The 63,074-nt window shown below is 45.3% G+C and overlaps 5 protein-coding genes and 3 pseudogenes across 10 annotated transcripts; 2 read left to right on the top strand and 6 right to left on the bottom strand.

The window, feature by feature from the left end:
• Nucleotides 1–10,887: 10,887 nt before the first annotated feature.
• LOC136477367 (ABC transporter B family member 2-like) lies at nt 10,888–23,769 on the bottom strand. The gene is made up of 10 exons (XM_066475508.1): nt 23,226–23,769; nt 23,012–23,066; nt 22,734–22,909; nt 14,708–14,908; nt 14,350–14,609; nt 13,333–14,259; nt 12,593–13,253; nt 12,259–12,506; nt 11,766–12,178; nt 10,888–11,677 (listed from the first exon to the last, which is right to left on the bottom strand). Exons 1-10 carry the CDS (start codon nt 23,475–23,477, stop codon nt 11,115–11,117), a joined length of 3,756 nt encoding a protein of 1,251 aa, XP_066331605.1. The 5' UTR covers nt 23,478–23,769; the 3' UTR covers nt 10,888–11,114.
• A 10,145-nt stretch (nt 23,770–33,914) lies between these two features.
• On the bottom strand, nt 33,915–36,001 carry LOC136473699 (F-box/LRR-repeat protein At3g26922-like). Its single transcript, XM_066471345.1, has 3 exons — nt 34,714–36,001; nt 34,473–34,625; nt 33,915–34,381 (listed from the first exon to the last, which is right to left on the bottom strand). The coding sequence occupies exons 1-3, from the start codon at nt 35,713–35,715 to the stop codon at nt 34,091–34,093; spliced, it is 1,446 nt and encodes a 481-aa protein (XP_066327442.1). The 5' UTR covers nt 35,716–36,001; the 3' UTR covers nt 33,915–34,090.
• Nucleotides 36,002–37,462: 1,461 nt separating this feature from the next.
• On the bottom strand, nt 37,463–42,787 carry LOC136477366 (histone acetyltransferase MCC1-like). 2 transcript variants are annotated; one of them, XM_066475506.1, is made up of 5 exons: nt 42,276–42,787; nt 42,010–42,154; nt 41,831–41,930; nt 41,516–41,744; nt 37,463–37,940 (listed from the first exon to the last, which is right to left on the bottom strand). In XM_066475506.1, exons 1-5 carry the CDS (start codon nt 42,380–42,382, stop codon nt 37,757–37,759), a joined length of 765 nt encoding a protein of 254 aa, XP_066331603.1. In that variant the 5' UTR covers nt 42,383–42,787; the 3' UTR covers nt 37,463–37,756. The 2 variants fall into 2 exon arrangements, with proteins under 2 accessions (XP_066331603.1, XP_066331604.1); XM_066475507.1 differs by having other exon boundaries at nt 37,463–37,907.
• Nucleotides 42,788–46,036: 3,249 nt separating this feature from the next.
• On the top strand, nt 46,037–53,800 carry LOC136477364 (uncharacterized). 2 transcript variants are annotated; one of them, XM_066475505.1, is made up of 8 exons: nt 46,168–46,302; nt 50,051–50,130; nt 50,244–50,318; nt 50,398–50,926; nt 51,344–51,726; nt 52,358–52,584; nt 52,668–52,842; nt 53,278–53,800. In XM_066475505.1, exons 2-8 carry the CDS (start codon nt 50,092–50,094, stop codon nt 53,404–53,406), a joined length of 1,557 nt encoding a protein of 518 aa, XP_066331602.1. In that variant the 5' UTR covers nt 46,168–46,302; nt 50,051–50,091; the 3' UTR covers nt 53,407–53,800. The 2 variants fall into 2 exon arrangements, with proteins under 2 accessions (XP_066331601.1, XP_066331602.1); XM_066475504.1 differs by lacking the exon at nt 50,051–50,130 and having other exon boundaries at nt 46,037–46,302; nt 53,278–53,799.
• On the bottom strand, nt 46,318–47,380 carry LOC136477365 (uncharacterized; annotated as a pseudogene).
• On the bottom strand, nt 47,285–48,077 carry LOC136475436 (SUPPRESSOR OF GAMMA RESPONSE 1-like; annotated as a pseudogene).
• Nucleotides 53,801–54,365: 565 nt separating the features above from the next.
• LOC136473697 (uncharacterized) lies at nt 54,366–57,819 on the bottom strand. Of its 4 annotated transcripts, none has more exons than XM_066471341.1 (12): nt 57,592–57,819; nt 56,751–56,879; nt 56,609–56,666; nt 56,294–56,374; nt 56,119–56,190; nt 55,799–56,043; nt 55,638–55,709; nt 55,445–55,555; nt 55,294–55,375; nt 55,150–55,196; nt 54,889–54,970; nt 54,366–54,698 (listed from the first exon to the last, which is right to left on the bottom strand). In XM_066471341.1, exons 1-12 carry the CDS (start codon nt 57,807–57,809, stop codon nt 54,606–54,608), a joined length of 1,290 nt encoding a protein of 429 aa, XP_066327438.1. In that variant the 5' UTR covers nt 57,810–57,819; the 3' UTR covers nt 54,366–54,605. The 4 variants fall into 4 exon arrangements, with proteins under 4 accessions (XP_066327438.1, XP_066327439.1, XP_066327441.1 ...); XM_066471342.1 differs by having other exon boundaries at nt 54,937–54,970; XM_066471344.1 differs by lacking the exon at nt 55,294–55,375.
• A 1,513-nt stretch (nt 57,820–59,332) lies between these two features.
• On the top strand, nt 59,333–60,343 carry LOC136470010 (mitogen-activated protein kinase kinase 10-like; annotated as a pseudogene).
• The last annotated feature ends 2,731 nt before the right edge of the window (nt 60,344–63,074 follow it).

Genomic DNA, 63,074 nt, shown 5'->3' with positions numbered 1-63,074 from the left:
AAGAGGGAGCAACATTGAAGAAAAGAGATGGATCAAAATTCTTGGACAAGAGAAGCACACAAGTAGGGGGGGCAAGCTCATGAACTTTGATTGATTGCATTTGATATGTGCATATTCATGTGCTTGCTTGCATTGAATAAGCTTTCAAATTCAATATGCATGCTTGTGTGGTGTATGCTAGTTGTAAAACTTGAATGATGATTTGATAACTAGCATGCATAGGATGATAGCTAGACACTTGGTATGCCTTTCAAGTAATGCTAGTACCTTGCTTTTAATGTTGATCTCACAAGGTATCTAGTGCTTTTATTTCCAAGTGATATCTAGCTAACCATGGTGCTAAGGATGAACTTAAAGGTGCAACTCCGATTGGTACACGCTTCAAATGTTTATTTTATACACCTTAGCATCATTTTGTAGTAATTACTCTCCCACAATTTTAATCTATGCATATGTGCGACCTTCAAATCAAACACTCTAGCACATATGTAGGGGGAGCTAATACTACCATCTCGGGTTTGTGGTACTTATCCAAAATCATTTTCACATGGTAAAATTGCTTGGGCAAGCAACATGAATCCAAAAGAGCTTAATTTCCGTATCTTTGTAGAGTTGTCATCAATTACCAAAAAGGGGGAGATTGAAAGGTCCTTGTGTGGTTTTGGTAATTGAGTGACAACCTAGGTGGACTAATTGTGTTTATGTGAGATACACAGGTGATTAGTCCGCAAGTACATATGTGTGAGCAACATATGCCATGAAGGTGAAAATGGCTTGGAGATGTTGCAAAGCTCACACATGTGATGATGAAGGAGCTCATTGCACATAAGACATGACATTGAGTCATGTGATCAAGGTGGAGAAGATCAAGACAAGACTTGGCTTGATGGACCGGTTGCAAGCGTGAAGGGCAAGTTGGAGGCTTTGGAGCGATGGACCGCATGGCGGTGAAGCTTGAGCAAGACTTGGCGCCGATGGATGAAGGCAATGGTGAAAAGCAAGTGAAGTCAAGATCAATGAACCAATATAATCACATGATGATATGAAGTAGATCATATCATTGTTGATCATGTTGGTGCATGTGTTGCATCGACATTGGAGGAGATGGAATGGAATGCGCAAGGCAAAGGTATAACCAAGGGCATTTCATTTCACCGGTCATAGGTGTGTAGAGAAGTTGATGATCAGGTTTAGGATAGATGGCCGTACTATCAAGAGGGGCAAACTTGTTTGCATATCGGTCATCTAGTGCCACTCGAGTGATCTAACTTTGCATTGTCGTTAGGATCGAGTGGCGTGGCAATTTGAGTGGCTAATCCTTTGGGAAATGATTGTGAAAATGCTAACACACATACACATGGTGGTGTACACTTGGTGGTGTTGGCACATTTATAAAGGAGACAAAGTTGGAGTTGATGTGCATCAACTCGGCAATGGAACGAAGGTGAGAAGGGTTTGAAACTCCACCGGTGGAGTGTCCACCCGTAGAGTGCAGACAGTCCGATGGTGCCACCGGCGCCCTGTTCTGAAAAGATAGGGTCTCACAGAGTGGACTAGACACTAGTCACGTAGTGACCAGACGCTGGGTTCCAGCGTCCGGTCAGTAGTGGTAGTCAGCGGGTAGGCGTCGGTCTTCGACCGAACGCTGGCGCTGGAAGTGACTAGACGCTGATAGGGTGCATCTGGTCAGGGTGACGTGTGATGACACAGGTAGAGCAGAGAAGCTGGAAGTGACTGGACGCTGATGCCCTGATCGCGACCGACCGGACATGTCCGGTCATGTCTGATACCTTACTAGAAATGACCAGACACCGAGGTTGCTGTGTCCGGTCAGTTCAAGCTGCTGCGTTTGGTCGACAGATGACCATTGAGATTGGGCGAACAACATTTGAAGAAGGGGACACGTGGCGTGCATCGCATGACCGAACGCTGAGGTCTAGCGTCCGGTCGATCGAACCAGAGCGTCCGATCATCTCGAGTTTTGCCCAGTGAAGGGGTAATGGCTCTATTTGTTCGTGGGGTTATAAATAGAAGCTAAGGTCAGCCTTGGGCCAGAAGCTAAGCACACTAGAGCCTTGGTGGCTTGTGTAGTAGTGCTTGGGATCCTTCCATCTCACATATACTTGATAGTGATCATTCGATTGTGTGAGAGAGCGATGCTAGTGCGATTGCATCATGAGGTTGCATTGAGTGGCACTAGAGGATCGAGTTGTAAGCCAGTGGTGCTTGTTACTCTTGGATGTTGCCACCTCCTAGATGGCTTGGTGGTGGTCTCCGTCGAAGCCCGCAAGAAGCTTGTGCGGTGCTCCGGAGAAGAGCTTTGTGAAGGGCATTGTGCTCGCCCCACGGGAGCCATGAAGAGCAACTCTAGTAGAGCGTGTCATTGAGCTACCCTTACTTTTGGGGTAGGTTCTTGCGGTGTCTGACGTGTGGGCTTGGCAGGTGATGCCAATTAGCCACCGAACCTCTAAGTGAGCGGTCGACACAACAGGGACATAGCGTGTTGGCAAGCACGTGAACCTCGGGAGAAAAATCATCATGTCAACCTTGTTCTTCCTATTGGTTTGCATCCTCGTTACACAAGCTTGTAATTACTTTCATATACATTGTGCTTGTGTAGTTGCTCTTGTAATTAGTTAGTTTGTGTAGCTTACTAGTTACCTTCTTGCTTGTGTAGCATAGAAGTAGCTCCCTTGCATGGCTAATTAGGTTTGTGTAACCTTGTTAGTCACTTTGCTTAGTTTGTGTAGCTAAGTATTTGCGCTCTCTAATTTGGCATTGGTTGCGTTGTTATTGAGCATTGCTAGTGAGCTTAGTTGGCTTTGTGCTTTTGCTTACTAGCATGTGTAGGAGCTCCCTTATTGCTTAAAGTACTAGTGGCATAGGTTTGTGTGACCTTGCTCCTAGAATTGGTTATGTGAGCTCTAGCTAGCCCGGCATCTTTGTTGCTTAATTAGTATCTTTGAAAGGTGCTAGAGAACATAGATAGAGGGGTGTAGTCTTGGCTACATCGATAGTTCTAATTTCGCACTTGTTTCGGTTAGCCGGTGTGATTAATTTTAGAAAGGACTATTCACCCCCCCTCCAGTCTGCCATCTCGACCCTACAATAGTGCTCAGCCAGAGTCCGTTCGCCTACGTCCGGTCTCAGGCCGAGAGTACCACCTTCTTTTGTAATTGACCGGACACTGCTCCCTAGAGTCCGGTGCACTCAGTGAAAACCCTGTCTTTTCTATACAGGGACACTCCGCTAGTGAAGTTTTGAACCCTTGCTCTCAAGTGCTAAACACAATGTGTATCACCTTTATGCATGTGTGTAAGCATATTTTCACAAATATTTTCAAGGGTGTTAGCACTCCACTAGATCCTAAATGCATATGCAATGAGTTAGAGCATCTAGTGGCACTTTGATAACCGTATTTCGATACGTGTTTCACCCCTCTTAATAGTACAGCTATCGATCCTAAATGTGATCACACTCGCTAAGTATCTTGATCACCAAAATGAAATGGCTCCTATCACTTATACCTTTACCTTGAGCCTTTTGTTTTTCTCTTTCTTCTTTTCAAGTCCAAGCACTTGATCATCACCATGGCATCACCATGATCATATCATGATCTTCATTTGCTTCACCACTTGAAATGTGCTACCTATCTCATGATCACTTTGATAAACTAGGTTAGCACTTAGGGTTTCATCTATTCACCAAAACCAAACTAGAGCTTTCAGCGGGTCGTCCAGCGCGGCCACCGCAGTGACAACACTCCAGCCATTGGGCCACGATGCCTCCTTAGCCCCAATGGCCTTCCCTATGGTCGGCGTGTCATGGGCCTCTGCCGGCATGGTGGCGCTGGTGCGGCCCATTCACTGGTGACCTCGTACGTGAACAAGGAGCGCATGGTGTGGCGGTACATGGAGGAAGTGGATGCTGGGCACCCTGGGACCCTCGGTTCAGGGTTTTATGTTCAAATCATGTCCATGTGGATGACCATGTCAGCTTGTAACTCTCCTTGTGTCTATTTTGGACCTAGATGGGATCACTTAAATACATTAGGGAGCCAAACATGCTATTTCATAGTTTAGGGACCCAAACAAAAACTGCTCAATACTTTAAGGACCGGCCGTACAATTTACTCAAGCAACAATATATGTACAGAGGCAATGGAGTAAGAGCAGAGAGAGTTGTTACTACATAGGGATTCACACAAGCCAGCAGCCGCGATCGTGATTTGCACAAGCCGTGGCAAATGTCAAATGATAGAAAGAAAATTGCTAGAGAATCTCATGTGCACTTCAAAAATTTAATTGTGGCAAGGGGGGCTATGGCCCAATGTGGCTCCACCACTACGTAGGTGTATCTTCCAGTTAATTAGGTGACAATATCAACAACGACGAGATAGACCTCACCTTTGTCCCTGGTGCTAGCGGTTGCACCACCCTCTCCGCGTTCGCGTGTGCTGTAGTAGCCCTCGGACTTCAGGTGCATCCCCTCCTCCTCGGCTAGGGCGACAGGCAGCGCCGCATGTGGGTGCTAGAGCCATCAGAACCCAGGGTGGCAGCACAGTAGCCAGCTCCTGGACTAGCTCCGGGAATGACGGCTATAGATCATCGCTGTCATTGAGGGCAGCAACGAGCTGTGCAAGGCGGCTGCGGCAGCTCCCAGCTGTCCGCTGGAAGCTTAGGAATGTACTAGGTAGGGCTGAGAGACGACGCGAGAGGATTGCCTCTGCCGCGCACCACCATTTATATAGCTTGCTCACCGGTCACCAAGGGAGGCAGCCAATGACTATAGATGGCCAATAGGCCGGTCTGGCCCAGCATGGCATGGGCCTATGAAAGCACGGCCCGATAGGGGTCAGCCCGGCACGGCACGCCGGGCCTCCTAGGCCATGCCGAGCTAGGCTTCTGTCATACCCCAAAAAATCTATTTTGGGTTGTGAATAGTTTTCACTGAATAAAATTAATGCTTTTATCATTTTCTAAAGTTTTCAAGATTTAATTAGGGTTTTTGCAATTTATAATGTGAAAAATGTTGATTTTTAAATAACTTTTATAATATAATGTGAAGGGTGTTGCATTCATGTCGGCTGCATTTGGTGTTTATGAGTGCAAATGGTTTTGAAATATGATAGAGCGACATTTCTTTCTCTTCGGGAATTTTTCTGACATTTTCTAAAATTAAATTCCTTTTTCCTTGGGCTTAATATTTTTCCTTGATCTTTTCAACAATTTTTTCATGAGCTCAAACAACTTTAGTTGAGTTCCTCATCCTTCAATCTATCTCCAGGATTTTTTCAAGGATTTTTCTAAGCTCTGGGCTATTTTTTGTGGCTTAAAAAGCAATTCTGCATTTTCTAGAATTATTTTAATTCGCGAAATTAAAATAATCCCAAAACCCTAATTTTTCCACCGACCTAAACCCTGCATATAAATACATGCCACCGTTCTCCTTCTCGCGTTGATCGCAAAAGTACGATCGGTTTCGCGAGCCGCCAATCCGTTTGCCCTACATCTATCGCCGAAGTTGCGACGACAAACTTTTTCGGCGAACGTTCGGTGAGCTTTTTCGACCAACTCCGACATCCCCTGCAAATTCCGAGACTATCACAAGGTTCGTATCGATCTCCTCTACATCGTCTCGTGTTTTGTTTCACGAATCCGTCACCATTTGACCCGATCCCCATCCTTTCTTTTCCTTCTCCAGCGAGTGTTCACCATTGCCGGCAGCCGCAGTTGCTCCCTGGCCAGCCATGGTCCCTCCCCGGCCAGCTCTGCTCCTTCCCTCAGCCGGTCGCCCCCTCCCACAGCCGGCCGAGCTCGGCCCTAGCCCCCCACGGCCTCCCCTTCCCTCCCTTTTCTTCTCTGTTGGCCGCACACGATCTGATCTAGAGGTTGAAGAAGGACCTGATTGTAATTATTTATTTTCAGGTTTCGCAGATAGGTCCTTGGTACATTCAATTTCTATCCTTTTCATCAATTATTCCTTCATATCAAATCTGAATTCAATTCTTTCAGTTTCATCTTTTCAATATATATTTATATCATTGTTTAATCACGCCAGTACTATTTATTTCATCTATTTCAGCGTATTTCATGTGAAATACTTGAAATGCCCCTCCTCGCGATAAATCTTCCGGAGTCTGTATCTTTTTCGTCCGATCTCTGTTTTCAGCGGTTTTTGCACTCACGCGATCGTAGAAAGTAGAAACAAGACCTACGCATAAGTAACTTTTTCATAAGTTGTTTATCATGTTTGGTGTACTGCTTTTATTTATTTGTATATGTTTGCTTGTATGTCTATGCGCGCGAAGATTTGCTGCGATGGAAGAGAAGTCATCGGTGGACCCCGAAGACCAAGAGTTGAGTTGTTATGCGTTTCTAAGCCTAAGGCAAGTGTCCTTGACCATCTTGCTCCTACTTTTGTTTTGATTTGAGTTATTGTAGTTAGACCATTAGTTGCATGCTGAGTCATAATTTGAATCCTATGTTAGGGTTTACTAGAACTTGATGTTATCATCCTTGTAACTTGGGTTGGTTGGGTAGTTGTCTTGCTTACCTTGCGATCTTGGGTTGGAAAGGTTATCATTTAATATTGATTAATGATTTATGCAACTTGGGTTGGTAATGTTTATAGCAACATGGTGAATAGGAATCTAGCAGGATGGTTGGTTCTGGTGGTGGTGTGTGCCAGATTTTGGGTAAATATTTTCTGGTGGATTGTTGGAATTGGTGGAATGGATTGTGCTCGTTCCTGCTTGGATTCTAAGGACCAGTTCATGGACAAGTAACCCGGCTTAACAGCGCAACCTCGAGGGCTATATGGCTCTAGCCCTGGCTAAGTAATTAGTTTCCTCCAAGTTATGCTACATCGGGTCGGTTTGTGTGGTGCAAGAGGGGGCTTCTGCAGTGGTGTTGGTACCCACTGTTAGCGGTTAGAAACTTTAGTGAAGGTGTAAAATAGACTTGGAGGGACTTTGTAAAGGCCTTGTAGTGTGACCCCGCTGAGCACCTAGGTAGTGTGAAGCGTGATGGGGAAACATGACTCGTGGTGAAAGTGTGCAGCCTCTACAGAGTGTAAAACTAATATATCAGCCGTGCTCACGGTCAAGAGCGGCCTGGACTTCTTCTTGATTAGATGGCTCTAGTTTAGTTGGCAGGCTTGGATGGAATCCAAGTGTTGGTTTGCTTGGATGGAATCTAGGTGTGGTGCTCGGATGGGATTCGAGTGTTGGTTACAGTGGTTCTCTGAGGTGAAGGAAGATCTCAGCTAGTTAAATAGGTGCTTAAGGTTTAAGGTAATAGGTGTGTTGCTTAAGGGCTAGTGTTAAACCCTGTTAGCCTTTCCTTGTGTTGGCCAGCATGTCATACTTTCCTACACTTGCGGAGTACATTTCGATGTGCTCATCCTTCTCTTTGTCCCCTTTGCTACCCCACCCAGCGGTTCAGACTAGAAGATGGAGTTTCTAGAAGATGGCATTTCCTGAAGACGGTGTCGATGCTAGGCTGGTGTACCCCCGGTCAGCTGCCTAAAGGGATGGAGACCCTACTCTACTGGAACTCTGATGTAATTTTGTGTTTAGACCCTCTGGTCATTTTTTATATATGTAATCGCTTTTGTAATAAATATTGCAATGTATCATTTTGTTGTCGCATGTATGAATAAACAGATCCTGACATACATGTGATGTGCATTCGGTTTTGTTTTATGAAACCGGGTGTGACAGCTTTGTGCCTGGCCGACGACCCAGGTACGGTCTGCTAGGCTATTTTTCGTGTCGGGCTGGCCCGGTAAGCATGACCTGTCAGGGAGGCCGGGCCAGCCCAAGGCCCGCTTCAGTAGGCGATGACGGCGTCGAGGTCGAGGGGGCCGTCGGTCGCGTCGGTGGCATCAGAGAGAGGAAAGGGAAGAACAGGAGGGGCAGTAGGGGGCGAGGGGTAGCATGGGAGCGCGGTGGCGACGGTGGTGCATGGAGCCATGGAGGAGGCCTGGAGGCAGATCCGCAGCGTCAATGGCCATGGCAAGCTCAAGCTTGTTCATCTCAATCCAGTAAGAAAAATAAAAAAACAATAAAATCACAGGGCTCTAGATCTCACGGATCAATCATAGGTCCACAACACCACAAAAGAAATCGAAAAATAGAGGAATCGGACAAAAGTCATGCATTCACACAAATCAGAGAAAAGGGAGAGGGAGCTCGGAGGAGAGGCACGTTGCCTGTGCCCGGATCCATGTGGGAGGAGGCCGTTGCGCCTCCCCTGCGCGCAAATCCGAGGGGGAGGAGGCCTCTGCGCCGCCCCTACGCATGGATCCGAGGGAGAGGAGGCCTCTGCGCCGTCCCTATGCACGGATCCGAGGGGGAGGAGGCCTCTACGCCGGATCCCCGCGAAGACGCCGCTGCTCGGGGTCGCACCGCCGTCGCTGCTTGGGCTCACCGGATCTGAGGGAGAGGGTGGGGGAGGGCGCCACTGTCGCTGGCTCGCCGGATCTGAGGAAGAGGGTGCCACCGTCGCTGGTTGCTCGTCGGATCTGAGGGAGAGGGGAGGAAGAGGGTGGGGAAGGGCAGCGTCGCCGCCACCACTGTCTAGAGAGATGGAGGAGGGAGTGGGAGAGGGAGGTCACGAGGAGGGAGGAGAGACGTGGTGCGTGGCCGAGCGGAGCGGAGAGGGAGGTCGCGAGGGCGCGGAGCGGAGAAGGGCGAGGTGACTGGAGAGCAGAGGTGGAGCGGACGAGGCGAGCCGCTTATATACGCGGGGCGGGGCACGACGGGGGGGGGGCGCGGGAGGCCGGGAGGCGGCGGGCCGGCTCGACTGTAGCAGGACGTGTCGTGCCGGCCCACGTGCCAGGGGTAAGGCCCAGGCACGGCCTGCTCCTCCGGGCTGGGCCAGCCCGGGCCCGCTAGCCTTCGTGCCGGGCCATGCTTGGGCCGGGCCAAAAAAACGGGCCTTGGGCTGGGCCGACGGGCTCGGGCTGGATGGCCAAATATACCAACGACCTTCAATTTCTAAATAACTGTCGTTTTTTGTTTCTGTGTCGTAAGTTTGATTAGATTTATAGAAAATATGTGTAATATTTGTATCTCCAAATTAATTTATTATAAAAATAGATTCAATAATCTATCTGATGATATTAATTTTTACAATAAATATTAATATTTTAATATATATTTAGTTAAAATTGTTTATCGAGAAGCGAAAACAACAGTTATTTAGGGACCGAGGAGTACGTACTCATGCACAGTAGCCGAGCTCTTCAAAACTGCAGTTATTGGTATGGAAAACGCGAGCGGAGAACCGCCAAACCAGACGGTATTGGCCGTTTGAGGCAGAGGGACGTGGAAGCGATAGGACGTGAGTCCATGGGCGGGATGGGTCAATGTCTTCTAGAAGGTATATAGCCGTATAATAGTCCGGCGTTATTCGTCATCTTTCTCGAGTACATGCGGTGGACATTACATTAAATATCAAGTTGATAAAGATGTATAATCCAAACAAATTAAATTGTGAGTCTGCTGAAATCTAGACTTCATGGATATAATAGTTGGCAACTGCTCCGGTACTCCTCGTATTAAAAATTATACGTATCTCAAAGCAGATAATTAACTAAATATCTTTCTTAATTATATTCCCGCATGGGCCCAGCCCTTCCATGCCCAAAAAATGCCTAGTCCGAACCCAGTCCATTTGTATCCTCCGGATCCGCTTTTGTTCAGAGCCTTTACCAGCCACCGTGTGGGTCTGTCTTCCTCCGGCCTCCAGATCCCGGGCACTCTTCAGTTTCCTCCATCCCCCTCCTCGATTGGTCATCCACAACAGCACCTCCATCATCCTCTGGTTCCTTTTGTTTAGCGCTGATCCATTTCTGCTTCAGTGGCTGCCGTTGGATTAATTAGTCGAGAGGATTGGAGGTCCGCTACGCTGTGGGAACAATGTTGTACGTTGCCTAGGCCTGTGCGGCACTCCTCCAAGGCGCCGAGCCGATGCTGAGATGACGCCGCTCCTCTCATGGTCTTGCCGAGTACCCCGCTGTCATCCTCAATGACGCCGATGCCGAGACGCCGACGCTCCTCTTCGGCGCAAGCGGCGAAGATGACGATGCTTGCGGTGGTTCGTCGCGTTTTACTGCACCGTGCTATGATCGACTAGATACACGCGATCCTATGGCGGTAAGAGGAGGCCAGATCGAGGCTGCAGCGGCCTTCTGACAGAACTCGTGGCTTCTTGCCGGAAATCAGGAAACGAAGGAACAAACACCGAATCTAAACAATTTTAAATATAACATCAACGTATACATAACATTTTTAAAATAAAACATGAATAGAAAATTGCTTTTAATACCGGCCGAGGATTAAATTTGTCCGGTTCTGATAGTTTGGAGGATGTCTGTTACCTGTTAAATTGATCTCCACCAGTTGGCCCAACGGCCAATTGGGCCCTTGATCCGCGCACTGATCGGGGGCGTCCAGCCGTTCTCCTGCCTGATGGGCCCCCTGTTGCGCAGCGCTATAAAGATGAAGGTGGAGGCCGGGGCACAAGGTACGAGGTTCACCGTAGCCGTCAGCGCCACACCGAGGTTCCTAGCCCTATTCTGATCTAAAAGGGCGCGTTGTAAGCGACGGGAAGTCCACACTGCCTTCACTGTCGCCACTGGTCGCGCCTACGCTGCTTCTACCGTTAACGACCTAGCGGGCACCTGCACGGCTTCCCCTACACCGATACGTCATGGCCACCTTATTGGCGGCGCCACGGCCGCGACTGCACTTGACGAGGCACATTACTGAGTCTGCTTATCTAAGTTAAGAATTTCTCTACTGATCTGCACCTAGAGGTCCTACAAGTCTATCATTTTTCGATTTTATAGTTGAAGGTTAAAATCAAACTTCAATGCGAATAAAAAAATACATTTTTTAATCACGGAGTCAGTGATACACATGTATCACACTCCTAAAATTCAGTTGTAATAATCTAGTACATAGGAATAACAATCCAATAACGCTTTATCCTGTAATTCTGAGCACTCCCTTTCATTGAAGAGATTACCAGCGCTGATCTTTTACAAAAAGCCCAAGAAAGACAACGCCACAGCAAGATACAAACGCACGATTTTATCCAAATGTCTCATGAGCTCTGCTGCGTCTGCATCTGTTGCTGCTGTTGCAAGTTGACGAGCTTGTGGTAGGCGCCGTTCTTGTTCTCGATCAGGTGCTGGTGCGCCCCCTGCTCGATGATCTTGCCGTCCTGCAGCACCGAGATGACGTCGGCGTTCTTGATCGTCGACAGCCGGTGCGCCACCATCACGGTGGTCCGGTTCTTCATCACCCGGTCCAGCGCCTGCTGCACGACGCGCTCCGACTCCACGTCCAGCGCGCTCGTCGCCTCGTCCAGTAGCAGGATAGCCGGGTCCTTCACGATGGCGCGCGCGATCGCGATGCGCTGCTTCTGCCCGCCCGACAGCTGCACGCCGCGCTCCCCGACCTTGGTCTTGTACCCCTCCGGCAGCGAGCTGATGAACGAGTGCGCGTTCGCCAGCTTGGCCGCCTCGATGACCTCGGCCTCCGTGGCCCCGTCCTTGCCGTACAGGATGTTGTCGTAGATCGTCGTCGCGAACAGCGCTGGCTCTTGCTGGACCAGGCCGATGTGTTTCCTCAGAGACTTCAGCTTAAGCTTCTTGACGTCCTTCCCTGCAGATTGCATCCACGCACTTAGGCTAGGCAGAATATTTTGTCGGGGAAAAACTGGAGCTATAAATTATCTTTGAACAAGACGTACCATCGATCAAGACTCTTCCGGCGATAGGGTCGTAGAACCGGAGGATGAGCGACAGCACGGTGCTCTTGCCAGAGCCGCTCATCCCGACAAGCGCCATGCTCTTGCCGGCCTTCATCAGCAAGTCAAGGCCCTTGAACACGGTCACGTCGGACCTAGATGGGTATCGGAACTCGACGCCGCGCAGCTCGATCAGCCCCTCGACCCTCTTGATGTCCTCACCTGTGTCGATCCGGACGTCAGTCTTGCGGTCCAGGATCTCAAACACCGAGGACGCCATCTGGTTCCCTTTGATGATATCAGGTGCCATTGCTAGTGTCTCCCCCATTGCCAGTGCCGTCACTATGAGCACCATGAAGGACTTCATCACGGACTTGAAGCTGGCCAATTCCTTGCTCATCAGTACTGAACCATACCTGAATTTTGGAACATTTTACGTCTGGATGGAGTACAGAAACTAAATTCATTGTGTTCCATCCAATATATAACACTTTACCATAACGCCAGTGCATAGGAGGAGAAGAGGAAGAACTGGGAGACTCCGTAGAAGAGTCCGGCGCCCTGGCCTCGCCGGAAGGACCTCTTAGAAGGCTCCTTCAGCTCGTCCGCATAGAGTTTTATCACCTTCTCCTCCGAGCAGAAGGCAGCCACCGTTCGGATGTTGCTCACTGCCTCCGCGGCAAGCATGTTGGCCTTCAAATAGGACTTGCTGAGGTTGCCGCCATAGCCTTTCATGAACATTTTCTGTTCCATAGATCATACAGGATTCTTAGTTGATTAGACACTGATACGACGATTAGGCACGCAAAGAACTTGTGTTTAGTATGCACCTCACTGATGTGGCCGCTGACCATGAGGGGATAGGTGGCAAGGACGACCAGTGTGATCCTCCAGTTGAGTATGAAGGCGATGATGAGCGAAGTCACGATCATACCAATGTTCTGGAGCAAGATGGTGGAGCGGTCGACGACGATGGTGCGCACAAGAGTTGCATCAGCCTCGAGCCGCGACGATAGCATGGCGCTCGTGTTGCTGGTGTCGTCGAACCACCCGATCTCGTTCCGCAGGATGGCCGAGAACATCTTCTCCCGGACCCGCAGGGTGAGCCGCTCGCCCATGATGCCAAAGCTCAGGTGCTCAATCACGTGGAACACGACTGTCAGCACGGCGCCGCAGCAGAAGAGCACGGCAATCTTGCGCACCTCCAGCTTCGTGGTCTCCCACCCCATGTAGTAGGACACCAGCGCCTGCGTGACGCCAAGCGCGAAGAGCGGCATCTGGGAGCCAGCCACGAACGCGCTGATGGTGCCTGACACGCCGAAGAACCAATCCGGGCGCACCATGGAGTAGAGCTTTTTCATGGACAAGGGTTTCCCCTTGCGCACTTCGTCATGCGCCTCGCCAGCGCCGTACCGGTTGATTGAGTCCTTGTCGGAGCGGAAGCTGGCGCCCATGCTCGTCCTCCCGGACAACTCCCTTGAATACTTGAAACTGAAAGTGAACGAATTAAGTTTATCAGATCATAGTGGCACATTTGCCCTTCTTTTACGATGGCCAGTAGAGAAGATACCTTAGTGGCCTGGTAATGCTTGCACTGTCAGATAAAGAAGGCTTGTGCTGAAGCTGGGCAGCCTCTTGAAGTTGGATCAGAGAGGAGTAGGCACTGCACGGGTTCGCCATGAGCTGCTCGTGCGTGCCTGTCTCGACGATCCTGCCTCCGTCGACGACTGCGATTATGTCGGCGTTCCGGATAGTCGACAGGCGGTGCGCGATCACCACGGTGGTGCGGCCGACCATGACGCGGTCCAGCGCCTCCTGCACGCTCTTCTCGGATTCGGCATCCAGTGCGCTCGTCGCCTCATCGAGGAGCAGTATCGACGGGTTCTTCAGTATCGCTCTCGAGATCGCTATGCGCTGCTTCTGGCCGCCGGAGAGCTGTATCCCGCGCTCGCCGACCTGCGTCTCGTACCGATCAGGGAGGTGGTTTATGAATGTGATAGCCTCTGACAGCTTCGCCGCGTGGTTAATCTCCTCCATGGTGGCGTCTCCTTTGCCGTAGAGTATGTTCTCCCGGATGCTCGTCGCGAACAGGGCCGGCTCCTGATTGACCAGCCCGATCTGCCGGCGCAGCCACTTGACGTCGAGCTCCTTTATGTCGTGCCCATCAAGCAGAATGGAGCCGGACAGCGGCTCATAGAAGCGCTCGATGAGCGAGACTACGGTGCTCTTGCCGGACCCGCTCCCGCCGACGAGAGCGACGATCTTGCCGGCCGGAAAGTCCAGGCTGAACCTATCGAGGATGACAACGTCCGGCCGTGACGGGTAGCTGAAGTGGACGTTGCGGAACTGGATGTGCCCGTCGACCTCCTGCAGCGTGAGACCGGTCTTGGAGCTCGCCTTGTTCACAGTGCTCCTCTCGATCATCTGGAAGATGGGGTACGCCGCCGTCCTCGCCCGCAGGAACGTCGAAATGTTCGGCGCTGCCTGGCCGAGCGACCTGCCAGTCACGCGCACACGAAATTTCCAATTGATTGCTTGGCGACGTAGATCGGCATGAAGGACATGGAATTAAAATCTGTGCACTCACAGGCCAGCAATGACGACGTTGAGCATGGTGGTGAAGGACTCGCCGCCGTTGGAGATCCGCTTGTGGACGACGACGCTGGTGAACCAGATGAGCAGCGCCCAGGAGAGGAAAAGCACCGAGTGCATGGAGCCGAGGCCGAGGCCCTTGGCGAGGCCGCCCCTCTTGCCGTACTTGTACGTCCTCAGAAGCGCCTCCCGGTACGACCTCACGGCCTTCTCCTCGCCGACGAACGCCTGCACCGTCCGCACGTTGCCGATCACCTGCGGGCGGGCGCACGAACCTACGGCAGCGTCAGTACGTACGCGCGTCCGTGATCGATTAGAAGGACACATCGAGAGAATTTGAGGCGGCGGTCGACCTCCTCGGCGATCTCGCCGGCCTTGACGTAGGACTTGCGGACGCGGGCCATGAGGCCGATGGTGACGTAGGCGTAGGTGCCGCCGGCGATGGCGATGAGCGGGACGATGGCGAGGGTGACGAGGCTGATCTGCCACACCTGCGAGAACCCGATGGCGAAGCCGGCCAGGAACCGGCTGATGTAGTGCATGAAGTTGCCCACCTGCAGCGAACCACGGAAACACCATCCATCAGGTTGTCAGAACACGCACATAAACACGGGCAAACAGGCACGCCATCCGCGACCAGCAAAGCAGGGCTAGTGGGACGGTGGAAGTTATGTGGGCCTGATTTGAGGTAGCTATGGGCCGAGGCGAAAAATGATGCAGAAATAGAGTGCAACTCTCCAATCTTTGAGGCCCAACTAGCTATGATGAATTTTCCGCAGTAGACGATGCTTCTAACTTTTTCATTGTGTTCAATCACATGTTACAACTTACAACATAGCTGTATTTCGATGATTTTAGTAAAAAAATATTTCGATGCCCAAAATGAAAATATACTTAATTTACGGCATATACTCTCTCTGTCCCAAAATATATATCGTTTTCGCTTCCCGAAAAACAACTTTGACAAAATATATATTAAAAAATATTAATATTTATGATACATAATTGGTATCATTAGAAAGATCTTTAAATCTATTTTTTTAATAAATTTATTTAGAGATACAAATGTTACACATATTTTTTATAAATCGAGTTAAACTTGTGGTATGGAAATCAAAAGTGATAGATAATTTGGGACAGGTGCATGAAAACAAAGTCACATGAACCGCTAGCTCAGTCAAACACATACGATCGAGCAAGTCGTACGATGAAGATCTGACGGTGTCAGCTCGGGTTCTGCCCAAAAAAGACTGACTGACTTGGTAGGACTAGGAGTCTGGGACCATATTATAGACATGCCTTCAGCTCATGCTCAGCTGCTGAGAGCCGAGAGACATGCATTTGAGACGATCTAGAAGCTGAAATGGCAGCTGGCTACGCTGTCATTGCTGAACCGTTCCTGTTTTTTTTTTAAGAAAAAGAAACGTGGCAATGTTTTAGTTATTTTTATTGAGTAAAGAAATATTTCTATCCTTTATCTAAAAAATGTACATATATATATTCTCCCCCCCCCCCCCCCCCACCCACCCCCACACACCACCTATCCTTGTGAAGAAATATTTTTATTAAGTAAAGAAATATTTCTATCCATTATGATACCTATAGCTTATTTGTCAAAGTCGCTCATCAATACTAATATTATATTATTTATATATATGTCAATTTTGCCAAATAATTCATAACTTTTCTTATCAACTGTTTTTTGATGCTATAGTTTGTTCGCTAAACTCACTTTTCAACACCGATACATTTTTTTTTCAAAAGACGGCAAAAGATTATATTACCCGTATTCTCTGTTAAGGAGAAAACAAAATACATAATGTCCTTATCAACTATGTTAGATGCCTACAGTTTGTTTGTCAAACTCACACATCAACATTAATATATTTCATTTAGCCCAAAAAATCTACATTTTTCCTTATCAACTAGGAGTATCTTTGATTGGATAGAGCATAATCCTCTCTAGTTTATATGTACAGTATTTGGGAGCAAAAGTTTGATATAAAATGATACTCCCTCGGTCCCAAGTATTTAAACTCCTAGAGTCACTCTAAGTTAAATTATGTTGAGTTTGACCAACTTTATAGTGATCAACAACAACATTTATAGTACCAAATAAGTAGGTTGTCAAAATATATTTCATGATGTAGCTAGTTATACTAATTTCATGTCATAAACATTGAAGTTTTTTTCTACAAATTTAGGCAAACTTAACATAATTTGATTTAACTCAGAACAACTCTAGAAGTTGATTTATTTTGGTTGGAGAGAGTAATTCAATTTAATTTCTACTCCAATCTATATGCATTGGGTTTGAACAGTTTTATCTAAACAAGCCATAGGTGACTTCCATGTGAACTACAAAAGCACTCAGCGAGATACTTAGTTCGTGGACCAAGAATCTTGTGGAAAGTGATATGTAACACATGTCATGTTCGTTTGGCTTATAAGCTGTACTTTTTCAGTCAATGAATAATATTTTTCTCTCATAACAAATCAGTCAACAGTACTTTCAGCCATGGCTTATCAGCCAAGCGAACAGGGCAACGTGTACAACATGGCAAGGTACGTTCGATCCATCTAGACAGACGGTGCATCATGGTAAGCCATTCATTGTGCTTCATGTCAATCTTGAGATGAGGCCATTAATGCTCATTTAATTTGTTATTGGAAAAAAAACATTTTCCACGAGTGATGGAAGCGTGTTGTTTTTGACACAAATGAGCTATGAAAAAAAAACACTTCCACTAGTCATGTAATTAACTTTTCAAACGTTTTTAGATGATGTCGTTCCAAAAAAAAGACACTTCCACTAGTCATGTAATTAACTTTTCAAACGTTTTTAGATGATGGCTCCGTTCGCGTGCCCTTAAACCCGGCTTGATCCACTTCTTTTTTCATCTGGAACAGTGTTTTTCTCTCACAAATTCCTCCAGCATTCCTCCAAACCATCCAAATTCCTCTAGAATTCCTCCTAGCGAACCGGCTCGATGTCGTTAGAACCCTCTTTTCACGTTAACAAGTACTTAGGCACGTTGTAACCCTCTTTTCAAACTTTTCACGTTGTAACGTTCTTTTCCTCTTAATAATAATAAAATTATATGCTTAGATACGGTCGTGAAAAAAAGTTGTGCTTGTAAAAACACTATACTAGCGACTTTCCAGGATCCACCTATCCCCGGTTGACACGTCTTTAGCTGGTGAACACGTACGAACCGATAAGCATAGTCAGAGGTACCAAGGTTATAATACTAGACATATGGGCCGAACATGAACATCCAACGGTTCCCGCAGAAATGAATCTCAAACAGAGAAGCGGCATGGAGCTTTTCTTTTACTTCCTAATAAATCGGCGACGTACTTTGCGATCTGTGAATCCTGCGGCGTACTGCTGCTGTGCCACGACGCGCCCGCGCACGCCCTTCAATGCCCCTCACCAACCCCGGCCCCTAGTAACTGCGCGCCGGACACCAGCTAGCTTGCCGCCGGCCTGGTGCCCCGGCGTTAATTCCTCTCGTCCTTTTCCCCTTCCGCCTCGCCTGAGCGGCTGAGTGCGGCGGTCGGCAGCGCGGCGCGCCACAGCGAGAATGGCAACGCGCGCAGCCGGTAGTACCAAATAGGGTGCTTACTCGCGCCCTGACGGAGGTGCCTAGTCACTCTAATGCCAGTCACGTAGTGCTATATAAAGGAGATGAGTATTGGGGTTCGAGACACGAGATTGATCGGAGCCATCAGTTTTCCACCGAGTCTGACCCTAGTTCGATCTAGAGAGAGCGTGGTAAGCGACGTAAAGTTCCACCAGCCTTCACCGCTGTCACTGGACCGTACCACCACTACGATGCTACCTCTACTTCGACACCAGTGGTCACGTCGTTGTGGCGCCATGGCCGTGACTGCGCTTGGCGACCCAAGTCATCTATCTAAGCTAAGTATTACCCACTAATCTACGTCTAGAAGTACTTTTAGATCCATCAATTGTATCAGAGCCAGGTTTTCTAGTGTGTAGATCTAGATCGGGGTAGAAAAGTAAAAACAAAGTAGAGGGAGGGGACTCGATCTGCCAATCGGATCGAAACCCTAACCCTAAATCACCGCCGTCGGCCGTCTCCTCGACGTCGCGCGGGAAGTCACCCCGAGCCGCCGCAGGCGCGAGGAGAAACAGTCTAACCTAACCCTTACCCTAGAAGGGGAAATGATGAAGAAAGGGAGGACATACCCAAGTTCTTAGGGTAGATCAGAACAAGAAAGAGAAGGAAGGGACACGATCTGCCAATCTGATCAAAACCCTAACTCAACACGAAACCCTAACCCTAACCCTAGATGGATGGACAGAGAAGGGGAGGACCTACCCGATTTCTCGCAAACGTCGCCACCACCGCGCGTGGGAAGATGCGCCCGCCGCCGCCTCGCCGGCACATGGGAAGATGGCGAGCCGTGCTCGTCGCCGTGCGTGCGAGCCTTGGCTGAGGACACCGTCACAGGACCGCTCGACGGCGGCGCGCTCACCCACTGGGGATCTCGCGCTCCGACGAGAGGACCCGCGGCGGCATCGCACTAGGGTTTAGGACGAACCCCACCGCAGCGCATGTGGGAGTCTAGGGCACCGTCGCCAAGACCGCTCGGCGGCGGCGCACTCAGCCTAGGACGAGCACGCGCTGCTCTCTCTTGTCTGGCTGCGCTGCGGGTGGCAACTAGGGCTGTTTAAGTAAGATTATGGTATTGTCATTTTCTGACCAACGTTGATGATGACAATATTATAATAAATTTAAGTTTGAAGTTTAAATCTCTGATAAATTTTACACCAACGTGGTCAATTTTTCAGAGAGTAGATAAGGACTAAGAAATGCTCCTAAACTAAAAGAATGTATTTCATTATCAAGTTTTCGCTACAATGATGTTGATTATCTTCTAATTAAATTTGAACTAACGGGAGAATTTAATTTTGAAGAGTAGTTATATGTATTTCAAGTTGATTTATGAGTTTTATGCATTAATTCTATTTTCTACCTAACGGTGATGTAGAATTAATGCAGAAGCACCTTATTTATTTAACCGATGAAATCACTCGGTTGCATACCAACGGGCTGCAATATTGGGCTATGTGAATGAAAAGGCTTGAGTCAAACCAGTTCAGGACTTTTTTGTTAGTTTATTAATTTTTTTATTAAATTAGAACCAACGGGAAGATTTAATTAGAAAATAAAGTATAAGTGAATATTTTAGTCGTCGTGACTAAGTTTTGTATACATTTATCTCGCATGGGGAGAAGTTTTGGTATAGTATTTATGCTAGTCAATCCTGCATGGCGGGAGAAGTTTTGTGATGATTCACATGTTTTGTATCCCGCATAGCGAGAGAAGTTTGGGTAGCTCTTATACTGTCCTAGTATTGACTGTGGCACAATATAAATACATCGTCATGGTCAATACTAACCAAAAGATAAGAAAAGATGTAAGCGTGACTTGTAAAAGTACTGCTAATGAAAGACCTCATTGAGTTCTTAAAGTGAAATAAGAAAAGTTCTCCTAAATGGATCAAGAAATAATTTTATTTACATGATATAATTATATGAATGAAGTAAGTTATAAGTGTCTCTTCGTTCATAGGTTTTCTGAATAGTTCTCAAAATTATGACAGTAAAGTTAATGCCATATTTCGATTGGGAGAATATTAAGATCAACCTAAGAAAATACTCTTAGATAAAGATTAATTAAGATAAATGCGACCGTTGTTGGAGTACAAAGGTCACAACAATGATACCCATAAGCAGAGAAATAGCTAAATTTCTAGACCTTTTAAAGTTCTGACAGAAAGATAGCGTAGTCAGCCTCAAAGATATTAAAGGTGGTGCTTAAAGCGTCATAAGAGGTTTTAACAGATTAAACCCAAAATAAGATATTTAAAGATACACTATCTTTAGAAAAGGTGGAAAGATCTGAAGAATCAAGGTATGTAGTGGTATATAGAGATCTATGACTTGAAGAGAAGCGGGACTACGTGCCCACTTTAGTGATTCAAAATAACGAATTTCTCGATGCATGTTGATGTTGTGTGACTTATACAACACATATTGTTGGCTCTTCGAAGAAGATGAATAATGTTAATAAGGATCTTGTAATATAGGAGCCGATAGAATCAATTGTCTCTTGATAATGAAGAGCAACAATAGCTTCATATAAAAGTGCCAGTAGCTGAGGCCCCAGAAAGTCTCAAAGAATTAGTAAACTAGTTTTTCTGATAACTATAAAGTCCATGTTAGTAAAAAAATTCAAATGGAGAGGGATCCCACCTTATTTGAAGAAGCCATGAGAAGCGTTTACTCGTTTAAATAACAAAAAGCTATGCAAGTTGAAATGAATTCGATGAATACCAACGGTGTTTAGGACTTAGAAGTAATTCCTAATAGAGCAAAAATAGTAGGCTGTAAAAGGGTCTACAACACAAAACGTGACTCCAAAAGAAATGTAGAAAGATATAAAGCACAACTTGTAGGAAAAGGCTTTACGCAAAGAGAATGAATAGATTACAATGAGAGTTTTTTCTCCAGTCTCATGCAAGGATTCTTTTAGAATCATAATGGTGTTCATGGCACATTATGATTTAAAGTTACATTAGATGGATGTAAAGGTGGTATTCCTCAACGGAGATTTGTATGAAAACGTTTACATGGCACAACTCAAAAGATTTTATCGTGGAAGAAAAGAACATATGGGAGCCTATAGAAATCCAATAAGAAAGTTTGGGTTTTAAAAAAATGAGAAGAACAATAGCGTTTATGCGAAGTAAAAGAATGAAAAATTTATTTTCCACATCCTGTGAGTAGATGACATTCTACTCACTAGTAGTGATGTTAATCTGTCATTGAAGAAGAAGTTTTGTCCTCAAGTTTTAATGTGAATGATCTTGGTGAAGCGTCATTGGTTCTAGGAATCAAAATTCATCGAGATAGAAGAAAATGGGATATTAGGACTAAAGCAAAGGCATACTTAGAAAAGATTCTAAAGATATAAAGTATGCATGCGAGTAAACCTACGCCTGCTTCTATAGTCAAAGGTAATAGATTTGTGAACTTTAAGTGTTTCAGGAACCAATATGAGCTCGATCAAATAAACATAGTTCCATATGCTTTAGCTGTTGAAAGCTTGATGAGTGTACAAATACAAGTAAGAACTTATTCTGATGTAGTTTACGTATCCGGGATGTTTTGGGAGAAGTCTAGTTCAGATATAGATCATTGGAATGGAGCTGAGAATGTCTTGTAATTTTACAAAATATCATAGGCCCCATGTTGAGTAAGAAGGAACAAGTACTCTCAACTAGTTAAGGGTACAAATGTTAAGTCTTAGCGAGATATGTATTGAAATCCATAGTAGTTGCTAACACTCGCAGTTAGAGTATTATTGTGAAAAAGCTTCAAAGAAATAGTTATGGTGTCATCAATAATGCATACCATAGTATAGCTTCACATGAGGGTTTAAAGAACAGGTAAAAGGAGGTTAAGTGAATATGTACCTGAATTTAATAATGGTAGTCAACATCAACAACCATTTAAAGTAGTTAACTTCTAAGACAACAGGTCAAATGTGCTGTCAAACACATTAACATTAAGTTTATGTTCTAAAAGAAGAAAATTCAGAATCATTTTGAAAGCATTGAGCATATAAGTACTAAGCAAGTACTTACGGATCCGCTTACCAAAGGTTAAGCACCCAGTGCGTTCAGAGAACATACAGTCGACATGGGTTTACGAAAAAGCCTATAATTTCTGGATACTAAGGGTCTAGTTGAGAATCTGTTTCAAAACAGAGAGGTGCATTGTAACTATTTAATCTAATGGCAACTGACCATGATGATGAGGCACGCTCTATGCACTGATCTGCGATGGAATGGGAAAAAGATAAAGTAAATTAAGTATAAGACATAAGGTAAGATTAATGGGGAGAATGTTAGGTTGATCTTTACCAATTTGGTCCAACGACTAATTGGGACATTGACTCACGCCCTGATGGGGAGCGTCCAGCCGCTCTACTGGCTAGTGGGCCCCGTTGCGCAGCGCTATGTAAAGGAGGTGGGGCAGGGGTTCGAGACATGAGGTTGATCGGAGCCGCCAGTTCCTCACCGAGTTTGACCCTAGTCCGATTTAGAGGGAGCGTTATGAGCGACGGGAAGCTTCACCGGCCTTCACCGCCGTCATTGGACCGCACCACCACTACAATGCTACCTCTATTTCGACACCAGTGACCACGTTACTATAGCGCCATGGCTGTGACTACGCTTGGCGATCCCAGACTTATATCTAAGCTAAGTATTATCCACTAATCTCCATCTAAATACTTTCAGATCCATGAGCAAGGTAAGGTAAAGGTCACGTGGGCGTACCTTCTCGGAGATGGCGTCCTGGACGACGAGGATGTCGCTGGTGATGGCGTTGATGACCTCGCCGGTGGACGCCTCCGTGTCGAAGACGGCGATGTCCTGGTCCAGCATCGCGCGCAGGTAGGCCAGCCGCATCTTCGCCGCCTGCCGCTCGCCCGTGTGCATCCAGCACGCCACCTCTGCAACACGACGCGCAAGTCATCTTAATATCTGCACGCACGCTGCTCGCTGCCGGCATTGCACACTAGTAGAAGTAGCAGTGTCTTGTTGCACGCACGCACCGGTCCACGACGAGAAGAGTATGACGATGCCGAGGTACACGAAGTCCAGTGAGTACTGTGTGCACGCGACGCGAAACAAATCAGCCCATGTCGTTGCGCCGTCGCTAGTTAGATAGCTAGCTAGCGCGCGCCGAGATCTCTCCAAAACGGCCGGAGAGCTGGATGCGCGCGCGTGCCGGCGCCGTCTGGACGAGCCAGACTGTGACGTACGTACCTTGGCGACGCGGCTGGAGACGGTGGTGGGGAAGAGGTAGGCGAGGCCGATGATGTTGATGAGCTTGCCGAAGAAGATGAAGAAGACCGGGACGGAGGCGCCGTGCGCGCACGCGCCCAGCGAGCCCACCGCCATCAGCACGCAGTCCCACCGGTCCGCGAACGAGAACAGCTTCAGGAACGGCACCTTGGCCGCCTCCTCCTTCTTCCCGCTGGCCTCCGGGCCGGCGCCATTCTCCGACGACGAGCTCATGGCACCCTCGCTCGCCCCTGGCCGGTGGCCGCACCACGCCCCTGCTCGACAGGCCGGAGATCGCACCGGTGAGGCCCCCTCTGCCCTCCTCGAGCCTGGGAGTGACGACGGTGCCCGCTGTGCCCGCTGGTGGCGCTTGAAAAGGGGTTTGGTTTGGTGTGCACTAGCTAGCCTTCTAGTAGCTGCCGTGCGTACTCGCTCCCTGTAGGCTGTAGGGGCGGTGAGCTTGCTGCCAGCAGCATCTCGGCCGCGTGGTAGCGCAGAGCAACTGACTCGTTAATGGCGATCGGAGGAGGCGATAGGTTTGACTCGGTGTAGGGTCAGGGCGTCAGCTGCTGGCCTGCTGCTGCTTTGAAGCGGTAGTTACTGGGGGCCAGGGCAACAAGTAGGTGCAGGAATGACATGAATTTGTCTGAATTTTGATTAATGCTGCTGGAACGGACAGATAAATGTTTGCCTACTCTACTGTTCTGTTCTTTGACAGCTTAAACCCTTTTATTTTTCATAAATAAATGAAAAAGCTGCACGATGTCAAATTAATGTTTTCTGTGCTTACAGACACAAAAGAAAATTGGTTGATAATACGTGATCCGGTATTTGTTGCACTTGTTTCAATTTGGTCAAGAATGGTAGACGCTTGAGCGTTGATGTAATCCATACCTTTTTGCCATTTTTCGTGTCTCCCTTGATGAAGAGGCTTGAAGCACATCCACGTACAGTCGTGCAATAAAGGATGCACAGCGCACTACTCTAGTTGTGTAAGTGCTCGTATGCCACCGTAGCTGATTGATGCAGTTGTACAGTTGTCCAAATTACAAACTTCAACTTCCAGTTACGTGTATAATAATTAGCGAAGAAGTACAGATTAACTGAGTATGCTTATGAAGGTAGGCCCAGAGGCAGGATGTGAACCTATCTATAATCTACTACATCTGTCAAGAAAATATCTAACAGTTAACACATATTTAGGTAAAAATATTTAACATTTATGATGCTAAATAAATATACTATAATCTTGACAAATTTAGCGATATTTATTTGGTACTATAAATATTGATATGTTTACATATAATCCGTCAAACTTAATATTGTGCTTGTCGGGTTCATAAACCCGGGGTCCCTAATGGACCTGCTTCCCAGCAAAAGTTCGGCCCAGCAGACGACGTTGCGAACGACACGCAACACCTGAGCCGGCCCAGATACCTAACGACAGGCCGGAAAAACGATCTACTTCTCCGACCGAGAGTACACCGAACCTCTGCTTACAGCTCTTCTTCGACCGGCGCGGTCGGAGCCGATGGGAAAACGACCGAACGGGGATGCCCGCTTGGTAAGGACCCAAAGAATCAGGCAGAGCAAGTAAGGCAGGGCGCTCAAGTCAAACCGCAATACCGAGAACCGTACCCAGCACACCTGCAGGACAGTACTGCCAGGTCATGTCAGAAGGGTACTTTATAACATTCCAGACATGTCAGAAGACGAACAGTGTTGTGGGCGCCTATATTTGTCCTACAGTATGGTAGGCGCCGACATTTGCCATACTGGAGGAACACGATGGAGTCTACCATATGCATCTGGACGTCAATAGTATTGTGGGCGCCGACAAACCGTCTTGTACCCGACGGCGTGGACAACAAGACTAGGGCACACACATACACTCTCTCTCTCACTTGTAAGACCATCCTCTTCGCCTATAAAAGAGGATACGCTCTCTCCTAAAAAAGGACGGTCGAACAACAGATAACAAACGGATCGCTCCGACTCACTCTCTGCTAGCTTTAGATATTCTAAAGCTACACAGAGTATACGTTCCAATACTTAGCGCACGTAGGAGCTCTCGTCACTCTCGGCCCTTCGGTCCAGAGTCCGATCGGACCTCGAACACCCCCATCTTACCCCCACTCGTTTGTAACCCCACAGCAAACTTCGAGCACCTGGGCTCATGAATAAATTCATCGACCGACTCAAACTAGACGTAGAGCACGTTGCCTGAACCAGTATAAACCCTGTGTCATTGAGTGTTAGACCACATCCGATCACAACGTCCGGCAAAACGACAAATATTTACTAGTTAATCACTTCTGTACTAGTAGTTTGTATTGCCCCCTCCCGAAAAGAATGTAATTTAGCATAACATCGAGTCTAACATTTTACATTTAATTAATTTTATAAAAAGATCAATATTTAAGTGTTATTAAATTCATCATGAAATATTAGTTTTATAGCATATCTATTTTATGTTATGAATACTAACACTTTTTCTATAACCTTATGAAACTGAACTGAACATAAAGCTAGATTATACTCCATTTGTCCTAATAAAATATAAGGTATTGAAGCATCCAAAAATTTATACTAAACTATAAGATATTCTAAATGAATTGACTCCTCCAAAGCACCAATCACATACATAACTAGCAGCGGATCCAGGAAATATTTTAGAGTGACTGAACAACATTGCTGCTCGATCTTAAGTCTCAGTCCCCCTATACTATAGAACTTTGCCTAAAAATTTATAGGGGCTCTACAGTAATTTACACTGATTCGGTTTGGGTAGGGGGCCTTGAGCCCCCCCCCCCCCCCGCTGGATCCACCCCTGTACATAACTGTCTTTAGTATCTATTAACACGTTCAAAATATGACAAGCACAAGATCATGTATCATTTGTGTCACCAATAATTTGCCATCAAATTAATTAGGACATCTCGTATTTCTGGACGGAAGGAGTATCCGCGAAGCAGGGCAGTGCAAAACTGATTTGACATTGTAAGAGTCGACTTGCTAAAGTTTCGTGGAGTACTTCGTTGACGTAATGGTGAAGGGGAGAAAAGGAGGAATTTAATGTGGAATGAAAATACAGTTGGGAGGCGGGATTGGTGACATAGGTCAGTAGGCCACCGCTCACAAGGGGCAGTGCAGAATGCGGATAGCCAGATAGGCGCCGAGGACCCGCAAGCCGCAAGCGACGCGCCCAACTTCCCCGGAGAGGCCACGATTTGTCTCGATCGTCTATTTTTTTTTGGTCCCCTGCTTTATTTTCTGCACGAAAAATGTGGCTTGAAGCGTATTACGCGCAAGTTGCCGGTTCCGGGTATGCCTGTCTTCGTTGGCATTGCTTGCCATGGAAAGCCGTGGATCCGCTTGTTTTCTCTTCACCAAACACGCTTTGCGCCTGCACCGAAGGGGAAATTGCGGTTCCGGAAGGGGTGCACGCAAGTGTGCAGGCAGCTTATTCGTTCGCTCGTATACGATCGTGGATATGCCCTGTTTGGTTTACTTTATATTTGGCTTCTTCGGTTTCTTTTTTTAGCCAGAACGGTGTTTTTCTCTCACAACAATTTAGCCGAAACAGTGTTTTCAGTCAAGTTTCAGACCAACGAACGAGGCCATAGCTAAAATATATTTTTCTCTCACACCAAATCAGTCAGCAGTAAATAATCCACGATCGTTTACGACGAAAGAAACATGCTGATGATTTGTTTGGGGGCTGATTTGGCAAATCGGCGACAACCAGCGCACGCACGTCACAGGCACAGCAGTCGCCGGATAGGGTTATCTCGACAGTTGCTCCGGCATGCATGATTTGTTCGCTTTGCTGGCATGGGGGCAGTTGGGCACAATTGCTTTCAACTAGACGCGATAGCCAAATTAGGACGGCCGACGGCGACGGTTTCAGTCCAAATCACCGACTTCTCGATCAATCGCTCGGGTCGTTCGACTGCAATCCATCGGCAACGGCAACAGGAGCTCGACGTCGACGGTGCAGGTTCAGTCGCAGTCGCGACTGGCAAAACAAAGCCTTTGTGCGGGGGAAATAAAAAGGCCAAACGGTGGAGGATCTGAACTGAAAGCGGCAACACAGCTACAGGGGCTCATAAGTTGGGCACCGCGACATCAACGTCCTCCCATCTCCACATGAGTTTAGCTAGCTGGCACAAGCACAAGGGGGCCATCGCCAACAAGAAATGGCTGTAGGATACCCGACGCAATATGAAGTGATGATTTGTTCAAAAAAATGCAGAGACGAGCATTCCAGTGAGATGGGAAGGTACACAGTCTTATCTGATCTTGCTAGCAGTTGAGGCATTGAATGTCAGCGCAAACTGACAAACAGACATGAAACACACGTACGCAAAATTGGAAATACGTGCTCGTTCGTGAAAAGAGCACGCAAATCTTGGAAGAATGAGGAAAACAGCAAGAACAAGGGTGCCAGGTAAATATAGACAGTATATTCAGATTGTCAGACATGGTATGTATGTATGTATTCAGATTCGCCAATTTCCTCGGTGTTTGGTTTCTTCTGAATTTCTGATAGACGTTTGTTCTGCTAAAAGAATTTGCAGGGTGATTGTCGTAACTCATGGCAAGGCAATTACTTTTTCGCTTTTCGGTTGCCAGAGCATCCACCTACACGCACTGTTCTTCATCAGGACGAAGAGAACGGAAGAAGAAAACAGAAGGCTTAACTCGAGCACAAGACAACTTGTCGTAATAGGACAATGATACTGCCTCGCGTGAACATCACGATTTTCCGTTTCTTATCAAAATAAAGATAGCTTATCAGAGCGACCTTGCGACCACATTCACGTTGGTATGAACTACTACGTTTTCCTGTTATATGGAAATGGGAAGTTGATTTCAGAACTCACACTACATGACAACAATCCTGTTTGTCACGACTTATGACTTGGGAAGTCACTGTTTTTTTTTTTGACTCGGGGTCACAAAAGCACAGATAAAGAAAACACTACGACAAAGACTCTGTTTGGATACACTCGTGTTTATATTAATCTCGATTGAAGTGGAAGTTAGTTAATTTTCAACCTTAATCCATCTTAATACATATAGATTGAGATAGATATGAGTGTATTCAAACAAGTGCAATCAGAGGTTGTGGTTATTTACTTATTTATTACTCAGCATGGAAACAACGGGCCACTACCACCCCGGGCCACTCTTACCACCTGAACATGATAACCGAAGATCGAACCCTGAATCAAAATTCTATTATTACTACACTTACCAATTGAACCCTACATCGATATTATTACTACTATGAAGGATAATCAAAGATCAAAACGCTGATTCAAAATTCTATTGCACATTCCGCTCACGAAAGAATTGCCAAAACATTTTGAATAGTGACCTACTCACTCCATCCCCAAATAAATCAATTCCTAGAATCCGTGCAAGTTAAACTATCTTAGATTTAACTAACTTTATAGAAAAGAGTAACAACATCTATGACATAAAATGAGCACATTATGAAAATATCTTCTATGTTATATCTAATGACGATTTTTTCTAGAAATTTGGTCAAAGTCTAAAAAATTTAATTTAAGACAACTTTAGGAAACTATTTATTTAGGGACAGAGGGAGTATTATAATATAAATACTAGCAAATAAAATATCATTATAACCCAACTAGTTGTTATTTTGTGGTGGACTTGTCCACCCGAGTTTAAGTACTCGATTTGATGTTTACACAAAAAAATGTATTTAGTAAATAGACTAGTTTGAAAATTAATGAGTTCTTAGTAGTAGAATATTAGTATCGTTAGACTTGAACCTAACGAAAATAAGAAATGTTTAAATAAGTTTATCCCCATTTCGTGGATGGGCTTTAATCCGTATTTTTCTTATCGACACTGCTATCGCCCGGACGTCCTGACAGACGCCCGCGGCTGCAGTCCGTTTTCCCATGTCTATGCATGGGCCCACGTCGGCTAGACGTTGCTCGCCCGCGCTTGCTCTTCGCGGCCACGCGGGGCCCACGCCGCGCGCTCACAGCGGCCACTTGCGTCCCCTCCAGCTTCCCATGTGTATCTCATGTGCAACACCCGATCTACTTTTAAAACATTCGGATGCAACACTTGCAACATAAAAAAAAAAGAAAGATGAAACACTTGAAACATGCGTCTGAAACACTTACAAAAACACTAAAAACACTTGCAAGCCATTGCAAATATATACAATATCCAGATAAAACACTTGCAATATATGTGTGAAAAATATATGCAATATCCAAATAAACACACTTGCAACATACGTTTGAAAAACAGATGAAACATTGGAGACAACCTCTTGCAACATACGTGTACACCTATTACAATATATGCAACATCCCGATTTACTTTTGCAACATCCGTATTAAAACACTTACAACATACCTCTAAAACATCTGAAACATTTGAAATGTGAGCTTGCAACATGCATCATATCCTGGTGCGGCCTCCTCCGCTGTCTGCATCGGGGCGGCACAGCCGTAGAAGCATGCGAGGGCGGAGGGCTTCCGTGCCAGGGCCTGACACTTCTCCTTGCGTTGGCGGCGCCTGTCGACGTCGTCGGGCCAGGCGGGTGGCGGAGCAGGCGCAGCGGGCGCGAGCGGTGGAGTAGTGAGACAAGCACGCGGAGCAGGAGCAGCATCAAGAACAGCAGGGCGAGCGCGTGGAACAGCGGGGCGGGCGGCGGAGGAGGAGCACGAGCAGCGCGGGGCGAGCAGCGGGAGCAAAGGAAGGGGGCACGGGCGACGGAGGAGAAGCAGAGCAGCGCGAGGCGGGTGGTAAGAGCAATAGAAGGGGAAGGGCGTGAGGTTTATTAGACCGGCTGGCCTGCAGGCCCAGGCGCGCGGCGTCCGAACGGGATGGACGCCCGCGTCCTATCATTTTCGTTTTCTTATTCATGTGTCACAAATGGTTCTATCTGTAGTAGCCTATTTTTCCTTTCGGTGTGACTGTTGGTTGCTTGCATTAACTTTAATTTTATTATACTTTATGCAGGACAATCCAAATCAACATAAATGTATGCAAAGTGTTTCGCCCTGTTCGTTTGGGCTTGTTTGACTGATAAGCCATGGCTAAAAGTACTGTTGGCTGATTTGGTGTGAGAGAAAAATATTGTTCGTTGACTGAAAAAGTACGGTTTATAAGCCAAACAAGCCCAAACGAACAGGGTGTTTGTTTGTTCTGCACATATAAGCAAAGTTAGCTTGCATTATATTTCATATAGTCACTTCAATAATATTCTAGTAGAAGTTACATGTTTCTAGCAGAGACAGGGCATGTGAGAATATTTCATTTGTGTGTCCCTATCGGCTTGTGCAAATATGTACTGTTGCTCAAACCTGGACCTGTTTTGAACACTGTAGACAACCAAACATTGACAAACTGCAATGTATAAACCTAAATATAGACTAATAATAATGCAGGCAACTAAATAACCCCTATACATATTCTAGTTTGCAAAGGGAAAGGGCACTTGGTTCCTCCTTGATTGCGGTTGGGACCTTGGGAGTATCAGATCTGCTATCTAGTTTGTCCTCCTAAATCCTAATGGGCCTTGCTGAGAAATCCCAGGCCCATGGCCAACTGAGGTGCAAAGAAGAGCTCAATGAAATCAAAACAGATTATTTAATGCCCTCTTTGGCAGGGCTTGTGTTGGGGCTTCTCTCCCGGCTTGATAATTAAAAGCCCTACTAAACAAGCACACATGGGAACGACTTCTGAAGTCAAAACCAGGGCAAAAAATGGTAAAGCCAAAGTCGTTTTGGGGCTAGAAAGCCAATAAAATGCGGCTTTTCTTTTTGGAGAAGCCGAAGCCCTGCCAAAGAAGTTATAAGAAGACAGTAGAAAAAATACACAAGGTCATTTATCTAGATCATTAGACAATGCTTGAGCATAAGCCGACAGTCAGAAACACAATGCATGAGCCTAAAGTCACAAATGAAGATATAGTAGCAATTGTTTGAGGAATTTAAAAAACCATCTTTTTCCTAAATTATTGTTTCCATTAGTTTTATATATACAAGACAATAATTTATATAACTTGCCACTTTTGATAAACGTATACATTTAGTTGAAATGTTATGAAACACCTATACTGATATTATGATTGTGAGCACTCTATACTTTTTTATAAAATACTAGTACACATAAATCTTTGATAAGAAAATTCAACATCTTGAGTGATAGAGGAAGTTAGTGCAAACCAAAATTAGCTATAACGTTCATGGTCTTCGAAAGCCCTTTGTAGTAAACACTGTTGGCCCCACCTAGATCTCTTTTCAAGTTCTACCGCTCGTGGTGTAGGCTTAAATGACCACCTGTAGTGATTAAAAAATGCAATAAAGCACAAAATAAGAGTTATAAATAAAAGGAGAGTTTCAAATTAACTCTTGAGGATAAAACTTTGTAGTAAATAATAAAATAATATTTGAACGTCAATCTAGACTCATGACATCATAAGACACTGGCCGCAAGAAAAGCCTCCATAATTTAAGCTAAGCTTTTGATTTTTTTTTGAACATAATGACAGGAGCGCTGCCCTTCAGCCCGTTCACGTGCCCTTAAATCCGGCTTGATCCGCTTCTTTTTTCATCCGGAATAGTGTTTTTCTTTCACAAATTCCTCCAGAATTCCTCAAAACCATCCAAATTCCTCCAGAACCATACCATCCGAACGGGGGAAAAGAGGTTTATGTACAGAGCAAAAAGGGGGCATGACCCCCAAAAAGATTACAGGATTTGTGTCGTGATATTGCCCCCTCCCCAAGCTAAAGCCCTCTTTCTATGCTCGATATCCTCTTTTACCCTTAAAGCCACCTACATAGCTGACTCATGGGTGTTGTTAAAAATTCTCCTATTCCTTTCCTTCCATATGTAGATCACCATTCCGTTGAAGCACTTTTTTTCTTCTTTCGCTATCTTGGCTGCTGCCCCTTCCCACCATGACTTCAGGTGATGTGGGTCTTGAGTTGGGTGGATCAACTGTACATCAAAGTGCTCCCATGAAAGAATCTGACTCCACACCGCCTTGGCGAAAGGGCAAAGAAGTGATAGATGAAGGCATGTTTCCAAAGGTCCGATACATAGGGCACATTGATCATGATGAGGCCAGCCCCTCTTCTGTAGATTATCCGCCGTTAGGATTTTTTTTCTCGCACCAGGACCCAAGCAAACACTTTACCTTTGTTCTCCGCATGCGTTTTCCATATGTCGTCATTACGGAATTCACTATAGGAACCTTTGAACTGGATCCTATACGCTAAACGGGTGGAGTAAGAGGCATCAGCAGTCCATCTCCAAACTATGGAGTCGTGAACTCCCGGCGTCAGCTGGATGTTTTGGAGCCTTATCCAAAGAGAGACAAACTCTTCAACTTGGACGGTGGTGGTGATTCTGCCTCTTAGCGATCGGATCCAACTGTTGTTTCGAAGTTCCTGTTGGACCGATTTGTTTTTCCTTCTAATCAGCAAAGACACAGAAGTGTCACACATAAGGAGAAAAACTATGGATCACATAGTGTATTGACAAGTTTACCATCACTAGATCCTTCTAATTAACATGTTGCATCTAAACGACAAGACCAAACAAGGACTAAGGATGACAAGTTGAAAACCTAAACAAAAACCTAGTGCTCATTACATATATATACAAGTCATGGCATTACATACACAAGGTCTAAATAGATGTTTCATTTTCACCTCCCGAGCAAGATGAGGGATTTGGATGGCCCCTTGTCCAATAAATGTCAGCGGCTTAATATGAAACAAATGGATTCAGAAGTTCTGTCCCTACTCCCTAGCTCCCATATTCTTGACTACAAGATAAGCTGGAGGTGTAAATAAAAAAAAGGATATAGGTGATTCTCAAATGGCCTTGTCATGAAAAATGTCTTCAAATTCTATTCATCCAGAAAAGGGAGAGATCAAAATACCCAGTCAATCAGGGAGATTACTGAAACCATTGAATTTCTAGGAGAATTCATTTTGGATTACAGATGAAAACCCAACCATGGTGTAAATCACAAAGTTTTTCTAGGAGAATTCATTTTGAATTTCTAGGAGAATTCATTTTGGCCCCGTTCGCTTGTCTTAAAAATGGCTTGTTCGGCTTCTTTTTTCAGCCGGAACAGTGTTTTTCTCTCACAACAATTCAGCGGGAACAGTGTTTTTCAGCCAGTTTCAGCCAAGTTTCAAACCAGCGAACGGGGCCATATCTAGACATGATGCAGTTCTGGGGAACTAACTAATTTTAAGGAGCAAAATTTCTTATAAAGCCTACATATCATTCTGTCATGATCAATTAGACCAAGTCAAAGCCAAACAACATCCTTTAGGTCCTCTACTCCTCTTAGATATAGAGCAGTACGATGGTTGGAGGTGGCTTACATTGCCTGCTTCTCCACCAATTAGTTCACAACAAGACAGTTAGGTTTGTACATAGCCTATAGCAAGCCCGTTTGTTGGCCTGCATGGGCCACAAAGTGTACATGGGCCCCGTTTGTTTTGCTTTCTAGGGAATTGTCACCCTATTTTCATGATTGTCAGAGAAGATTTGCTGATTGACATCCTACAAAATACTTGAAAGGTAAACATCCAACAAATATAGACTTTCTGTTCAAGTTAAAAGATACTTCACCAAAGAGCTGAAAATTGATGACTTAAGCCAAATGAATATTGGCAATGGTTCACTAATTCTGTAAGAAATTCATCAATAATTAGCAGCTACATACAGGCTAAAAGTAACTGGACGAAAAAGGAAGACCCTCATGTTCTTACATCCTGACTGGAACATTGAACTTTGCTAGTGGACCTACTCATAAACATCATATCATCCAGCTGTGCAAAACTGGATGCTAGCATTTTGAGAGGACTTCCTCAGCTTCAACACCTTACGCCTAAACTTGGCCTGCTCAAGGCCATCCATTGAAGGAACAATTGTCATCGTCTCCAGTGCAGGGGCGTTCTTGAGCAGGACCTTTACCAGTTCAAAACCACTTTTGCTCTCATCAATGTACTTCATCCTAACAACCTTTAGATGCTTCACCGACACCCTCTTACCACCCAGCACACCATGACATTCTCCATCGTCACTATTCCGCCTCCATTTGCCCTGCGATGGCTGCAGCAACGAACATCATCGGTTTATTATCATTACAATCTAGCAGAAATAACATAGCACTGAACTAACAAAACAAGGAAGCTCATCTCACCACAACGGACACGCAGAGCTCTTCCACATTTCGGCAACTTGATAGCAATGGCGCAATGGATAATGCACCTTCTTCCCTCCTCTCAATTATGCATGCCAACCGCCTTACCTTGTCTAACTGCAACTTCGACCATTCCTCTGGACGTGCAAATTGCTTCGAGTTTTTTTTTTCAGTTTGGTAATTAGATTCATCAATCACTAAATACTCTACCTATCAAAGAGAATTTGAGATAGATGTATACCTCAATGCACCAGGGTGACAGAACAAGTCTTCGTGCATTGCCAACCAAAGTGAGAAGCTCTCTGAGAGCAGCCTCCCGGGGCTTGACCAATGGCTTCTCGATGGCAAGGAGGACGTCGTCCAAAGAAACGTCCCCATCAATAATGTGCCTAGCTGCTATTGCACCGGAGTACTGGAGTATGCGCAGTTCAGGCATCTCAAAAACAGCAAGAGCCGACTCCTGCGTCCAAGAACAGTCCGTGATCGCGAGCGAGGAAAGCCGCGACGGACCGGTAAGGCGGAGAGCACCGATGCGGCATTGTTCAAGGATCAGGTAGCGGAGCTCCGCGCAGTGCGAGAAGAGGTCTCCGAAGAAGTCATCGTCCGCATTGAGGGAAACACAAGCGAGGTGGAGGCGGGATAGGCGGGCGAATGTGGTGAACGAAGGGAGCGGAAGCGCGTAGTGGTCGAGGCGAAGTGTCAGCGACGTGAGGCTGGTGCAGGCCAGGAGGGAGGGCGGGAGGACGGCGAGGCGGGAGCGCGGGAGGCGGAGCTCTAACCGCTTGACGCCGCGCGCCGCGGCCCCGGCGAGCCACGAGGCGAGGTGCTCGGCCGCCGAGGCGGCGAACGCCTGGTCGAAGAGGCCCTCGAGCGCGAGGCGGAGGCAGTGGAGCGGGTGCGGCGGAGCGGAGCACGGCCTGAGCGCGGCGGTGACAGCGGCCGCGAACGCCGCCCTGCGGCGCGGCGCGGCGGGGAACGCCGCGGCGAAGTCGAGGTCCAGCGCGGGCGCAGCGGCGACAGCGCCACGCCACCGGCGCGAGATGGCCGAGGCCGCGACCGCGGACCGGAAGGGCAGCTTGGACACGATCAGCCCCAGCACCGCGTCGGGAAACCCCTCGAACGGGTCGGTGCCGCCGCCGCCGCCGCCTCCGTCGCCCCCGCCGTAATCCTCGCGAGCGGAGTAGTCGCGCGCCGCGTAGGTGAGTCCGGCGGCGTTGTTAGGGATGAGGTGCTTGGTGCGCATGGCTCCCGGCGCCTCGATCCGAGAACCAACTCTTCCGGAACTGGAATTTTGGAAGTTAAACTACGGCGCAAGCAGCGGAAACGAAGCGGCCCGCGCCCTACGCTTTATGGCGAGCCCGCTGGGAGGGACTCCCTTTCCGCGGTGCGACTCGTTCGCTTGGGAGGCGGCACCCCGGCCGGCACCGCACGCAACGCGATGCTGTGGGCAGGGCCTGCCTTGCGGACGGATTGACGGGTGGGGAGGCGCCGCTGCCGCAACCGCGCCGCACGACGGATAGACGGGAGGTGGTGCGTCGCTAGGTTTTCGGCTGTGTTTTTCGTGATGCGCCCGCCGTGCGGCGTGCGCCCCGTGCGGGCGTTTAGTTCCGCGTGGGTCACACCACGATCGCTTGTGAGCTGTGAGTTGTGACGCAGGGTCGCAGGCACACACGGCCGCGGCCTAGCGCAGTTGCGCCGAACCTGTTTCGGCTGACCGCATCGGTTTCCAAGGGTTTTGGGTTTGGTTTGGGCGTACCCAGACGGATCGCCAATATATGCAACTTTGCGTGGGTATACAGAGTTACACTTGGATTTCTCTATGTTTATATATTATATACTAGTACTACAATACTTTGGCCTGAAAGGACCGGGGTAAAACATTCGTATCTTTCAATTCATCCGTCCCAAGAAAAAAAAAATAAGATTCTTGTTTCTTAAGTAAGACAGTCTATTTAACTAAATATATGTAAAATGTACTAATATTTATGTTACATAATAAATATTATTAGATTAAACATGTAATATATTTTCGTAATTAATATATTTGAAAATATAAATTGTTGATATTTAGGCCATGTTTAGATTGTAAAAAATTTCAACCCGATGAATAGTAGCACTTTCGTCTTATTTGGTAAATATTGTCCAATTGTGGACCAACTAAGCTCAAAAGATTCATCTCGTGATTTCCAACTAAACTGTGCAATTAGTTATTTTTTTTACCTATATTTAATGCTCCATGCAAGCGGCTAAAAATTGATGTGATGGAGAGAGAGTGAAAAAACTTGGAATTTGGAGGTGATCTAAACAAGGCCTTATTTTCTACGGTAATTGTTAGCTGGCCATGGAGTATATTCCTGAAGCTTGTGGGGGCATACTGCCATGCGCGCGGAAGACTTGACAGATCGTGTAGCCAATTCCGCGGCAGAGGGTGGTTGCTTATTGTCGAAGTAATTTCTGACATGCATTAACGCCTCCGGTTCATCTTCAGTTCAGTCTTTCATCCATGCTTCCACTTCGGGCTTTTGGTGCCGTCGGGCCACGTTTAGTTGCATGCCGAATCGGCGCCGCCGGAAAGCACGCAACACTGCAGTGTAATGTAGCATTTCGTTTGTATTTGGTAATAATTGTCCAATCGTTGATTAATTAGGCTCAAAATGTTCGTCTCGCAAAGTACAATCAAACTGTGCAATTAGTTTTTGATTTCGTCAACATTTAGTACTTCATGCATATACCGCAAGTTTGATGTGATGGAGAATCTTCTTTTTGCATAGTGCAAAAATTTGGATTTTGATGGAACTAAACATGGCCGTGGGATTCTAGAAATCTGGATTTTACATATGGATTCTAGATCCAGATTCTACATAGCAAAAATCCATAGACGTTTGGATCCTGGATTTTAGACTCAGATTCTAACGGTTAGGATCTTGCTCTATTCATACTAATCAATCAAAATAAATTTCACCTAGTAGTTGTAACATGTGCTGCTGCTTTTGTACAAACCAAAAAGATTCGCTTTAGTCAGTTCATCCAACACAATCATTTCAGGTGTAAAACACACACGCACACAATCATTTCAAGATTGCACAATACTCCCAACGCTACCAGAAGCAGGTGGCAGTTTAACTTCTCGTTTCCCCTCTTCTTTACAATGAATGTGACTAACTATTTGAGAACTTATGTACCCGTATCAGAAGTGTACAACAGCAGCAATTGTTTCAATAAACTCCTCCCAGAGAAAAAAGAAAAGAAAAGAAAAGCATGAGAAAATGTCATCACAACTAAAATTAGACATGACATCTGGTATTATCACCGCTGATCATCCGTTTATTACTTTGTGTTGCCAAGAGGATATTTGATTCCTGACATCTGGCCCATCTCGGATTGCAATGGTCCTCTTTGCTCCAGAACTTGGCAACCAGCATCTTCACGAAAGCCCTGAAGTCAACAACAAATGAAGTTACAATCTCCCTGCACAAGATTGCCATGTGTTATTCACAGCATCATCATTTAACACCACGATAATCTTCCTAGGAACATGAGATGGTTTCACAATACTAGAACCTAGAAATATAAATTCATACCATTTGGATCTAGATTTAGAGTTTAGCCGTTCCGATCACAAATTCTAGAATGTCTATTATGGCAAGTCATATCTAGTTGGTGTTATCAGATGGCAAGAAAAGTAGGAGATTGAGCATATCGAAGAGCCTTTCTAAAATCTATTCTCTAAATCATCACTTGAAGTCATTTGAGTAAAAATCGTTTTCTATATCTTTGTATTCTCCAACAGGTTTTATATATCTTGTGCGTAGTCTAGAGAGTCATCCTCACTCTCCATCTTTGGCTAGCGAGAAATCTGGAATAGAGGATATCTATATTTGGATATCCAATTGAAGAGGTTGTTGGAGGGTTTTTTTCACCAAAATCCCTATTCTTGTAAATTAGAAAAGATATAAAAAGTCCCTTGGAGATGCTCTCACTCTCTAAATCATCATATAGAGAGCCATTTGCATAAAAATCGCTTTATATATCTTATTTGCACTCTAGAGAGTCATTATCGTTTTCTATCTTTGGCTAGCGAGAAATCCGGAATACAAGATGGCTATATCTGGATAAACTGTTGGAGAGTATTTTTTTTCACCAAAATCTCTATTCCTAGCAATTAGGAAGGATTTGGAGAGTCTCTTGGAGTTGCTCTTAAACTCAGCCTCTAAGTCCTCATTTGGACAGCCATTTGAATAAAAATCGCACTCTATATCTATCCACCCTCCAACAGCTTCTCTATATCTTGTGGAGGAATAGAGGATGGCGATAGCTGGATATCTAATTAAAAGAAGCTGTTGGAGGGAAATTTTCACCAAAAATCTCTGTTTCTATCAATAGCAAAGGACATAAAGAGGTTATTGAAGTTGCTCCACAATGAAATCAATGTTCTTCTTTCATGAAGTGAACCTGTAAATTAGGAAATCATGTCCAGTCAACAAACTTTGCAAGCCTTACTTTTAAAAAAAAATCTAAAAGCCCTGAATATCTAAAAGGAATTAAATTAAATAGGTCCATTTATTAAATAGTAGTTTAAGCTGCAACCCGTAACATCAAAGAGTATTGCTGCACGCCTAACTGAAGCCTTACTTGATCTTTCTCATAAGTATTTTTGATAAATACCTGCCAGCTGATGATTTTGTTTTATGTCAAACAGTTAGTTATCCCCAGTCTGAATGATGAGGAACTTAAGTATGTTATGCTCACACCGTGACATCAAGGTGATGGTGTGATGCCTCTTTGAGCAATCAAGTACCGAACAGTGTTGTCAGTTCACAACACTCGGTAAGCACAATTATTCTTTTGAAAGGGAGCTGAGCACAATTATCGTATTATAACTTATAAGGCATACTTGCTACAATTTGAGAGGGAACTGGAAGGGCATGTCATGTAACACTTTACTGAAACCTAGTTCATGCTCTTGTCGTCCATTTAAGATGCTTTATGGAAGTACTAACGGAAGGTTACCAAGACTGCTTGCCCTTTCAATAAATAAAAGGCACACCCAAGAACGCAAATGATGCATAAGGAGGTAATCATCAACAATACAAGCAAAGAAGGCTTCCTTAGCTTATAGGTTGGAACTTGATTGATACATTAGGGTTCAAGATTTATATATTTGCTATCCAGATTAGATTTAGCTTTCTATGGGCAAAGAGATTGATGAATCTGATCAAAAGTTGGGTCCTTCTAAATTCAGCATTACAGTAGCCCCTTTCAGAAAAAATGTGCAGAGTAAATCTAAAAATGCGAGTGAGAAATGAAAGGACCTAATACTCTCTCCATCCTAAAATAAATCAACTTCTAGAGTTGTCCTGAGTCAAACTATTTTAAGTTTGACCAACTTTATAGAAAAGAACACTAACATGTATGACATCAAACAAGTATATTTGAAAATATATTTCATGGTGTATCTAATAATACAAATTTGGTGTCATAAACACTGGTGCTCTTTTTAATAAATTCAGTCAAACCTAAAAATGTTTGACTTAGGACAACTTTAGAAGTTGATTTATTTTGGGACAGAGAGAGTATATATATGAAGCATGAGCAACATGCGAAATGGAAGGACCTAATACATTTGATCCCACAAAGACAAATCCTTAGAAGATGTGAACATCCATGTGGCAGGTTCAGGTTTGTAGATAATTGCCAAGATCAGATCAAAACATTAACAGTCGTAAACCTAACTAGAAAATCAAGCACACTGGAGGGTTCAAGCAATTGACTGCAGAAAATACGTGGGTGAGTTCACATATTATCCTGGACTAGCAAATATGCCCGTGCGTTGCAACGGGAGAAAAAAAAACTATCAAGCATTCATGCAAAACGATGACGTGAATGGTACATATCTACTTATGTTTTATCCTTTTATAATTTATTTTATGATGACCGTGACATCCATAATATAAGTTAATGCTAACAATAAATAACAATGTCTTACTAAACTTGTATCAAATTGAAATACACCTTGGTATATTTTTCCTTTCATTGCAAAGCACATAATTATTTAGCTATAAGTATATCATAACTGAAGGGCGGGCCTGGTGCAAGAGGTAGAGTCTTACCGCCTGTGATTGTAAGGTCCCGGGTTCGAGTCGCGGTCTTCTCACATTGTACAGGTGAGGGTAAGGCTTGCCACTAACACCCTTCCCCAGACCCCGCACAGAGCGGGAGCTCTCTGCACTAGGTACGCCCTTTTTTTATAAGTATATCATAACTTTAATTTTTCATAATACCCATGTGTTTCTATGACTCAATATCGACCTTTGTAGCTTTTTTGATGTATCATATCAACCTCCGTAAATTTTTTGTCGATGTGTCAAGGATTTGTCTGTCCACCAATGATTGAGACCTCTCTTGAATTTTTAGACGGCAGTCCTCGTCGGGAATTACATAAATACATTTGTATAGATTTCATTAGATAATAATTTACGAAGTTTCCGGTTCATGAAATATTTAGTTGTGCCGCAAAACTGGTTTGTCATTTTTATGATTTTTCAATGATTTTGGCGAATTTTGCAATATCTCTGTTTTTATAGAAAAAAGAGAAAAACGAAAGAAAAAGAAAAGAGCTTGCATAGGCTTGGTCCAGCCCACAACGAAGCCGGCCCAACTGCAAGGATTCAACCCAGGTGGAAAAAGAAGCCCACCAGGAGAGGCCCACTCGGATCTGGACATTTTGCATCAGGAACCTGATATATTTCAAAAACTATTAAGGCCCTCCCACCTTTTCTTTCTCTCTAGTAACTTTACATCTGGAACCCCATATTTCTTTCTATTCTCTTCCCTACTCCTAATCTCTGTTGGCAATGAGACCGAGACCGAGCCGGTGATTGGGAGAGAAAGAGGCGGAAAAAAAATACAACGGAAATTTTGCCTTTTTATTATTAGGTATAGAATTGAGCATCACAGACAGGAAATAAAACACAGTGAAACATTGGACAGTTACTGAATATGGAACTATATGATCCTCGGACAAAGCAAAAGGAAATACTTACAGCGGTGAGCAAGGCGAACGACCACCGTTCACATAGTACACAAACAAGTATGAGTCATAATGTTGTCCTCTTATGTAGTAAAACATTGGAAGCCTTCTGACTAGCTTAAATAGCATCTTCTTATAGAAGCTGATAGCAGGCTGGTTGTATGAAATGACATGTAAATAAACACCTCTGCAGTTTGATATGCTTGCTGCATATTTAACCACTTCTCGAACCAGTGATGAAGCTGCAAGTTAGAATTATCATAAGGATCAACCACATCAATTCACAAGGCAAACCATAAAAGTAAGACGAGAAGACAATGTAACTAACCTATCCCAAGGTTTCTGTAGCCATCCACCACACCCAGCGTCAATATATACACAAGTGTTAGATCTTTGCGTGAACTGTTATACCTAAACAGGTCCTCAATCTGCATATCAAAACCATTAGCTCCATCAAGCTGGCCACTTAGATATACCATATAATCAGGAACTCCTGTATGGTAATACCTCGCTATCTTTTGCCACAATCATCCTCGTGGTTACAAAACCTATTATCTCATCCCTGCGGTCATCTGATCTGCTGGTGTCTACGGCTCCCCAGGAAACGATCCCATTGCCGCTGACAACGTTCAAGAAGAACTCCCTCTCGTACCTGAACAAAATGAAGAAGAATTATAGCATCGAATGAACGGTAAGAGTAAGTAGGCGATGTATTATATAACGGTAAAGCAAGTAACAAGCTAGAAAAAGTAGCATCCGTTTCCAGTAGCTACCTTATTGGAAAGAGAGCAAGATGAATCTTCTCAAGAGCTTCGAGGTCGGAGGGCTGGATAGGGCGATACTCTATGGTGGGGTAGATTTCAGATCTCGGATCCAACATGAGCAGCTCCGGCAGCAGCGATGACCGACCAGGTTCTTAGCCGGGATGTCCGGCAACCTTGGCGTGAGGCCGTGCGGGAGAGGAGGGAGAGGGGTCTCCCCTCTTCGAGGCGTGCAACTGCGTCCCCGCGAGTCAGGCGCGCCACGGCGAACTGCAGCCTGCTCGGTGGTGGCGCCGCCGCCGCGAGGAAAGGGCGAGAGGGAAGAAGTCAACGGCGCGGTGCCCGTCGGCGTGTGGGATAGGGAGGAAGGGAGGAAGGACCAGCGGCCAGGATCGAAAGGGTGGATGGGGAGTAGGGGATCAGGGGAGGTGGTGATGGACGAGCGGCGGCGACCTTGACGCGGACAGGAAGAAGAACCCAGGAAGGAAGGATTAAGGAAGGAGGTGAGGAGGCTAACCGGATGATTTGAGAGTGTCATTAGCCCATGCTGAACTGTTTAGAGGATCCTCGTAATAATCCAAAAAAGAGGTTAATGTTTTCCTATTCTTTGGTCAGCTATCAGCTATACTAAGGTTCCATTTTTTTAGCGAGCAAATTTTTCTACCAATCACTTAAGCCATTACTTGGTTCTCTACTCTTGTGATTTCTCTCTCTCATTCTAAATTTGATTTCATATCACAGGTTTCCCTTTGATTTTGTCTAATATCTGGATGAATATTTAATTATCCAACTCAATAGTGACCTACTATGATCTATACATAGCAGGACGATTTAATCTGGATAAATATTTAATTACCCAACTCAATAGTGACCTACTATGATCTATAAACGTAGCAGGGCGATTTAGTTGAAATAATATATATCTTCTATTGATTTTTTTACGCTTGTTATTTTTTTCAAATGACAAACCCTAGTCCAATGGCTCCCGTATATCTTATTATGCCTCAATTATTTTTATTTTTATTAGTATATATACCCGTACGTTGCACCGAAAAGTGTAACTTATGTCATCTATTCTAATATATTTTAATGAAATTTTGAAGAGTATAAATTCCTTCTTTAAAATTAGGTATATAAAGTTCTTTTTTTATTGTTCAATTCAATTATTCTCTCTCCACCCTGATTGCCTCCTTTGTGTGTTAATTCATCAAATTGAGTTTAGTAGTCTCATCTCTTGGCTTCGCTCCTTCACTAGTAATTACACCTCATTTTCTCCGTTGTCCAACCCACTGTACTCTATTTTTGGTGTCGGGTATCGATATTATAGATACCTAAAGCAAAAAAGTTAGCGTCCATGCCGACTTTCCCAAATGGCTCGAGACATATTAAAAGGTCTCGCCCGACCCTAAGGCCACGGGCTCCGTCTCACTCGACCTCGAGGCTGCGGGCTCCGTCTCGTCTGACCACTTAGGTACGGACTCCGTCTCGCCCGACCCCAAGGATGCGGGTTCCATCTCGCCCAAGGATGCGGGCTCCGTCTCGCTCGACCTCGAGGTCGTGGGCTTCGTCTCGCCCGACCCCTTGGGTGCGGGCTCCGTCTCGTCCGACCTTAAGGACGCGGTTTCCGTCTCGCCCAAGGTCATGGGCTCCATCTCGCCTGACCTCAAGGCCGTGAGCTCCGTCTCGCCTGACCACTTAGGGTGCGGACTCTGTCTCGTCCGACCTCGAGGACGCGGGTTCCGTCTCGTCCGACGGAGACCCATACCTCCGTCAACCACTCCAGGTCCAAGCGTATGGGCCTAGGTCAAAACTCTAACGCCAGAGAAGAGGCTGGCACGCCTCGATGTAATCCGTGACCATGACAGGCCATACCTGGGGATTCACATCAAGAACAGTGTCGGGCGTGCCGGTGCTATTCTGCCTAATCCTCGTACGGACGCTGACAGGTGTGTCAGTTCACCACGACGTCCGCGCGGGACGGAGTGGAACGCCATGACCGGCAGATGAAGCCTGCGCATGGCGCTAGTGACGAACATGGTCGCACACATGGAGCAATCCCTGTTGACTTCTACAAGATCGGCGGGACCCGCATGAAGGAAAAGAAGGACCCGGTAACCCTAGAAGCCTTCTTCTCTCTCGTTCTTTTCCTTTTCCTCCTCTGTAACCCGCGCTTTTCCTTCGCCTATAAAAGGATAAGCAGGACAAAGAGCTCTCAGCACCCGTTCACTCCTTCCACCAGAGACTTGGGATCCTCTCCCTCTCTGGTCCGTTTGTAACCCCTACTGCAAACCAAGTGCTGGTAACATGAGCAGCAGCAAACTAGACGTAGGGACGTTCCGCCCAAACCAGTATAAACCCTTGTGTCCTCCGAGCACACCATCCGAGACAGACGCGCAAATACAAATGTACTCGTCGGTGGTCTGAAAACACCGACACTTGGGTTCAAGTCAACCCTTCACACACTAACGAGGTAAGAGGGGGATTGGATTTGACCATATATAGTGTTGGATCTAATAGAAATAGAACAAGGAACTAGAGAGAAAGGATAGAGAGAAAAAACTCAATTTAAAGATAAAACGAGAGACTAGGAACCAAGGACGCAAAGCCATCCACTTCAAATCATAGTTATTAGAAACGGACTGGATCGGAAACCGGAATTTGAACCAAGGCAAACCAGGCGGCTAGCATTGTTGCAAACGTGAAAGGAGAGGAACAAGAGGAAAAATGAGGAAAATTAGTGTAAAAAGATGTAGCACATGGATTCAAACCCTGGTCTCTGATTTACGATTCGTACCGTGTTGTGTCTTCATTGCATGACTTGCTATATTAGTCCAATTGGTTAGACCAACCAACCGTGAACTGAGACTTTAAACGGTTCGATGTCTGGTTCGATCCTAAAAATTATGTTCCAGATACAATACATTCTTGAGGTTCCAAGTGATCAAACTTCTTTTATCGTGCTTTGTAACTATAATAAAAGTTGAGAGAATTATCTATTTGGCAATGAGAAAAACGGTCTCCCTTCTAAGGCACTCTTGAAATCAAAATTTCTTATCTAGCATCGAGTTAAAATTTCCTTCCCTATTTGGCTCTACCATCCATTTCCTTCACTAACCCTATTAAATGGACACCAAAATGACTCCTACGCACCTCTCTATATCAGATCTATGGGATGTCAAATAAGTAAAGCATGGATGTTTGTGCTGTCAAATGAGCAAAGCATGAATGTCGTGGTCGTGAAATAAGGAAGATATTAGTTTTGGTGTCAAAGGTACTTTTGATTATATATGTATTTTCTAAAAATAATAAAATAATAGACAATTCACTATAATTAATAAATATTTCTTTTTAATTTAGAAAATATGAAATTGGTTTATTTTTTAAAAAATATAATCAATCTCTTCAAGATCTACAACTTTAGTTTTGATAATTTCTTCATTCGTGTTCATTTGAACAATTTGAAAATTTTGAATTTCAAAATATAAGAATATTTAATATAATTTGAGAACCGTAAATGATTTAAATAAAATAATCGTCGACTATAAAGTTTTAGATCTTGATGAGATCTATCTATAACAACATATATCTATGCATATCCATATATATCGTAGTAGAAAAGCAAAAAAAAGTCTTATATATAATTTAGAATCGAGAGTACTATTATTATGACTAAGGCATTTTTTAATGGACCGGCAGCCAAGAAAACAGAAACAGATTGTCCTAGAGGACTACAGCAAGAAATAATTATTAACGCATCCCTAATTTTTGTTTCATCCTAGCAACGCCCGTCAAAGAAAAAGGGGGCGAACTCTCTCTCTCTCTCTCCGGCGGCGAGGGGCCAATCTATTCGCCGGATACTCTAATGTCGAGCGGAGCCTCGTCATCGTCCTCGCCGCTGCCGGCAGAGGCTGGGGACGGATACTGGGAGGCGCGGAAGGAGGCGGCGGCGCGGCTGGAAGCGATGGCCGCTAGGGCTTATGGGGAGGACGAGCTCTCGGCGGAGCAGTTGGAGACCAACAACCAGCTCCAGGAGGACGAGGTAAACCTGTCGCCCGTCCCGCTTGCTTTTGAGTTTACTAGAACATTAGGCGCCCTTGCGGTCGCCTTGCCTTGATTTAGGCTAACTTATAACTACAAAACTATTTGACTAAAGTTATAGCAATGGTTTTCTTGCTCCACAAAACTATGAAACTAAATAAAATTTTCTTTTAGCGTGAAAACAGTAAGTTTCTTGCACAACCTAGAACCAATTAAAACCAGAGAACACAAACTTTATCAGACATCTTTGAAGACTTTTACACCAAGTAACACATTGATTAAAGCTGGCATATAGTCACAGATGGAATTGAAAGAAACATTCTCACATAAGCCAGGTAACTCACAGTCAGTTCATCTTTTACTCCTAAAGATGGTACTGAGCCTTCAGCATGAGTAGAATTTGCTTGAGATTCAGAAGGGCCAATCTCATGACCTTCTAGTGCAGGCTCCAGTTTTATATCAGCCAGATGAGCCCCTTGTTTTCTTGCAACCAGCTCGCTGTTTTCACTCATACAAGTTGCAGTGCCACCTATTTGATATTTGGAACCCTCCACTGAAGATCTTCACCAAGTAACCTCCTGTTGCTGTTACCATCCATGGGATTACTCTCTATAATAGGAGGTGCAGAAGAAATTTCCTGCAACATGCTGCATATATCTTCTTTGTGTGTTCCCTCGTGATTTCTTTTGGGACATGCTCTGCTAGTTTCCACACACATTATAGACTTCCTAGGTGATACTGTAGCAGCCCCGAACTTTTGTCTACTACTAGAAGGATCCTGTAGCGCTCTTTCAGAGATATATGATCAAGCTCATCCATAGGCGGAGCTTCATTGGGGCCATATAGTGAGCCATGGCCCCCTTTCCAATTTTACATAGGATACTATAGATATATGTATATTTTGCTAATGAAGTTTTATAATGGCCACCCCAACACTCCCTAAATCATATATATTTTCTTTTTGCCCCCCTCAATATTTGTCCTCAAGCTCTGTCACTGAGCTCATCCGTCTCAGTACAGATTTCAAGGGTTAAAACCTTTGGCACATTCCTCGCTTGAATCTTTATGTGTGAAAACATCCCATTTGGATTCAATACGAGCTTCCTCAGCCAATTCACACAGACTATTCCATGGTGCAATAAATATTTTCAACACCACTATCTCTGCCTCTGCCTTCACTGTGTTTTGTAAATCATACTGATGTAGTCACCAATCAGTTTCCTGAGAGGTTTTATCACTCACCATGTTTGCATACAGGGCAAACACCTCCTTACAACCTCACAGTGTTGCATTTGCATCCAGGAACGATCTAGGGGTTCCAATTTTCTTCCAGTTGTTATTTGCATCATTTTCATTGTTGTATGGCTCAAATTTTCTATGGAGGAAGTATGATGCACGGCCATCCTGCCTAACACCCGGTATATGTTGAGGGTGAGTGCAACTAAACCCTCCATCATCGACATATTTAATAAAGTCATTGATAAATGGATAGCGCTCAGGTAGACCATTCCCAACTGCTGCTGCTAGATGCCACAGAATATTGCTATCGCTGGGATTGAATTCTACACCCCTTGGTAGCCCTGGCCAACTCTCGCAATACATCAATAGGGTAGGATCAGGGGCGGACCCAGTAAAGGACATGGGTGTACAGATGTACACCCAATAACTGGTGGGTGCTCGTTGCCGACGAATGGCCCAACGAAGACCTGGCGAAGGGACCGACGACGCTAGACCTGGGCACCTGGGAACCTGGCGTAATAGATGATTATCGCCCATATATTGAATCTATCTTCTAATTAGAGCAAAGGCGATAGTTGAGTCTCTGGTATCGAAGTGCTGTAACAGTAACTCTAGCTCATGGCAAGACCTTTTGTTTAGGAATTAGCTCATGGAAAGACTTTATAAATATTACTAATACAAACAAAATAATCTCATACATGTGAAATACTGTAACTGTAAACTTTAAGTCCCTTCTTAGCAATCTGAGTTCAGTGTTTATACATAAATAGAAGATTTCTTTAGAATGCATAAATAACCAGAAGATGGATCTAGTAGTGGCAAAAACACCTTGTGAAATCCTGGACAGTTAGTTCGAGAAAAAAAATCCTGGACAGTTAGCTCAGAGCAGTGGCCAAAGACAACCAATCCTTTCCTGTAGTGTTCTTTGCTAATGAGTAATTACCTAATAAAGCAGGTAAGCCAAAAAAAATGCATGTTAACCAGCAGGCACAGCTAGGTAAAAATCATAGATCCACTAACAACCTCACTTATGTAGTAAGTCTCTGACAGCCCCACAGAGTCATGTGAAGTACAATCATTCAAAGTGACTTCAGCTCTTTACAGTAATAGTTATCTACCATTTTCTCCTAAACAGAGGCATATCCTTTACGGCATTTTGTAATTAATAATTAGCAATGATAAAAGCCTGCCACTCGACCTCTATGGCTAATTTTGCTAACATAAATATGGTCCATCTTAGTGCTAAGAAGTCTACAATTATATCCTAACACAGAACCTGTCTTCAGCAGAAACCACCTGAACCATGACCATTCACAACTGCTGAAAAGCCAATAGTTGAATCGGGCAGAGCTCATCAGTCATCACAGTACAGAGCAGAGAAAGCTAAACCCCTGCCCAATCGCACTGCCCCAGCGCCTACTCCAAGCCACACCACAGGCACCCGGCGCAAGTCGTGAACAGACCTAGATCTTCGTGGCGGAGGTGTTCTGGAGGTGGAGGCCCTGGCGTCGGCACCTCTCCTTGCGCGCCTTCTCGAGAAGAGCTCCTTGCTGCTCGGCCCGCCAAGGTCGGCTCGCCACCGTGCCGACGGGTCAACCAAGAAGAACATCGTCGCCTCCCTCACCTGCCTGCACCTATGCACCACCACCGAAAAAAATCAGCAGAAAATCCCGACAAATTCGTGGGAAAAAAAAGAAAACCTGGGCCGGTCGGATTGTACCAGAACAGAGTTCTGTGTGCGATCTGGGAGACACTAGGCTTTGGGGAGCGGGGAGACATCGGGATGGAGCGAGCAAGGGGTCAGGCTTGTGCGGCGATGAGACGTTGCTGCTGCTCTACAACGCGTCCTCGGCGGTAGGAGGCTTGGAGATGCCTGTGGAGGTTTTCGAGGAACGGCGGTGCCATGACCCACCGCCCTTGTGAGTGAGGCAACGGAGACAAGGAATGCCGGCAGGGCGAGATGTGTGGTGCGGCGGCGGCATCAGTGGGTGGGGAAGAAGAGAGAGAAAGGGGTTCTCGACAAAACGGTTTGTGGGGTGTTTTATGAAAAACGATGATATACCGAATTTTCTCTTCTTCACATCAAAATAAAATTTAGATCATGGACATAAACGCAAAATATCCGAACATGTGTACTGTACATTCCCTGATGGATGGACTGCGGGTTGATTTTATAAAACTAAAAGCGCTTTTCTACAAAACACCTGAGGTCACATGTGGGCATGCGGAGGAGCCACAGATGCCCGGATGTTCTAGTGCGAGCAAACTCGAGGTAGTTTTAATAACCCTGATGTGCGTCACAGTGCGCTCCGGAAATCGGTGGATGGCATGTGGGATCCTGATTAGGGTGAAAAATATCTGCAGTTGCAGAGATTAACTTGTGACGATGCGCTATGCTGTGATTGTTGTACCTACTGGTCTGAAACTGGAATTCATATATGCCCGAGTCTGCAATGGAGCTACTATTATGTAACATTGGGATATTGCCATTTGCTGCTGTTAAACTGTAGATTGATGAAGTGTCGTGTTTAGTTTGAACTGGAGATTTAGGATGGCGAATTTGTGCGTCTACCACCTGAGAAAGATAGAGTTAAGTTATGACTGGAGAATTAGTTTGGTCAATTTTAAGCTATTGTTTTGACATGACAGCTATTTGAACTGCTGTTGTCGCTAATATGTCGTAGTTTATTATATTATGTTCAGGTGCTGGCACTGCAAGCCATTTATGGGGATGACATGGTGATCTTGGAGGATAAGGCAGGTCTTCGTTCTTTCCAGGTTCGTTCCAGAGCTTTGTCCTCCTTAATCCGAACTATCTCATTCTTCAAAAGTGTAATGCTCATGTCTTCTTCCTCAGATTTTTGTTTGGTATCCAATTCCTAATGGTACTAAGGTGTTCTTGAATCTTCATCCAAATGGAACTATGGTTGGAACTGATAATGATGGGAGCCAAGATGGTAGTGAACTCTTTTATGCTTGCAGCTTAAAGCATTTGCCACCTGTGGTGTTAACATGTTTGCTGCCATGTTCATATCCCAGTACAAATGCTCCTTATTTTACTATCTCAGCCAAGTGGTTGGATGAACCCAAAGTTTCACACCTCTGTGCCATGTTTGATGAGATTTGGACTGAGCTGCCAGGACAAGAAGTAGTGTATAGATGGCTGGACTGGCTGAATAGCTCTTCATGGGCTTGCATTTCTTTGAATGACAACATAATACTAGTCCCAGATAAAACTTCAGATGTTGGAGATGAACGTGCTATTGCGAGAAGGCTTCTAGTTGATTCTACTATTCCTCTGATGCAAAGTTACAATGAGAGGAGGTCTCATGAAATATTTCTGAAAAGCTTACATGAGTGTGGAATTTGTCTTAGTGAAAATACTGGTAATTTTCTTATACGTTATCTGATTAGGATGCTGTGTTTGATTTTGCTGACTTATTTACCTTTTTCTTCAAGTTGCTATCACTGCCTTTTGGTCTATTTTGTACATGATGTACTAGAGGCAATAAGCTCAACAATGCAAGAAATATAATTACTTCAATCCCCTAGTAATTTTTTAGAAATAAAATTAGGAAATCAAATGAGAAAAAAATAATATTATCATAAAACAACAGTTTCAGGATCTGTAGTACAACTACTCAGATGGGTTCTGTAGTGACTTAGCTGCCTTCCCTTTTATTCTCTACAAAGTAGGAAACATGCTCAATGTAGCGCCTTTTCACTTTTCAGTAATTTTGATACTTGAATCCTATCTAGTAGTTTTTGACTCTTTGCCCCTCTTCATTTCTTGACCCTACCAGGCAGAAATTTCATCAAGCTCCCATGCCACCATTTGTTTTGCTTAACATGTATGAAGTCTCACTGCAGAATTCACGTAACAGAAGGGAATTTAACCCAGTTGACATGCCCTGATACAACTTGCCGCAGCCCACTCCCACCATCAGTTTTGAAAATCCTTCTGGGAGATGATTGCTATAAGCGGTGGGAATCGTTCACATTACAGAAACTCTTAGATACAATGCCTGATCTGGTATATTGTCCAAGGTGTGATGCTGCCTGCTTGGAGGTTGACAATGATGCTCAATGCCCGGAGTGTTTTTTCACCTTCTGCTCTTTGTGCAAAGAACGCCGTCACGTGGGGGAGGATTGTGTTACTCCAGAAGAAAAGATTAGGATTTTGAGGGTAAAATGCATAATCTCTTAATGAGTGAACTTTTTTTTTATGAAATTAATGATGTGTACAGTCAGCATTTTGAGATTTTGTTGTGGTACTTAATTTGAAATTTAATTATTGCTATGAACGCATGTTTGATTGACGTAATTGTAGTATCTGGTTCCAAGATTCCAGTGTGACCTGGTTTGAGTGAAGTTCGAGGTATTCTGCTTTCCTGGCCTAGAGTTTATCCACACACTATGTAGTGTAAGATCTTAATACTCTATAAAATTAAGTGTCCTTTTGGTGCGCTATAGAGAAGATGGATGAATACCAGTACAGTAGAAATTACCGTCACCATCTTTGGCGACTGTGTTGTTGTCCATAACATCACTTGTTTGTGACTGGAGACTTAGCTTTGTATCTACATATCTAATTCTTCAACATCTATGTGCTTACATGACAATTCAAAACTTGAGAATGATATGATATTTGCAGTGCTTTATTTGTATATGCATGACCTATTTGAGGTTCTGTATGATGTTGTTCTTTCCTACTTGAGGGCGTACCCAGTGCAGAGAGCTCCTGCTCTGTGTGGGGTCTGGGGATTCTTTCCTACTTATCCATTCAAAATGCCATGACACATTCTCCTTTTTAACAGGAAAAACACCAGAAATATTCCCTCCCAGAAAAACAATTGTTGAGAGAACAGAGGGAAATAGATGAATTAAAAAGTGTCTGTGAAGCGCTTCGCGATTCTAAGCAATGTCCCAGATGTAAAATGGCTATCTCGAAAACTGAAGGTTGCAACAAGATGACCTGTAGGAACTGTGGGAAATTCTTCTGTTATCGTTGTAACCAGGCAATTCATGGATATGAACATTTTTGGTAATGTTGATTCATGTGCGAAAATTTCGTGTTCAATTTTGTTTGCACTGATCCAGAAGCTAAAAAGGTTTTTGCCACTGAAGGGATGGAAATTGTGTGCTGTTTGAACATCACAATCAAGTGGGAAGAAGATATGGACTGTTTGAGGAATTGGATGATGATGAAGGTTCTGATGATGAAGATCTAGAGGAGCCAGAGCCAGAGCCTGAAATGGTACGGGGTCATCCTTGTCCAATGTGTGGCCGGCGGAATGAAAAGGTTAGCAGCAGTATCTTTTCTCCTTGCATCTAGAGCATGGTACTTCCATAATATCTGCTTAGAGCCTCCAAACACTAGAAGTATTTATGCATGAGTCACTCCTGCTCTAGTAAACCAATATCTGTGTAATTCGTGTGTATAGAGTTGAGTGTAAGTTTCCTATCACGCCCATTGATGTTTTCATTATTCCTGTATCTATTTTTCAATCTAGTCTTTTTTTTGGTTGCCATATGATCACCATACATGCGCAGCTGGTCTCTGGAAGTGCCTTTTCCTTGTAAAAGGGTTTAATGAACAATTCTGCCGCATATACTTGCTCTAGTCACTCATGAAGCATGTAAACTCATAAGTGCATTGTAAAGGCATATATTCCTCACAGAATGAAACAGCAGACAATCTACTAACAATCTCAATGCAATGTCGCATTATTGACAGTTTGGCACAAACAATCATATATCGTGCAATGGTTGCCGAGGCCACTATTGCGCGTTATGCCGGAAGAGGGTTACGAAGAGCTCAGAACACTATGGACCAAGAGGTTGCCAGCAACACACGGATCTCTAGTGATTCCAAATCTTGCTGTACAGTACAGAATCTCCTTTATACATAACATTTTGCCCCTTCCAGTGTTGCCATCGACTTGTTGAGTTGTTTCCCAAAATGAGAGGCTTAGCCAATGTGAATTTGCAGTTGGAAGGGTCCATTGCATTTAGCTAGGATCGTTGGTGTCAAGAAGATGGTTCGCCATGTAATGAACACGGCATTTTATTGAAAATCGTTGATGTCAAGAAGATGGTTCGCCATGTAATGAACACGGCATTTTACTGAAAATCGTTGATGTCAAGAAGATGGTTCGCCATGTAATGAACACGGCATTTTATTGAAAATGACCATGCAGATTGAGGATTCAGTTCATTTATGATGTAGCCATAAGCGACTACTACGTATTTGAGTCTGAACCCCGAAAGTTTGATTTGGGTTTTCTTGCACTCTATTTATTTGATATATTCGAGCACCGATAGCCTGCAGCAGGTTTTGAACCAGAACGGACAGCCATTTTATCCTGGACTCAGGAGCTGGAATATTGTCATACTCTCTCGTCCAATCTATACTGAAGTACTAATATTTCTAATACCAAATAAGTATCATTATTACTATTTATATATAATTTATAGTAAACATACTTAGAGATATAAATATTGATACAATTTTCTATAAATATATTCAAACTTAACTTGATTAACTTGCAAAAAAAAAAAACGAAATGCACGTTCTTGAGATTGAGGGAGTAACTCGTAAGTAACGCGAGGCAACTGTGAGTTTGTTTATCCTTTGGTCTTGTTTGGCTATGTTTGTATCTACTTCAATCCACTGCAAAGACACAGAAGCGAGAGTGGTTTTTATTTAAATGGCTCATTTAGAGAGTGAATGGAGATGCTCTAAGGATTTTGGGCCCCACTTCAATCTATCCCAATACATATGGATCCAAATAAGGGCCTTAGGAGAATATCTTGTTCAAAAAATTGCTTGTTGATAACACGCTGTTGGACACGTGCGCGGTTGTTATATGTATTGGGATAGATCACTGAAAGTCAGAGTTGCCAGCAGCGAAGCTGAAAGTGGTTACGCTATTGTTCTCGTCGGCAGATTGCCAGCACTACATGCATTGTTCATCCAAGAAACGTATCAGCTCTTCACCCACTCAAATTATTGTACATTTACAGTTTCCACGTAGCAGATTTATTTAAACATAAAAATGCTGATTAGTAGCTTCGTAAAACAGCTCCAGTTATAAACCTGTGGTTCAGTACAGCCTCGGCAATTGGTCGCTTGCGGTAATCCGGATTAAGCATTGCCTGTCGAAACATAAGTCAGAGTTAGTATCTTGGCTGAAGATATGTATCCCCGACCAAAGCAGACCACTGATTCAGAAAGTTCCCTAGTTGGCCAGTGCAATAGTGTGCATGATGTGCACAGCAGTATAATTGCATTAGTTTCGTGAACAGATAAGGTTTGACATAGCTGTTAGTATGATAGAGGCAAAACCTGCAGTAACTCCCAGCCAGCACCATCCCCTAAATCTAGAAAACTTACTGCTTCTGACAACCGGTCATCTGCCAGACAATACCTATAAAAAATTTGGAAGTTGATAAGCATGTGTGTCTGAATATCATGACTGGTCATCAGATAGAGAAATCAGGACCAATGAGCTTATCCACTGAACTGATTTTGTTTACCTAACAAAAAGAAAAAAAAACTTTCTATGACTAAGTAACAGGAAGTTTATTTTGTGTTAGCGATTCATACTCTCTTGCAGCATAAATATCGAGCCGGAAGGTGTTCTCCAAAAGTCTCTGTACAATCAATCGAGAGTATGTCAAGTGTCTGAGTGGAAAATTAGAAAACAATAATCCTCTTATATGAGCATGGAGTTAAAATATCCTGAATCACCTGCAAGGAAATACCATCCATAATGCCTGCTTCGCAAAATGGAATAAATGCCATGTATGCAACAAGCAACCCAGCTCCATAACTGTTTAGTGAAGTGCATGTAAACTTTGGTGTTCGTTTTTGTTGAAGAAAAAAGAACAAGAATACTTGCATGTCATCAGCTATTCCAAAGGCTCGTTTCTCCAAAGGAGTCAATGCCCCAGCAGCAGAGGCTCGACGCCATAGTCCGTCCGACAGCACTCCAGCCCCAATAGATGAATACCTATCATTGCCAAAAAGTTTTTAAAGGTGGTTCTGTACCAATATTATATAATAATAGAGGTAGGAAGGGGATGGAAACATACCCAATATCTACAGAAAAAGCCAAATCTCGCAGCCTTGGAACCAAGTAGCGTCCCTCTTTCTCCAATGCCGTGCTATAGATCGGAAAGTTACACTAATCACTAGTTAATTGAACATAGGGAATACAGTGCAGAAAGGAAGCTAAAGAAAATATTCAGCATACTTGAGAATAACAGAAGAAGGTCCAAGGCTTTGATGCAGTCTATCATGATTGTGCATGTGGACAAGGCCACTCATGGCACCATTAAGCAACTTAAGAACAAAGTATCTCCTTAACTCCAATTTGTATGCTCGATCGAAAGGGTTCCAAAATGGCATCCCCCCAGATTGCTCCTTCAATTGTCTTGCGCTAGCTACTTTCGCGTAGTCTGCAGCACTATATCTCCCATCATCGCGGAAGGCAAGCCACTGTAGTAAAGCTATGTCAGTCTTGCATGCATTCTGTGAGGAGCCTGGGAACCACATAGTTATGTAGTAATATACCTGTTCTCCAGTTGCTGTCTCAAAGGCCCCTAAAAGAAACTGAATGTTCGTGCAGATGTCACTAGCATCACTCTGTAAATAGAGGCCAAGGGAATAGTTTTGTGTGTGTAAATGTCATGTGTAATATAATAATCCATGCTTGCAGTTTCTGTTAGCAGTTTATGATTTACGTAACCTGAAGAAAAGCATGAGTCCTTAACTCATTCAGTGCCATCAAATCAGCTTCAGAAGCACCAGCACGGGCTCCAGGGTATACCTTTGTTTCAAATCCTATGTCTTAGCATATTAAGATAGTCAATATATTCGTATACCTATGGCAGAGAAAGGTATCATAATAAAATGAAGACAAATTCAAAGGTCGAAAGTGTATGTCCTATTACAAATAATATTTTCAAGGCACTGTAGAACCAATTTTCAAGGCATGACACTCGGCTGATTACTAAAAGACGCCATGCAACTAAACTTAGCAAAGTAACAAATCTACACATACCTTAAATACAGCCTGTGTGCCCCTCAATGGACCTTGAACAACTCTTCCCTCGTAAAGTCTGGAAAACAGGATGATCAATGAATAATGGGTATGCCTTTACTTTACTATAGTAAAAAGTCAGTATCAGTCAGAAGGAGATAACCTAATCGTCACTTCTCCTTCTCCGATATCTTGGACCCTCAACCGCTCAATCTCTTCTGGTGAATATCCAAGACCAAGGTCTTGAATACCAGCAACATTTGAAGGCTCTCCAAATTGAGATGATGAGTAACTGATTCACATGACAGGAAGTCAGAAAAGGTGATTATTATTCAAGAAAGGTTCAGTAATCAGTACTACACAAAGAAAAGGAAAAGGTCTGTGAATACTGAAGAAACAATTTGTATTTTTTTTAATGAGAAGGAGCAGGGCCCTTTATTTATTTATACTATTACAGCATAATGATAATTATACTATTACAGCATAATGGCAATCCACAATGATATGAAGTAAGGCCACAAAACATCTGATGGCTCTTTTAACAGCTCTTCGAAGATTCCAATTGTACCATTAGATGCAATATCACTATCACTACATCATGGACTAAAATATGTGGAAAAAATTGTATCAACACATTTGTATTGCAAATGTCTTTGGATAAGATTTGGTTTCATAACAATCGGAATATATATTCTAAGAGAGGGTAATGGTCTTCGAAAGAGTCCCCTATATCCTAATTTTCCTTAATCATGTCCCAAACATTTCTCAGGATTGGGCTGACTAACTCCAAGATTCCCTCTTCACCTCCACGCTGTTCATGTCGAAGGGATTCAGCATAAGCAACTAGAAAACTGCAAATGCTGGAACCAATCCTGCACACAAGACGGCTCCACAGCCGACTCCATCTTCAGAACAAAATCAGAATGTAACCGCACCGCCCGCAACTATTTCTCTGATGAAACCAAAATGGAAAAGGATTCAAGCAATTTTCAGGAAAAGCTGACCTTGTGATGTTCATGAAGCCATAGCCACCCAAGAATCTGCCCACCTCGAAGTAAGCGGGGTTGGTCATGAGCGCTGCCGAAATCAACCGCAGCGACCGTCGTGGTAGTCGCCGGCTCCACCTACCGGGCTCCGGTGAGGCGAGGAACCGCACAGGCAGAGCTTTCAGCATCGTAGCTGATGGACTGACACTGGTTTTGCGATAGACATTAGAAGCCATCTCAGCCACAGACGCGTTTTTGTTGTTTGCCCCCTGAAATGAGTTATCCCCTCCGTTAAAAAGTGGACTTTTTTTTTTCCCCTCTCATCTTAACGACGCACACCTCAGACACACACGGTATACGAACAAACCTACAACTATATCTAGACAACGAACGCAACTGAGAGGTACTCAAAGATCATCAGACTCCAAGTGTGGCGGGCACGTCACTTGACCATCTGTTCGGATACAGACATACACCACCACACACACGCACACCTCAGACACACACGGTATACGAACAAACCTACAACTATATCTAGACAACGAACGCAACTGAGAGGTACTCGAAGATCATCAGACTCCGAGCGTGGTGGACACGTCACTTGATCATTATGGCACATCTGCGCGAGAGGCACCTCGGCGTCGAAGCCAGGCTTCGAACGCGGGCAGACAGCGTGCTCACCTGCACCGCTTGCCAACCGAGCCAGAGTGGACTTTTAGTTTTGCTAGAAGTCGCTAATTTAAAGTTTGATTAAGTTTGTGAAAATAATATTAATATTTATGTATTTAAAATTCTAAATAGTATTATATTGAAACGACCACTATAAAAATATATTTTATAAATAGTATTTTAGGCTAAACGACCAGTATAGAAATATATTTTATAAATAATAAATAATATAGTAATATTTATTAGAATTATAAAAATAGTATTTTATTTAGATTTTGTTAAATTCAAATTGATTGTCTTCCTATAAAGCGAGAAGTACATTCTTGTTCGGAATACTCTTTTTCTAGGGCACTTTTCTCTTATCCTTTTTTTCTTCTTCACTTTTTTCTATTTTAATGTAAATTTTGTGAGACACTGTGGCCACATCTTCTTTTTATTATAGATACACTGTTATGAGCTCTGTCAATATGATATAAACAGTTTATAAAAATTCAGTTGAAGCTCAGCATTTTTTAGTTTGAGCTAAAAAAAAACTTGGCCTGTGTGCTGAACCTCACCTCTGTACAGTTTTTTCGTAGAACTTTGTGTTTGTTTTTCCTCCCCACTATTCTATATATCAATATATGATCATCAGTGCTTTTTGCATTAAAAAGAACAAGAAAATGTGATAAGAAGCCTTCCAAATTTTAGTGGAACAAACGAGTAATCTAGTGTCCGATTTTGTGTTTAATTTTCATTTCAGATTTATCACACATTTTGAGTTTATATAAGCATTTTTTAGGACTAAGCATCTATTGTTTGTTTTTTAAAAATAAAGCAATAGTGGTAGTAGTGGATATCTATTCTGAGCTGCCGTGGAGCTGACAGTCTCAGAGCCTCAGAGCTGACAGCCCATACCGTAATTCCAGCAATTTCCGTTACGCCTCATAGCCTCTGAGGAGAGAAGCTTCCCTGCATTACGGGCGAGTGGTTGGTAGTCCGTTACACCGCTCGCCTAATATTGCAACTCCTCTCTCACCAGCAGCTACACTCTCGTCTCCAGCCCTCTCATCCAATCCATTGCGACTTGCGGCTCTCCAGGGCACAACAACTGACCATACCATTGGCAATGGCAACGACGAAGCTGCGAGAGCGCACGCAGCTCCGGCTGTCCGTGCTGCCGCCGGCGTCGCCACCGTCGTTCATGTACCAGGAGCACCCGTTCGGCGGCCTGCCGTCCTGGTCGCCTGGCTCGCCCGACCCCGTCATCAACAGCCTCGCGGAGCTCGAGAGTGTGGGCGTCCTCGGAAACGGCGCGGACGGTACGGTGTATAAGGCGCGGCACCGCCGCACGGGCGCGGAGCTCGTGGTCAAGTCGCTGCGCGTGCCCGACGACGGCGGCGCCGCGCTCCGGGAAGCCGACGTGCACCTCCGCGTGGCCGCCGCGGCGCCCGACCACCCGCACGTCGTCCGCCTCCACGGGGTCTTCCCGGGGAACCCGGCCGCCTACAGCGATCAGTAGCTCCTGCGTCTGGTCCTCGAGTACGTTCCTGGCGGCTCGCTCGGCGATGTGCTCCGGCGGTGCGGGCGCCTCCCGGAGGACGCCATCGCGGGCGTGGCGCGGCACGTGCTCCGCGGCCTACGCCACCTGCACCGCCTCGGCATCGTCCACGGCGACGTCAAGCCATCGAACCTTCTCGTCGGTCGCCAGGGTGAGGTCAAGATCGCCGACTTCGGCGCCAGCCGCTACGTCCCCAGCGCCGGCGGCGCGCACCGAGCGGCCGGCGCCGAGGGGACGTGCGCGTACATGAGCCCGGAGAGGATGGACCCGGAAGGTTTTGTCGCGGCCTCGCCGTCGGCCGTTGCCGACCTCTCTAGCGACGTGTGGTCCCTTGGAGTCGTCCTCTTAGAATGCCACATGGGTAGGTTCCGGCTGGCGGCGGTTGGGGAGAGGCCGGAGTGGGCGGCGCTGGTGGTGACCGTGTGCTTCGGGAGCGCGCCGGAGTTGCCTGTGACGGCATCGTCGGAGTTCAGGGGCTTCGTGCGGCAGTGCCTGGAGAAAGACTAGCGGAGGAGAGCCGCAGTGGACGAACTTCTCGGTCACTCCTGGAACCGGTGGTGACCACCGAGTTCTCGATCTTGGAGCTGGCTTGCAGCTGGCCCGGCTCGTTATCACGAGCCTACGCTCCCACAGGTCCCAGGTCCACCGGAGCTACAATATATAAGGTCTTGGGCCTTTACAACCCAAAAGACTAGCCTGATAGGTGAGGATTCTCCCGCCTTATATGGTGTGCTCTCCCACCATCGCTACATGATATGGGACTAAACCCCAACAATCTCCCCCTTAGTCACATATCGGGGTGCCCCCGCCATATGTGACGCTCGAGATTTTTTTATTGGGTTTAGCATTTTTTACTATGGGCTTTGATACCAATTGTTGGAACCGGTGGTGACTACCGAGTTCTCGATCTTGGAGCTGGCTTGCAGCCGGCCCGGCTCGTTACCACGAGCCTGCGCTTCCACAGGTCCCAGGTCCACCGGAGCTACAACATATAAGGCATTTGGGTCTTACTCAACCCAAAGACTAGCCTGATAGGTGAGGATTCTCCCGCCTTATATGTTGTGCTCTCCCACCATCGCTACATAATGTGGGACTAAACCCCAACAATCTCCCCCTTAGTCACACATCGGGGTGCCCCCGTCATATGTGACGCTCGAGATTTTTTTATTGGGTTTAGCATTTTTTACTATGAGCTCTGATACCAATTGTTGGAACCGGTGGTGACCACCGAGTTCTCGATCTTGGAGCTGGCTTGTAGCCGGCCCGGCTCGTTATCACGAGCCTACGCCCCCACAGGTCCCAGGTCCACCGGAGCTACAACATATAAGGTTTTGGGCCTTTCCAACCCAAAAGACTAGCCGGATAGGTGAGGATTCTCCCGCCTTATATGTTGTGCACTCCCACCATCGCTACACGATGTGGGACTAAACCCCAACAATCTCCCCCTTAGTCACACATCGGGGTGCCCCCGCCATATGTGACGCTCGAGATTTTTATTGGGTTTAGCATTTTTTACTATGGACTTTGATATCAATTGTTAAAACCGGTGGTGACCACCGAGTTCTCAATCTTGGAGCTGGCTTATAGCCGGCCCAGCTCGTTACCACGAGCCTGCGCTCCCATAGGTCCTAGATCCACCGGAGCTGACAATATATAAGGCCTTTGAGTCTTACTCAACCTAAAAGACTAGCCTGATAGGTGAGGGTTCTCCCGCCTTATATGTTGTGCTCCCCCACCATCGCTACACGATGTGGGACTAAACCCCAACAACTCCGTCGTCGCGGGGGTGCCGCCATGTTGCGCCACCACCACCACCAACGAGTGGCTAACCAACTTCGCTGATGAACTGATGACAGTCGAACGCAAAGAACACACCTAATACAGAACTCAAACGAACGTGGCAATGATGAAAATAAAGTCCTAATGGTGATGAACGGCCTCGTTAAGGAAGATGCAAATCCAACTGAGCATGAGGCCGGCCAAGCGAACTTGATCAGGTTTTGGAGCATAATTCAGAGGTGTCTGACTCCCACGGTAGAGCTGGTGATTAGCTGCAGGCTGCAGTTGCTTTGTGAGGCAAAACGACCAGCTTCATGATCCGTGGTGGCTGGTAAACACGCAGCGGTTTGCAAGCAGATTTGGGTGAACGTTGAGTGCTAGCCTGCGAGCTGCTCTGAGGGAATAATGGCTTGGCTTTGGCTATTCCGGTCAATAGTTGAGCTCCAAGCCTCTAATGGTTGTTTGTGGCGTCATACTGTCATTGACAGATCTCAGTTTTAGAAATATATTCCTTCCGTCTTTAATGCACGTCAAAAACGGAGGGAGTACCATCACAACATTTGTTAAAACTTGCGGTTTCAAACAACATGGGGAAGATCGAGGCCTCCGCCCGTCAGACGTCGCCCTTGGGCGAAGGCTCGGAATAGGAACGACAGGGGGAGAGTGGTGAGTAAGGGAATGGCACGGAAAGCTATGGTTTCATTAATTCATCCATCAACCAAACCTTTACTGTTACAAGTGTTTTCTATTTATAGGGCTCAACTACCATATTCACAGACTTTACAGTAGTATCCCTCAACTGCTACAATACATTCTTGGGATATTCCTCTACTCACCTTCCGTCTCGGGGGTAATCTTGCCATGCCGTCATCTGGTACTGGGGCTGCATGATTAACCGGCCCATCGGGCCTCAAGACTCGGCGATGGGCTTTAGGGCCTCCGCTGTGGGTTTCCGCTCTGTCCGGCCTCAGGATCCGACGATGAGCCTTCGGGCCTCCGCCTCTGGGAGTGCCAAAGACGTAGGCCTCCGCCATCCCAGGATCGCCGATCTCCTGCTTGGGTCTTCGCCCCGACGGGCGGAGACCATGCTGGAACACCCGCGCAGTCCACGAGCGCCCTCATCTGGTCACCTGCACATACCCAAACAATGTTGGCATTTAATTAGTCTCCTGGCGAAGCGGCCTCCGCCCCAGCGGCCGGAGACGCCTGCGAGCCGGCCAGGCGGAGACCGTGTCAGGGCCGTCGCCCGTAACCTGCAAGCCCGATCTAACCAACTGTTCTCTTTCCCGGGTTTGGAGGCGTGGGAGCACAATCTCTATTTTGGTAACAGGTCGGAGGTGCCTTCGTAACTGCGCAGGTCTCCACCGCTCGCGGTGGCCATGTTACAACAGTTCCCCCCTTTTGAGACCGCGGTCCGCCTGAGCGCGCCGTGAGCTCAAAACGCCCTAAGCAAGGACGTCTGCGGGGGCAGAGACTGTGCATAGTCACGTCTCCGACCGATCTCCGCCGGTTC

This window comes from Miscanthus floridulus, chromosome 8 (assembly GCF_019320115.1).
Source record: "Miscanthus floridulus cultivar M001 chromosome 8, ASM1932011v1, whole genome shotgun sequence".
NCBI lineage: Eukaryota > Viridiplantae > Streptophyta > Magnoliopsida > Poales > Poaceae > Miscanthus > Miscanthus floridulus.
Note: the sequence above shows the minus strand (reverse complement) of the source record. Positions and strands in the feature narration are given on the sequence as shown.

What these genes read in the sequence shown, in the direction of transcription:
- LOC136477367 (XM_066475508.1), bottom strand. Translation starts at nt 23,477, where the DNA reads ATGAGCTCGTCGTCGGAGAATGGCGCCGGCCCGGAGGCCAGCGGGAAG. An exon ending in ACTCTTCTCGTCGTGGACCG is followed by an intron (nt 22,910 to 23,011) that starts GTGCGTGCGTGC and finishes GTCGTGTTGCAG; the next exon opens with AGGTGGCGTGCTGGATGCAC. An exon ending in AACGTCGTCATTGCTGGCCT is followed by an intron (nt 14,260 to 14,349) that starts GTGAGTGCACAG and finishes CGTGACTGGCAG; the next exon opens with GTCGCTCGGCCAGGCAGCGC.
- LOC136473699 (XM_066471345.1), bottom strand. Translation starts at nt 35,715, where the DNA reads ATGCGCACCAAGCACCTCATCCCTAACAACGCCGCCGGACTCACCTAC. An exon ending in TGTCACCCTGGTGCATTGAG is followed by an intron (nt 34,626 to 34,713) that starts GTATACATCTAT and finishes AAAAACTCGAAG; the next exon opens with CAATTTGCACGTCCAGAGGA. An exon ending in AGCTCTGCGTGTCCGTTGTG is followed by an intron (nt 34,382 to 34,472) that starts GTGAGATGAGCT and finishes TCGTTGCTGCAG; the next exon opens with CCATCGCAGGGCAAATGGAG.
- LOC136477366 (XM_066475506.1), bottom strand. Translation starts at nt 42,382, where the DNA reads ATGTTGGATCCGAGATCTGAAATCTACCCCACCATAGAGTATCGCCCT. An exon ending in CTTGCTCTCTTTCCAATAAG is followed by an intron (nt 42,155 to 42,275) that starts GTAGCTACTGGA and finishes CATTTTGTTCAG; the next exon opens with GTACGAGAGGGAGTTCTTCT. An exon ending in CTACAGAAACCTTGGGATAG is followed by an intron (nt 41,745 to 41,830) that starts GTTAGTTACATT and finishes TCTAACTTGCAG; the next exon opens with CTTCATCACTGGTTCGAGAA.
- LOC136477364 (XM_066475504.1), top strand. Translation starts at nt 46,126, where the DNA reads ATGTCGAGCGGAGCCTCGTCATCGTCCTCGCCGCTGCCGGCAGAGGCT. An exon ending in ACCAGCTCCAGGAGGACGAG is followed by an intron (nt 46,303 to 50,243) that starts GTAAACCTGTCG and finishes TATTATGTTCAG; the next exon opens with GTGCTGGCACTGCAAGCCAT. An exon ending in TTGTCTTAGTGAAAATACTG is followed by an intron (nt 50,927 to 51,343) that starts GTAATTTTCTTA and finishes TGACCCTACCAG; the next exon opens with GCAGAAATTTCATCAAGCTC.
- LOC136473697 (XM_066471341.1), bottom strand. Translation starts at nt 57,809, where the DNA reads ATGGCTTCTAATGTCTATCGCAAAACCAGTGTCAGTCCATCAGCTACG. An exon ending in AGACAGCAACTGGAGAACAG is followed by an intron (nt 56,044 to 56,118) that starts GTATATTACTAC and finishes GCTTTACTACAG; the next exon opens with TGGCTTGCCTTCCGCGATGA. An exon ending in CTGGCTGGGAGTTACTGCAG is followed by an intron (nt 54,699 to 54,888) that starts GTTTTGCCTCTA and finishes ATGTTTCGACAG; the next exon opens with GCAATGCTTAATCCGGATTA.